This window comes from Mauremys reevesii, linkage group 6 (genome assembly GCF_016161935.1).
Source record: "Mauremys reevesii isolate NIE-2019 linkage group 6, ASM1616193v1, whole genome shotgun sequence".
Taxonomy (NCBI): domain Eukaryota; kingdom Metazoa; phylum Chordata; order Testudines; family Geoemydidae; genus Mauremys; species Mauremys reevesii.
The window spans coordinates 55,808,474-55,880,562 of record NC_052628.1 but is presented as its reverse complement, the minus strand read 5'-3'; the positions used below and the strand labels follow the sequence as shown (position 1 = coordinate 55,880,562).

Below are 72,089 nucleotides of genomic sequence, written 5' to 3'. Positions count from 1 at the left end.
GTTACAACACAGAAAACTGCTTTACTGTGCAGAAACTTGCCAGTGTAGACAAGGCCTAACTCTATTTCACCTAGCAAACAAGATCTTTGAAAATGAGCTCTCAGCAGTGAGTCAAGAGGTCTATTGGGGCTTAACCTCATGGGTGAATAGGAGTGAGGAGGATAGCTCTCTCTTGAATTTAAAAAATAGTACTCGGATGAGAGCTAACTGTTTGAAGATCAATTCAGTTATTTTTGGTAGGTTTGGGTAAAGAAACAGAAGAAATAGAAGAAATCTATTCCATTGATTAAGGAAGTTTCCACACCTTTTGTGACTCAGGTTTGTAACTTTAGAGTTCTGCTGTATGTTCGGATGCTGTTGTATGTTCAGTTAGCAGCTCTAGTCAAGAATGTTCATCTCCCCTCTCACTGCTCCCATCTACACTTGACCAGAAAGAGAATCTTGTCGAAGATCCTTGTCATATCTAGACTGCAGAGGAAGGTGGTCTTCAGACTACAGCCGAAAACCACTCAAACTTAAGATAATGTAGTGCAAAATGCAGTGCGGCCTGATTGCTTAGCCGTGCTATTCATAGGGAATCCTAAGCAGTCTGGCTCTATAGTCTGTTGTGCGTGCAGCTGAGGTTTTAATTTCTGAATTGCTTTCAGTCTTGGTTGCAATAAAATATCCATCTACTTGTAATGATGGCATGGCTATTTAGAGGGTTCACTTCGGCTACATCTACACCACAGCTAGGATCAACGCTCTGAGATCGATTTACTAGTGGTCGATTTAGCAGACCTAGCGAAGACCAGCCAAATCGACAGCAGTCTACCCCTGTACTCTACCCCTGATGAGAAGAATAAGGTAAGTTAACAGGAAAGTTTCTCCCATTAACCCCCTGTGGTTTAGACCCTGCGGTAACTCGACCTAAGGTACGTCAATTCCAGCTACATTATTCATGTAGCTGGAGTTGCGTAATGTAGTTTGACTTACCGCGGTAGTGTAGACATAGCTTGGATTTGGTTCTTCTGTAATATGCTTTCACACTTAGATTCATTCAAATCTGAAGCTCACAGTGAGACCCAGACAAAATCAGTTTGGGATTAAAAGTAAGAAAAAATGCAGTTTCATATAGTTTTTCTCCACAAATCATAAATCTTTGGCATTCATCCAAAACTTGGGCCAACGTTGGCTCTGAGCTCTGCCTGAGTTCACCTGAAGGGTTTGTAAACTTTGATGAACGTTTCAGCTAAACTGGTCTAAAGTATGGATTCCCTGCAAAACCCAAAACCACATGAGTGCTGTATTTTGAGTTCCATTGCAAAATTTTTGCACAGCTCTTATGAGTTTAAACCTGTTTATTTTATTAATGTGAGTAGTTCCACTGAAGTCAGAAGGAGTACTCATTAGTCTAAGGCAAATAAGTTATGTGACCAGATAGGCTTACATTGTTAATATTGCTGTTCCTATTAACTGATTACATCAGTTTTGAGTCATCTTCCCCATAATTTCCATCCTCCTACAAACTCCAGAACATCAGACTGACAAATATTTATTACGCTTTTTACTTCTATAATGCCTTCCATATGAGGATCTCAAAGTGCTTTACAAATTAAGATCTCTACCTCCCAGAGGTGTTAAGTATTCTCTCCATTATACAGATGGGAAAGTGAAACATGCTGTTTGTACTAAAAATGAAAACAGACTTCAAATAGCTTGGCTTCCAATCCTGAGTTTTAAATTCTAGGTCGTGCTTAATTTTTATCATCATTACTTATTCTTATGGATGCATTTTCTGCTTTTGTTTCTGTATATTTATTAGCTGCAATGCCTGAGGCATCAGTTTCTTTACTGAAAAAGCTCCATAAATTCTCAGTACAGTAAGTAGATAGTAGAACAGTTCTTTGTAAACATCACGATCAGGGGAATCTGCCATTGCTTCTGATATGGATGAATGCATAATGTTTCCAAATACACAGATCACATTTTAGATTTAGATCTCATTTACATAATACATAAGGCTGTAGAAAATCTCCCAAAGGGCAAATAAACACTTTGAGTATAAAATGGAAAGATATCTTGAAAGCCATTTCTTCGTTGGGTTTTTTAGAGTGTTTTAAAGCCTAAGAGATGGATATCACAAATTTACAACAAGGTTAGTTTCTCTTTTTCTTTTACAAAAGTTACAATACAGACAATAGCTGTTAGTCTGGTTGTTACCAACTCTCCCATAGAAATGTCCCTCAGACAGGTGGATATCAGGAAAATCAAGCACTCCTTAGGAATCCATGTAACACCATACAGCCACCACCATAAAGAAAATATTAGTTGTTTTGGGGCTTCAAGCACACTTATTTATCACAAGGAGCTAAATTCCTGTTTTATCAAACTAACAATGTTATTTTTTGTTTCATAGCCTGCTCTGCATTTTTCATGCACAAAATTTGATGCTCCCTGCTCTACTGAAGGGCGCTATTTTTTAATGCAAATTGCAACATGTTTTCCCTCACTTAACCCCACAACAGAGCCAACTTCACCGTCTTTTTGTAAGCTAGAGAATGATGGAAGCCAGAAGAAAGAACATTTTAAGATTAAATTCTCAAGCAAGTAGTGACAAACTCCTTGTCCTTGAAGCTTATATAAATAACTTTCCTGTGTTTTTTTAACCTGTTTCCCCCTCTGCCCAGCCACCCCAGCAGTGAGGCATGTCACTCTGCTGGTTCACATCCATCTCCTTTTATTGATGTCCACTTTGGTATCTGTACAGGTCATCAATTTTGCTGCCTCTTTGACAGCCACTGGGAATGTATGAGCGAAGTTACTGGACTTTTTGTGCTGCGGGGAGGGAGTGTCAGCTTTCCATAGGACTAACAGTTCCAATCAGATGCTGGCACTAGGTCTCATAAATCTTGTGGGTGACCCAAGTGAACTCTGAGGCTCAGAGCTCACTGAAAACTGATCAGGCCTCTGCTTAGTTTAACAGGTCTTTTTCGGTGACAAGTGAAGGGTTCAACAAATGCACAAAACAGATCTATTTTAGCTGAAAAACTAATGGCTTTTAAAAGAATGTTTGACAATTGTTTAAGGCTGTCTGTAGAACCATTATACTGATAAACGACCAACTTGGTATATGCCAAAATGGAACTGGCCAGCAAGAAAGCAACTCCCCCACCACCCCCAATCTTTCTGTTGATTGTTTCATTAGATCCATATGTTCTGTGGTGGTCAGGAAGACTTAAAGAAGGCAAGAAAGGTTACCTGTACTGCATAGATTTAACCTTGCAATCAAACTGGAATTAAAATGACACTGCAACTGCCCCCAGTGACCTGCTATTGACCGACTGAACTTCTATGTTAGGGTCAGTTGGGGCCCAGAATAGGAGGTCAAAAGCTGGTCAGTGCTCTTCAGCCCCAGCATGTTGAATAGGAAGACTTTATTGCTGTGATTTATGCAATTTGCACAGACAGGTTAAGGAGACCTTAAAACATGCCATAGTGCTCACTTACACTGGGTACACCATCCGCTGGGAAAATAAATTCTGATTGTCCAGCAGAAATCTCTTGTGGATACGCTCTGAAGTATTTTACCCTCTGTGCTCTAAAGATTCATTCCCACACTCGACCCCTGAACGTGACAAGGTTAGTGTTTCCAGATTTATTTAAACAATACAAATGCACCAAATGAAGCACTTTACAAACCTGATTAATTGCAAAGGCAGAATAACCATCAGTAATGAATTATTCTGGGACAGCTAACTCATAGGAAAGTTAAGCTGTTAAATCAGTAACAGCAGCTCTTTGAACACAATGAAAACTAATTTTAACCAGTTCACAAATATCAGAATTTGGGATTTCCTTCTTATATATCATATGCTCTTTTTTTTTTGGTCTGAAATCCAGTAGTTAATAGTAAATTATCAGCTCAAACAAGGAACTAAGGCAAAAGAAACATTGACATTTATGAGACTTCTCCCACCCACTTTGTGATCAAAATTGGACTAAGTGCATTTTCTCTAAGAGAGCATAGTGTGGGCAGGATTATGTAAGGTTCCTCACACAACGTACTTTCATGATCTGCCTGCAACATTACCTGCTATTCTAGTTCTAGGCCTTCCTCGAGGAGAAACTACTTGTTGCAATAGTGCTGTGGATTTTCTAATGTGGAGGAGTCTCTAGCCACCAAAATTGTTTTCACTTGTGATCAAAGCCAGACATTGAATGTAGGTCGCTAGAGGTGAAAGTGCAAGGCACTAACCTAGTTGCACCACCTTGTCTCCCTTTTAGTGGTTCATAATGTGTGTGTGCGCGTGTGCGTGCGTGCGCATGTTCTTATAAAGCTTAAATTGATTTTGATTTAATAACCATAATTTAACAAGCTATTAGTCCATAATATGGTATAACTGTATTTGATATAAGGAGAGGGGGAAACTTTAAAACTGCCAAGCTATCCTTCTCTGCAAACTGGCTCCTGTGAATGTGCAGTCACACATTGTTATAAGGATTTTAAAGATACAGTTTTAATAAGCACACGCTAGGCCCTAAATTATATTTACATCAGACACTAGGATGGCTGGGCATGAACTGTTTGAATGTGTCAGGTAAATAAAACCTCATTAATACATTTATTTATAACCAGCTATAAAGCCTTGATGGTTAAATAATAGTTTGCATCTAAAAGAATGTATACATATTATTTAAACTGATAACTGGTCTGTCATGGGCATAATGCATATTTTTAAAACTGCCAGAACGTGTATTTATCTGAGAGACTGGAACAGCTCCAAAAAGCAGTCAAGTCAATAATATGCATTTACAACATTCTGTGACAGAATCTTATGTTGCATAACAAGAGAAAAAGAACATTGTGACATTTTGGGGATCACCCGCACCAGTAATGGGTTCTGCCATTGCCTGCCCTGTCGCTTTGGGTGCCTTAATGCTATGCTGTTATGTCTGAGTCCTGACACCAGCATAAAGGTCTCCTCATGGCTTCCAGTAGCCTAGTTACTCCTTGCAGGGTGACCGCCACAACCTTTCCTGTTCCAAATCTGTCCGCTCTGAAAGGCATGAAACCAGCCCCCAGACACCTGCTTGTTTTAGCACACATATTCCACACAGTTTGCACAAGAGCGACCCGCTTGGGGGTAAAAATAAATGAAAAGTTTATTTGATAGAAACATCATAGATCCAAAGATGAATTAGCAAAGGAAGCACACATATGCATGTTACACAGAAAGCCACCTTAGGCTTTACACTTTCAAATTAGATAAATCCCTTTTTTAATACAAGTTACCTATTGCCTTTGATCCGTTTCCCAGCATACCTCCTAGCTGTAGAGGGGATCCAGCATTTCACAGACAGCTTCCTGCCTAGATGCTGTTCCTCAGGTTTTGGATAGATTATGCTTCCCTTTTAACAAAGTTTGCAGGGGTTTTTTTGGTTTTGTTTTTCCCTTTCTTTCTCTCAGACTATGGTGATTCATGGTTATTCAGAGCAGGGGAAATTCTCTCTCAGTTTGATAGTCTGGGTATCTCAGTGTCTTTCCATTAATAGTAATGGTCCATCATTTATCTTTTCTGAGGCTGTACCATGGCTCATTACTTGCATCTGGTTTTGTGTAAACACCTGGCTTGGGAGGCACCTCTCCCTGTCATGAGGTGTATTTGACACTTTAGTACAGGTTATGAGCACAATTTTCTATATGCATAAATACAGAGATTCATAACCAGTCTGTATACATATATTATAATGTCCTTTAAACTCAGAACATTACAAGCTTTCATAAAAGACACTTCGACATATTTTTATACACAATGTTGTATACAACCAGTTGATTTAATTGTTTATTCTTTGGGGTTCAGACCTCTCGTTTTCCCCGTGCAGTGTCTGAATGTCCCCCCTGAATGTCACACCCTTGTGAGTCTGATGCTGAAGTTTTGCCCACTGGCTATGATGTAAGCTTCACCTCTGCCCCCTCTTTTCTGGGCAGGGCATTGGCTACTTTGTTCTCCAATCGCTCAATGTGTTTATTACATCTGAAATGATCAGTCTAAATCCAGAGATTAATGGGTACCTTTCCCCCTTCTTGATATCTACACCTCCATTGGGCTTTTCCCAAACTTTACTGGGTAGTGTGAATTTGTCAGCACTTTTACCATGCAGAGTCATTCATTCCACCAGAGCTTTGACACACGTCACTTGAGGACTCTGCTTAGTTTCCCTGTACCCAGCGGCATTCTGGCCCACAGAATTTCCTAGCTATGCTAGTGTCTCACCTGCCAGCAGTCTTCCCTGCTCCAAGGGGTTTCCTGGCCACACCATTGCCTAGCTGTGCCTCAGTTTCCCTGCTCTCAGTGTAGCTCTTTTTGCTGCCCCAAGTGGCGGGGAAAAAAAAAGCCATGATCGCTTTATTTTTCAGCGGCGGGTCCTTCCTTCCTTAGAGGTTTTTAAGGTCAGGCTTGACAAAGCCCTGGCTGGGATGATTTAGTTGGGTTTGGTCCTGCTTTGAGCAGGGGGGTGGACTAGATGACCTCCTGAGGTCCCTTCCAACCCTGATATTCTAGGATTCTATGACCCCCCGCCGAATTGCCGCTGAAGAGCCGGACGTGCCTCCCCTTTCCGTTGGCCGCCCCAACCACCTGCTTGGAGCGCTGGTGCCTGGAGCCGGCCCTGTCTGGGAGCTCCCAATATCTCCTAGTTGTACCAGAGTCTCACCACTCCCAGAAATCTTCTGTACTGTCAGTGGAGTACTGGCCCACCATATTTCCTCTTAACCACAGTCTGTATACATGTCTTATAATGACCATCAAGTTCAGAACATTACAAGCTTTCGTAAAAGACTTTACTCAACATATATTTATATACAATAACATTTTATACAACCAGTGGATTCAATTGCTTATTCTTTGAGGTTCATATTCACTTTTCTTCCCTTAGGAGTGTCTGGGCCCTGATTGTCACACACATACCTCTACACGTAAATAACATGTATTGCCTCTCGCTGATCCATATGTGGAAGGGCCCAATGATATGAATAGGTATCAGAGGCAGCTTATCACAGTGCCCTTCCCAAGCTGTATCATAAAAACAAGAAATTAAAAAAAAAAGTGACACTTGGACCTTGGCTTAATTTGCAATGCATAATCCTTAAAGAAGCTAAAAGTAGACAGTGTGAACAGGGCAGACTTGGGCTGCCAAAGACACAAAAAGGTGCCATTATTCTAGTGCTGGTTTCTGTGAAGCTCATTTAAGCACGCTTCTCTGGCTGAAAAAGTGAAGTTTGCTGCACTGATGATTGCTATTGATCAAGTGCCATTTTTAAAAGCAGAAACGTGAGTCAATCAGTGGTTTTGCCTTTTGCTCTCCACTATTTACCAGTGATTGATCATTGACTGAGCTCCTTCTGAAGTGTTACAAAACTACAAAAATAGATATAGAAAACAAGTTAACAAGTAATAAACAAGAGATTTAGTATCCCATAACTTTGACAATATATAGTGAGTAGCAATTCTCACGCTTTTTTTCCAGACCACTTCATATGAGAGAGACGGGGAGGGTAGGCAGCCAGGCATCTTCTTGTGGACCATTTGCCATTCCAACTTCCCAATTTCCTGTCTGCTTTGGGGATTTCTCTGTCTGCCGTGATTGTCAACTGCTAGAAAAGCCTCTGTTGTTCACAGGTAGAGTCTGAGACTATTATTTGAGAGCTACTGATCTAGAGCTCTCATTTTTCATTTTCCTCTAGTGTCAAGTTCTATCTATGGATAGGCAAACCTCAGGTGGTTTCTGGAGGCTCTGTTCAGTTTTGACAATCATACAAATATTTCTAAGATTGGATTGGCTTCAGGCAAACTTGATTTGATCTAGAAATTGAGCTAGAAACCTCACTATTATGCATAGAATGGAACACACAGACAGGAGATATTTATACATACAGAGAACATGAAAAGGTGGAAGTATGCATACCAACAGGAAGAGTCTAATCAATTGAGATGAGCTATCATCAGCAGGAGAAAAAAAACTTTTGAAGTGATAATTTCTCACTATATTTCTGAAATTTGAAATACACTTCTACCCCGATATAACGCTGTCCTCGGGAGCCAAAAAAAATCTTACTGCATTATAGGTGAAACTGTGTTATATTGAACTTGCTTTGATCTGCTGGAGAGCGCAGCCCCGCCCCTCTGGAGTGCTGCTTTACCGCGTTATATCCGAATTTGTGTTATATCGGGTCGTGTTATATGGGGGTAGAGGTGTATTTCCATCATGGCCAGAATCAAAAATAGTTTCTTTTTCAGTCTTTTGATAAGTATACTTATGTATATGATCCTGGCTATAGTCAGGAACTACAGAGCCATTCAAAAATGAAAACAAAATATTCACTGAACGTTAAAAAAAAGTTTGATTTTGGGGAATTTTTGTTTCAGCGTTTATAATATCCAAACTGATTCTAGACTACTGGTCTTAAGGATTGTGAACCAGGAGAGAATTCTAGATCTTTAAAGAGGCAAATTTGACATAGAAAAGACAGATGTATTTTAAAATTACCAGTGTTCTAAAAGGGATTCCATGCCTAAAGTCAAGGTTTGATGAGCAAAGAAAAAAAAAAGATAATTTGATATCAATCTGCCTGTCAGAGTGGACACTGCAGGATCAATTCATGGTTTACGGTTCTGTCAGTCAAAACTCATGTGAATGCCTTTTAGCTGTTCTAATTTGCACTAGGAACCAAACAGGGCCGGCTCCAGGCACCAGCATTCCAAGCAGGTGCTTGGGGCGGCAATCTGCAAGGGGCGACAGTCCATGTGTTTTTGCCCCCAAGCAGCGAGCCAAATTGCCGCCGCGGACAGCAGGGACAGTCCATGTGCAGTTAAGGCAGCACGCACGTATCTGCAGCGGCGGCAATTCGGCAGCAGCTTCTATGTTCAGCTGTCTGCGGTGGCACAGCGTGTGTCTTCTGGCTGAAGACAGAAGCTGCCGCCGAATTGCCGCCGCTGCGGAAACACGCATGCTGCCCTAACGGCACACGGACTGCCCCCGGCGTCTGCGGCGGCAATTCAGCGTGCTGCTTGGGGGGCGGTGAAAACAGTAGAGCCGGCCCTGGAACCAAACATGTCCCAGACTGCCTCCAGGATCAGGGTGGGCAAAGAGTGATCAGTCTCTGCCCGATCCATTTCCTCTTTCCCCATGCTGTGCTGAGCAGAGCTTGGGTGGAACTGATGATTGAGCCCAAATTCTTAATCACAAGTGAAAATGAGTTTGGTGATTTTGCCTTTGTCCATATTTTATACACACACACACACACACTTTGGAAGAACTGATATGAATAATTTCCGCTCAAGAGCCGACCAGGATCGCAACAGCGAGGGTGCTAGGTCAGGAGTGAGATATAGTGCTTGATTGCGTCAAGGAAACCCGATCATTCCCTCACTGTCATAAGCATTAAAATTCTCTAATCCACCATCCCCCCTGAAACTTACTTGGAACATTGGCATATTTTGGTCAACCTTGGCAATGGAACAAGGATTAAGAACTGAAATGAAAGTATGGAGTTCATAGACAGCAAGTTGCTGAGCATCAAGGATAATTGAGCCATAGCACTATGCCTATGATGAGAAATAAAAGTGAGTTTTCTTGTGGCCAGTCTACACTGTAATGGCTTTGCTGATATACTGGTGCAGCTTATATAGGCAAAAGGAGTTCTTTTGCTGATATCTAAACCACCTTTTCAAACAACATAAAAGACATGCCAGCAAAATGACTCATTGGTATAAGCTCTGACTATACAGGATGTCATAATGCAGGCTGTCCTAGTGCCCCCTTGCAGTCAGGCATGGCACTGTGGGTGAGTCCTGTGTGGATTCCTGTTCACCTGGAGTACAAACAAGTCCAAGCAGGCCTTCAGGTATCTAAGAGAACCCCCTTTAGAAGGTCTCAGTTAGTGGCAGAAAAGACCAACACAAAGTATAGCAAAACATTTGTCTCATTATATTAGAGGAGACACAACATCAGTCTACGTTTATTTGTACCACATGAGTTGACGGCTCACCTCCTTCCCAGGCCCTTTACCAGCATGGTTCTCTTGACGTCATCTCATATGCAGACATCAGAGCTCAATGTCCAGGTTCCACAACCTCTGTATCAAGGAAGTCTAGGAATTGTAAACCTCCCTCCATATGTTGAGTTGGGCATTCTTCCACCACACAAGTTATTGTCTCCGACTCTGCCCTACAGTCAACCCGGAGAGGAAACCAGGCCAATCCAGTGCTTAGTTGTGGCAATTCTGGACAGAGAGTAACCTGTTGAGCTTATTCAGAATCTATGATCAACTGGACAAGCAGCCAGGCACAGTGATGGATTTCTGAATTTAATCAGAGTGATAGACACTCTTTCCTACCAATGCTTCCACTCTGAAAGAACATAGTTTCCCACTCCGTGGTGGTGCTAATCATCCATGCAAGGTAAAGTGCCAGTAGTGCTCTTATCCAGGTATGTGTGAGCTGCCATATCAAAGGGGTGTCAAAAGATCAGCCAGAATGTCACACCCCAGTCTGTGGGAGTGGAATTTCTTCCCAGACTTTCATGTTGGTACTGTGTATTGTTTCCTGTCTGAAGATTGGGCATCAATGAAGATGTAGTAGATTAAATCAATCTGTTCAGACTCTCCAGGCAGACTGAACAGTAATAGCATCACACTGAATTTCTTGCAGAGCTATGTATGGTAACATATACAAACTGGAGGTTGGTATATAGTTCAGGCAGTCACTAATAATAATACAAGTGATTGAATTCAGCTCTGTGTTGACAAGCTGATGTAGTGACTGTGCCCCTAGACCTCAGAATTGTATTCAGTTGGAGCAAATGTCCAGGCCAATACAGATATATGAAGGACTGAAGGGTCTGCTCCCCTGGAGATTCCTGGTAGTTTTTGTATCAAGGCGGTACAGAAAGATATATCCATTTTCAGATATTCCAAGTGAGGCCAGTATGTCAGGCTATGGTTGAGTTTTACCCACAATTATGTGACAATTGGTTGGAAAGGCAGTAAGTAACCTTTCATATAAATCATTTCCAGTGTCAGCAATGCAGATATTAGCATACTTTTTGGCCTGTGTTTCAGGAAAATTGTATGTGTATATATATTGAACAAATGAGGAGACAAACTGATCCTTGTGGAAAGCCATTTAAGGCAATTGATTCTCCCCATTTTACAGGGTAAAACTTCAGTTACTAATTATTTCTCGGATGAACTGCACCATCAGCCTATTGCGAATAACTTGCAACAGTTTGGCATTCAGCCTGATGTGCTACACAGTGTTGTAGGCTGCCAAAACGGCAATAAGGACTGCATCAACTTTCTTTCCTGGCTCAAATGCATTTTCTATGTCTCGCATCAGACAGAATACATGACTTTGGGTGCACTGTCCCCTTCTGAATCCAACCTGAATGCAAGGTAACTGAGAATTTACTACCACATTAATCCACATCAGAATGAGTCTCTCTCTATCAGTTTATAGATAACACAAAACAGAGAACTTGGTCAGTAGCTCTTTGGGTCTGTCAATGGTTTCCATGGATTGGGAACAGCTAAGACCTGCACCAGAGTTTTCGGATGCTTGAAGCAGCTGACTTTTTGGCGATTTGCCCAAAACAAGAGATGAACATGTAGTGGATATTATCTAGACCAGGAGCCTTGCTAAGTTGCAATTAATGTATAATCATGTTGAGCGCTTGATCAGTAAAAGGAGCATAAGGTTTGTTTCCACACTCAGAGTCTTCCACCTCTCAGCAACCATTATTTTAACTGCATAGCTGAAAATTTTATCTTGGTTAGAAGCTCTGCCATTGGCCACCAGATGAGATGAGATGGAGTTTCTGTGATTCGGTATTCCTCTTACCCAGACTAGAATTTTCACTCAGTCTTGTAATAGTTTGCCAGGCTTTGTGACTGGAATGGATGAAGTTTGATTTGGAGACCATTTTCTTTACATTGCTCATGCCTGGTTCAATGTAGAACGTAAAAAAAGAGCCCTACTTTTGTCAAAAACCTTCTGTTTGTTCTTAGCAAATTTAAGATATACTGTGATTGTATCAGATGACCAATCCCTAGCCAGATTTTTGCTCCAGATCCCTAAATGGCCCCCTCAAGGATTGAACTCACAACCCTGGGTTTAGGAGGCCAATGCTCAAACCACTGAGCCAGCAGGTCCTATTGGCCCAAAACAGCAATCTGCAGCCAGTGGGTGCTGCAATCGGCCGTACCTGCCCCATCTGCAGGTCAACACACTGGCCTGACCCGCCAGGGGTTTTCCCTACACAAACGGTGACCCCTGTTTGAGAAACCCTGTCCTAGGAGAACACTTTTTTGCTGTGAGAGCCTTCTTTCTAGACACTATGAGAGTACCTAAACTCAGGCACCCTTTTTATTAGGTCCAGATGCTCCTTTACCAATTACTCTTTAAGTAGCAGTCAGTTACCCTCAGTAAGGCTTCAGAAGGCCGTTACATGCAAATTGGGCCCTGACTCCCCTTGAAGGAACCAATTGCCCTGTGATACAGGGGTTTTGCTGGCATATGGAGGTTAGGAGTGTGATTTTTAAAAACATTCCTAACCAGTACAACAATGCTGGCTAAACTCTGTAGCGTAGACCTGGCCCCAGTCTCTCTCTCATGTTTATATTACTTAGCCCAGCGTTTAAAAAATAGTTCATCTTTTTTGCCCCTTATCAAAATATTGTGGAACAGACTTATCAATCTTCATTACCTTACACAATACACTGAAGAATATTCATTACTTGGTTCCTTTGCATTAATAATATCTTTAATATTTAATTAGCACTCCAAGATCTACAGGGTTACTTGGAGACTAATGAAGAGCACAGAGCAATCTTAAAACCCTGGCAATGTGAAACATATATTTTAATGGCTTCTATAGGATGAGGCTCTAAATCAGATTTGTAGCTAAGCTTCACATTTTAATGTGAAAACAGGTTGCTTCCTTGTTTTATCTTCTGGGAATATATCACAGGAGCATGAACACTGAATGTTAGCAGCGTTGCTTGCAATGAAAGTAATCTCAGAGACCTCAAATGTAATTGCTTTGGTATTTTCAGCCCCTCGTAGATAATATAGTATGAATTTTATAATCACAGAGTAACAAATTTGGCTTATTTTTGTAAGATTAGTTAAACTTGTCTTCAAGAGTGCTTCATGATCAACTCAGGTTAGAAACAGAAATACTATCTACCATAAATGGAGCATAAAACCTTCCAAGGTCAGAACTGAGGTCATGAACAGGGTAATATGGACTTGAGCCCACAGAGCAGCTGCTCTGCACTGTATTTAGCCTGTGAATAAAGAAGGGGATTTTGTGAATTATTACAAGACACTTCCCTTCCACCACCTATATATATATATATATATATATCTCAGACTACGGGGCAGAGATTTGCCTTATAGTCATCTCATTTCAGAGATCAAGTCTTATCAAATGCAAACATACATATTTCAAATACTACATTTCGTTGGGAAAATTGTTTTATATTTATGGTTCATACATTGACAAATACATTTATTTTCATGGCTTTAATCAACTTCAGTCATGTCATATGTTGCCATGAAATTCTGGCATACAAAAAGAGGCCAGACAGACCAGATTCCAGGGACCTGGACAAGGACTCTAGGGAAACAAGTGTGTTTATTTTAGGAGCTAATTCAATAAGAAATCAATGAGCAGATGGGGAAAAAACAACACGCCACACCCAGCTTGAGTCAGCTACCCACAAGTTCTGCTACAATGAATCTCAGGGAGAAAATGGAAAAGATACATTCCCCAAATGAACATGGAGGACTGCACAGATTTAACCCATTAAACAGAACTATGAAAGAGATCTAATTCCATTATTCGGAGACTGTTGAGTGTATTTTACCTTAGGGAAATGTACTCATTTCCAGTAACTCTATAGTCCATTTCAGCCTCTATGCTTGAAAATTAACAGCAGTTAACAGGACTATTGCCTGTACTTGTGGCACTGTCTGTTTAGGATTAGGCCATTAAATATTGATGGAGATAATTCTTCCTGCACTTGAACAGCAAAAGGATAGAACAGAAAGTAGTTTAACTGGCATTTGTCTTTATGCTTGGTAAACAGAGGGCTGGAATTGAAAGCAGTGAACAACCAGTATTACCATCTACACAATTCACATTCCAAAGCACCATTGATCAGAAAATTCAGTTTGATAAAATGCTGTAGCAAATGCTAAATTGTCAGATGATTTAAGTATATTGCAGCAATAATGTTTAATTCTAATGACCAGATGCAATTGTGCAATATGCACATGAAAATAACACATTTAATTGCCCTTTTGATAATTTTTCCTGTTTAAAAGCTCATTGTTAACAAAGAACTCATTTTAATTTATTTTCATGTGTTACTAATGACAACATAGGTGATTAAAATTGGAATAATTAAATCTAATTCTATTTTCATCATTGTTCACTATGTGGTTTATTTTCAAATTTCACTAAGCTTGAGTAAGATTTTCAAAGCAAGACAAACAATGAAGGGAAAATTACCTTTTGATTTTCCTTGCTTGTGTTTCATTCATTAGATTTTTTTTATCCTATTTTGCTTTTGGTTTTGGATCAGAAAATTCTTGAAGAACTCTTTCCATGACATACAACATCAAAGATAAATACTTACCTAACATCCCATTACCAGGATTACCTCATAGTCCTTCAGTTTAGAACTGAATCAATATATTCTGTTTCAGATATGAGGACACAATCCTAACCTATCTAGGTTTTTCTATGGTCCCCACTACCAGCATCTGATAACCTACTTCACTGAAGATTGTCCTGAAACCAAATATCAGTTCATTCTATGTGCAGTCCTCACTTAGAGTAGTTGGGACATGCATGCTGAAGTGGATTCATTCATGAAAGAACAACAGTTCAATACAACATGTCTGTTTAAGTGAAGTGTACAGCAGATTCTTGAGAGAAGGCTGTCCTAATTAGGTGACAGTCAAGGTGCATTAAGGAAATGAGGGGGCTGAATTTCTGTTTGCTGCAAGTGACTATACTTGACATTCTAAGTGGATTGTTCTTAAATGGTGAGCAATGCATAAAAATCCCATTCTATTCATTAATCTGAACTACCTTTGGCTTGATAAATGACTTCTAACCATTGTGCATGACTCTTTGGCAGGACTATTCTTAACTGAACGTGAACAAAGAGTCTGGAAATCATATCAAATTAAAAAAATGTGACAGGGTTGTTAATGCAAAGACTCATGCACCAGCTCTGAATCAGTGTCCATATATCAAAGACCTCTGTGACACCGTCTGCCACTTGATCTGGACACAGGAAATGGAGAATTCCAGGCAGATGAGATCTGAAATCGAAGCTCCAAAAACCTCACTTGTGCAAGTGATTAGGGACAGCTGTTTTGCTTCACATTTTGGAGCACTTGAACTTTGCAATCTGCCACATTTTTACGGGACTGCTTATGCGGAGGGTTAAAAAAAGGTATTCTGCCCTGGCTAGACAGCAGATGTGGGGGTAAAGAAAATGTCTGCATTAAAATAAAAAAATTGAGAGAATATTTCACAAAGGGAGACAAAAGGAAGAAATTAAAGATATATTGTTAGAATATACCTATTTATTTTTAATCAAATGAAAGGTTTATTTTTACAGTGATTTACTGAATTTAATTACAGCAAAGATACACACTTAAAAATCACCTTCCAATTTTTTGACCTTGTATAAACCTATACACTCCACTGGGGAACATCTCCAATGCCAAGTCTAGCATCTCAGTTGCAATGTTTGCATGGCTGTAGTTTAAAAACAAAACAATGCACTGCATTTTTCAGTCAATGTTAAAACCCTTAGAGCTCAGAAGTGTAGTATATGAAAAACCCTGGATTGTCTAGATGTAACAATTAGACAAAGGAGAAGGCATGGCTCCAACAATATTTTCACAAAACTCTCTCGCTCTCTGCTCTTTATTTTCTTAGCTCTGGGTCTGCACAGTCGTAGGACCATAGAATGATGGGATTATGCTCAGAAAACCTCTCCCAGAAACCAATAAAAGCATTTTATTTCACAATTTTACTCAGATGGCTGTTTAGGGCCTGATCCTGCATCATTGCAGCCAATGACTTTTTCCATTGACTTTAATAAGAGCAGGATCAGGGTTTTAGGTGCTAACTTATTACTGATGCTAAAAAGAAAATTGATGGCAGTTCAAGTTTTTTGTTGTTGATAAGTATTAAAAAAGAGGGTGACATATAAAAGCTGAGTGAACAGCAGATGTGAGGCAGCATAGATTATGAGTTATGAGAAGAATGCATATCACTAGTAAAAATAAATCAAGGATTTTTTTTTTCTAATCAGTTCACCTGCTTGGTTCACCTTTCCTAAACAGCTCAGTTGATCAATCGAACACCAGCAGCAAGTTACTTAAATAAAAAACACCTTGATTCCTTTTCTTGACTTTTCATGGCTCATCAGTGCTGTTTTAGTAGAAACACAAAACAAGTCAGTCACCCACGGAAAAATGTTCAGCTGATTACTGTTGTATGATTTATGGCCTGATCAAGCTCAACAGTGGTTTGAGCATTGGCCTGCTAAACCCAGGGTTGTGAGTTCAATCCTTGAGGGGGCCACTTAGGGATCTAGGGCAAAATCAGGGGGCTGGACTTGAAGACCTTTCAGGGTCCCTTCCAGCTCTATGAGACAGGCATAGGTAATAGCCTAAGCTTTCAGAGCCACTGTAGGTGCTGGCCCTGTGGCAAGCAGAACTATTCAAGGGAAGGTCAGCCTTCCACAGCAAAATAATAATAATGATCTAACTCTGTCAAAAAGAAATGCTCAACTGTCCAGAGGCTGGAGAAATTATTTAGCAAGTATTCTACTGCCTTGGAAGGCACATTATGAGTTAAAAATCTAAACTTTTGTCTTCAATCAAAAAAAAAAAAGAGACTGTTTTCTCCCCCACAGGGTTAGCTATCCCACTGTGAAATCCTAGTGGAGACAAGGCACTGTGGTTTTTACCATGAGGTAGCTAGGTTAGGTGAACCATGAGCAAAGGCAAAGTGCTTACTTTGTTTAGCTACCATGCAATAAAAGCTATGATAGCAAATGTGCGTGTTAGTTTTCCAGCTGTAAACCTTCCTCCCTCCACCCCCACTTTTTTGCAGCCTAGGTTTCACTACATCAGGAAATAAAGGCGATTGTCTTACTTTTGGATTATTCCTAATAAAAATGTTTGCCTCTGCTCTGTGTTCCTAGCTCCCTGTTTCCATCGCAAGGTGACATGGTGTCAGAATTGACTGAAACCCACTTTCAGAGATGAGAGACAACATAAAAGGAAAGGAATAAGAGTGTCTGAATGAGTGAGAGAATGAAACTCCTGCCTTGTGAGGGAAAAAAAAAAGAGAGTTTGTTTACCTAAACTCCAATCATGCTGGGAGCTCTGTTGCTGGAGCGTAACTGAGAAATGCAGGAGAAAGAACAGCTAAAGCTCTGAGTAGAGTTGCCAGGGCAGGAAGAGCCCCCACTTGAGGACAAGCAGCATCGTCAATTATCATTATTGTATTGTGAATCTTGCAATATTTGGTGCTTTTTTTTTTAAAGCACCAGTTTCTGGAATCAATTATCGCAGAATCTCAGCTCTAACTAAGAAACTCCAAAAAAAACCCCCACTTCTCCTGAGAGAGCAGTTTTATTTATTTATTTATTTTTATAATAAAAAGCCACAATTTTCTGTGGTCCTGGGCTTTGTCCCTTCTGGTAAAAAACAGTCTTGTAGATTGGCTGGGGAGGAGGTAAAATCTTCAAAGCTAAGAGTTTGGAGATTGTTTCTTTACCATTAAGGACCAAATTAAAAGTATTTCAGTGCTTATCTCCTACTGAAATCAATAGGAGTTAGGTGCTTAAATAGCTTTTAAAATCTGGGCCTAAGTGTCTACCATGGAGTGGCTTTGTCTTGAACTATTCTTTGCCGTTCCTGCTTGCTTTTCCTTATAGCCCTCCTATTGAGCCAATATATTCATACAATAAACATACCAATAACTAGACCAATATACAAAGTGGACCCACTTTTATCACAGGCATACGCAGAAACATCCTACATTGATAACTTTAAATAGTTTTGAGATTCATAAAGGGGGCTCCTTTGAAGCAGAAGACCTTACAGACATAGCAGGAGTCCAAATAGATTATTTAAGACAAAAATGAAGCTGAATGTTTGACCACAAAAGAGCTGATATGTTTCTACAAGTTACCTTGTACTATTTCAATTATTTGATACATAACTTTCTTTTCTAAGGAATTGAATATAATGGTAAGAAAAGGGACTCATTTTTCACAAAGACCAAGAATAAGATTGGTGTGAAAAGAGAGGAGAGAGAGAAATAGGTGGGTAAAGGGGAAAAGGAGGAAGAGATAAGAGGGAATAAGCAGTCAATAAGAGGGAAAAGCCCACTGTTCCTCCCATTTAATTGTAATTCTCATTCCTCTCCTCTTTTTTCATCACATATCTTCTCCTTTTTTCCCTGCTTCTTTCTTTCCCCTTTCAATCCATCTGCCCTGCTCCTTTCCCATTTCATGTTTGTTCCCTCCTCCCTTATGAATTACTTCTCTCCCTATCTCCTCTTCACTTCCCTCTTAATTTGCCATCTTACAAGTACTGTTTCTTCACCTTTCTCTTCATTGCTCTCCTTGTTTCTGTTCCATCTCTACTTCCTGTGGCCTCCTATATCCTTCTACTTTTCTCTAGCATGTGGGTTTTTTTACACTACATTTTCTGACTTCTTTCTTTATTCCTCCTTACTTCTTCCCTCATCCTTTTTGTCTCCTCTTCCCCCACCAAAACTTGAGCAGAAGATCAAACGGGGAAACTCAGCAACACAAATTAAAGATTTGATGGAACTTGAATGTAACTAATAAAATACTTTTGGATTAGCCACAGTTACTAACAGTTTTTAAATAGGTTTCAGAGTAGCAGCCGTGTTAGTCTGTATCCGCAAAAAGAACAGGAGTACTTGTGGTACCTTAGAGACTAACAAATTTATTACAGCATGAGCTTTCGTGAACTACAGCTCACTTCTTCGGATGCATAGAATGGAACACACAGACAGGAGATATTTATACATACAGAGAACATGAAAAGGTGGAAGTATGCATACCAACAGGAAGAGTCTAATCAATTGAGATGACCCAAAAAAACTTTTGAAGTGATAATTGAGATGACCCATAGAAGGTGTGAGGAGAACTTAACATAGGGAAATAGATTCAATTAGTGTAATGACTCAACCATTCCCAGTCTTTGTTTAAACCTAAGTTAATTGTATCTAATTTGCATATTAATTCCAGTTCAGCAGTCTCTCTTTGGAGTCTGTTTTTGAAGTTTTTTTGTTGCAAAATTGCCACCTTCAAGTCTGTCACTGAGTGGTTAGAGAGGTTGAAGTATTCTCCCACTGGTTTTTGAATGTTATGATTCCTGATGTCAGATTTGTGTCCATTTATTCTTTTGCATAGAGATGTCCGGTTTGGCCAATGTACATGGCAGAGGGGCATTGCTGGCACATGATGGCATAGATCACGTTGATAGATGTGCAGGTGAACGAGCCCCTGATGGCGTGACTGATGTGATTAGGTCCTATGATGGTGTCACTTGAATAGATATGTGGACAGAGCTGGCATTGGGCTTTGTTGCAAGGATAGGTTCCTGTTTATGTTGTACGGTGTGCGATTGCTGGTGAATATTTGCTTCAGGTTGGGAGGCTGTCTGTAAGCGAGGACTGGCCTGTCTCCCAAGATCTGTGAGAGTGAGGGATCATCTTTAAGGATAGGTTGTAGATCTTTGATGATGCGCTGGAGAGGTTTTAGTTGGAAGCTGTAGGTGATGGCTAGTGGCGTTCTGTTATTTTCTTTGTTGGGCCTGTCCTGTAGTAGGTGGCTTCTGGGTACTCTTCTGGCTCTGTCAATCTGTTTTTTCACTTCAGCAGGTGGGTATTGTAGTTTTAAGAATGCTTGATAGAGATCTTGTAGGTGTTTATCTCTGTCTGAGGGATTGGAGCAAATACGGTTGTATCTTAGAGCTTGGCTGTAGACAATGGATCGTGTGGTGTGTCCTGGATGGAAGCTGGAGGCATATAGGTAAGTATAGCAGTCAGTAGGTTTCCAGTATAGGGTGGTGTTTATGTGACCATCGCTTATTAGCACAGTAGTGTCTAGGAAATGGACCGCTTGTGTGGATTAGTCTAGGCTGAGGTTGATGGTGGGATGGAAATTGTTAAAATCACAGTGGAATTCCTTGAGGGCTTCTTTTCCATGGGTCCAGATGATGAAGATATCATCAATGTAGCGCAAGTAGAGTAGGGGTGTTAGGGAACGAGAGCTAAGGAAACGTTGTTCTAAGTCAGCCATAAAGCTGTTGGCATACTGTGAGGCCAGATGGGTACCCATAGCAGTGCTGCTGACTTGAAGGTATATATTGTCCCCAAATGTGAAATAGTTGTGGGTGAGGACAAAGTCACAAAGTTCAGCCACCAGGTTAGCCGTGATATTATCAGGGATACTATTCCTGATGGCTTGTAGTCCATCTGTGTGTGGAATGTTGGTGTAGAGGGCTTCCACATCCATATTGGCCAGGATGGTGTTTTCTGGAAGATCACTGATGGATTGTAGTTTCCTCAGGAAGTCAGTGGTGTCTCAAAGATAGCTGGGAGTGCTGGTAGCATACAGGCCTGAGGAGAGAGTCCACATAGCCAGACAATCCTGCTGTTAAGGTGCCAATGCTTGAGATGATGGGGCGTCCAGGATTTCCAGGTTTATGGATCTTGGGTAGCAAATAGAATACACCTGGTCGGGGTTCTAGGCATGTGTCTGTAGAGATCTGTTCCTGTGCTTTCTCAGGGAGTTTCTTGAGCAGATGATTACCAAAAGAAACTACACCATCAGTGGGATCAGAGGGTAATGGCCTGTAGAATGTGGAGTTAGAGAGCTGCCTAGCAGCCTCTTGTTCATATTCCAACTTATTCATGATGACGACAGCACCTCCTTTGTCGGCCTTTTTGATTATGATGGAGTCTGGAGTCACATGGGCAAGTCCCTGAACTTTGCTGAGTTACAAGGCGTATCTGCCTTCTCTCAATGGGTCAATTGTGTAGCTGATGGTCCTTAATGGGCTATCAGGCAGGCTAGGCAGAGCTAAGACCAACTTGTCTGGGATGTTTCCCAGAAACACAGCACAAATTTGAAATACAGACAGTACAGAGCCAATACTTATGACTTCAACTACAAAATGATACAGACATATAGACACCATAATCATAACCAGCAACCCATAACCTGGTCTTATGCTGTAATAAATTTGTTAGTCTCTAAGGTGCCACAAGTACTCCAGTTTTTAAATAGCTGACAAGCTGCAGTTTCTAATAGGAGAACAAGAGGTTTGGGGACATAAGTGGACATAGTGGATGAAGCAATTAAACTGATGATTCCTTGTTACAAACTGGTCCAACCCACCACCCTTTTCCTGGATATTCTGTATTTTTCCTGGTTTAAGTGGTATGCAAAAGTTTAAAGAACTGGACTAACCACATTTATTGTAAAATATGGTTCATTTAAGATGCAAATTACTTGAATTTGTATTTTTTCCTCAAAAAATATCCTCTCATTTCACTTTCAGTCACTGAAAGGTGGAAATGAGAACTACATTTAATGATTAGAGCATCAGTACTATTTCATAAAGCTTGTTTTCAAGGATGCAATCATCCAGATGTTGCAGCCTTCAGTAACATTGTAATACTATGCATGTTCACACTTTGGTGTGCATTAAAAGCACAGTTTATAAATGTATGAGATGCATAACTATGTCCGCTTTGAAATATCATTCTAAAATATATTAATTATCTCCAATAATCACATTTTATAACCTTTTAATTGACTGGTATTTAGTGTTTAGCTATTTAAGAAGTGATCATAGCTAATCATCCACTGAAGTTAATTATTTGTAGATAGAGCTGGTCAGTAAAAGTATGCCTTTTCTGTGTTCAGAATGTGGCGCTGTTCCAATTTCTTAATGGGCTACATTTAGAATGGTAACTCTAGCAGAATATTGATACTTCTAGCATATGTATTACATCAGAATGAGTCATATGACAACACCTCTGATTAGGGTATGTGATGAACTGACCTGACTAAAAGATATATCCTGAGCTGGTGTAAATCAGCACAGCTCTATTGATGTCAGTATAGTTGCTCTGATTTATACCAGCTGAGGAATGGGGGCTAAGCCTGGCAAACAAAACAAACACTAACTCATTTGCAAATACTGGATCATTCAGGATGAATATTGTCAGTATAAAACATGTTATTTTAAAAACAAGTAATTTGAAGCAAATTCTCCTTAGAGTTACACAGGGATACATCTGGAGTAACGTCTCTAAATGTAATGGTGTTACACCAAAGTAAATTTGGTGTAAGGCTCAGATCACAATTTGGTCCTTACATAGAATGACCAGTTGTCCAAGAGTCCTGAAAATATAGTTTCATTATTGTTATCATATTGTAAGATTTTTTTTAAAGAAAAAAACCCTTTAATTGTTTATCTCAAATAGTATCTCCAGTTACCACAGATGACATGACCGATAGGAAATTATATAGTAATGCGATTCCTCAAGTACTCTGCAGTGCATCTATATTTTTAATTTTTTTTCCTATTGGGCATGTGCAGGCTATAAATTTCAGCCCTTTAATAATGTCTCATGTACAGAGTAGAACATAACATTTCAATGTGAACACGTGCGCGTGAACACACACACACAAACACAAAGCCAACGGATGGAATCTGAGCACATAAGAATGACTAGGTTTCACAACCACCATTGGACAAGAATATACACTGATTTTCTATACACTGAACAGCTATTAAATCCAGGATACAGCTCTGTAATAAAAATCTTTTTCAAGGCAGTTTTAGCCTATTGCTGTGAGATAAAAGTTGAGAGGGAAATAGCATACACCTCTGTGAAACTGATATTCTTTTCATGACCACCTGATGCCAAACTTTCATTCACCAGCTAGAACTGAGTAAAGTAATTCATAATTCCTTATTCAGTGGCCATACCAGAGTACAACAGAAAGAAGACATTACAGCAGCTGCCCACTCAGTCAGCCTAGAAAGGTTTTTAAGATTTAATTCTGTATCCCATATTCATAGGAACAGCTATATGGGGTCAGACCAATGGTCTATCTAGCCCAGTATCCTGTCTTCTGACAGTGGACACTGCCAGGTGCTTCACAGGGAGAGAACAGAGCAGGGCAATTATTGAGTGATCCATCCCCTATCATCTACTCCCAACTTCTGGCAGATAGAGTCTTAGCCTGGGGTTGCATTCCTGGCCATCTTGGCTAATAGCCATTTATGGACTTATCTTCCATGAACTTATCTAATTCCTTTTTGAACCCTGTTATAGTCTTGACCTTCACAACATCCTCTGGCAAGGAGTTTCACAGGTTGACTGTGCATTGTGTAAAAAAATACTTCCTTTGTTCGTTTTAAATCTGCTGCCTATTAATTTCATTGAGTGATCTCTGGTTCTTGTGTTATGTGAAGGAGTAAATAACACTTCCTTATTTACTTGCTCCATGCCACTCATGATTTTATAGACCTCTACCATATCCCTGCCCTTAGTTGTCTCTTTTCCAAGCTGAACAGTCCCAGTCTTTTCAATCTCTTCTCACATTAATTGCAGTGTAGACATACCCTGAATTCATCATTAAGATCCCACAGACTCAAAGTTTCTCTCTCTTTTTTCCACATACTTGCACCTCTTTCTCACTATAAACGTATACTATAATTATTTGTGCACCATCTCGCTTGGTGCTTTGCTTACAAATTATGGCCCCAATCCTGAAAGCTGATCTGCATGAGTTGATTCCTGGAAGTCCCACTGACTTCAGCAGGACTCCACATGGATCTCCGTCCATGCAGATCAGCATGCAGGATCAAGGAGTATATGGGAATATCTACTTCATTCTCTTATGGGCCTCAAATGCACCTAATAAAGCCAGCAAAAAGCAGTGGTTCTCATAATCTATGACAAGAAACTAATACCTGCTGTCTTAGAGCAGCATCTAAGGAAAAAAATAACTAGTGGTATATTAATCAATGTGTAAATGCACAGAAATCAGGAAATTGGATTTCCTGGTAAACTGTTTAGGGCATGGACTGCATTTTACTTTGTGTTTGTAGAGTACCTAGAACAATGGGACCCTGACCCTGAATGGAATATGTGAGCACAAGTGAAATATAAAGGATAACAACAGCATCCAATTTGTAATAAAACATGTCTGGGTCTAGGACTAAAAGGTCTTTGTATGTGAAAATGGATGTACCTGAACATTTTTGCTTTAAGAAGGCCAAACAGTCAAGTTTGGCCTTGACAGTTTGCCATTACAAATATGAATTTGCATTGAATTTTTTTTTATCATCTGTTAGAGAATGTCTGCTACTAAGTTGTTTTCTATTCAAATGAATTCCAGTTATCTGATTATTGAATCTTATCAGAATCTCTGAAAATTGAACTTTTGAGCATCTTCATATTATGCTTTGTTTTTTCTCCTGGTGTATATTACACTTCTGGTTGCCAATTACCATTAACCCAAGTACCTTGCAACACTTTAAAGATGTTTATCTAAAAATTAATGAGTTTTTCACCTATTGAACTGTTTTGGTACAGAAATAGATATCTGGTAATCTTTTATTGTATGTATACACTGAACAGACTTCATTGTTTTTAAATATCAGTAATTAAAAAACATATTATAAAAATTTGATGAAGTATCCAACACCAATTCAGGATAAGTAAATGATTTCTCACCATTTGAACAATTTTCCTGTCCAGAATTATATGAAAAACAACAAGACTGAGAAAATCAAAACTAACTTGGAAAGTTTCAGAGAAGAATATTGTATCTAACTGAAATTGCAGAGGAAATGTAGGTAGGCAGAATGTGATTATATACATCGAAATTTGCCTAAGAGACTACGGCTAAAGTGCTAATTATTTTGAATAGTGCCACAGCATCTTTAATCACCACATGTGTTCAGGACCTCAGTTTTAACTGAAGTGTTATCTTAAAATAAATCCTCAAGCAGTGTAGTGAGTGCCTGCTAATGCAATGCTGGGGCTCCAGTCCAGTACTCTGAGGGAAAAATCTCACCTATAAGATCACCAGAACATCATTCTATAGCACCTGGTATTTTCCTTAGAAGTTCCTAGCCCCATCCAACTACTGACTAGGACCAACCATGTTGAATATGTTATATGTATCAGGATCACAGCCTAAGGTGCTTGAACTAGGAAATTAGATTTGTTGTAGGAGCACCAATGTGATCTGTATGCTATGTATAACCTGTATGCTCAAAAGGTCTGTTACACTTCCCCCTCCCCCCCCACCGTCTCCTCTTCCTCTCTGAATACCTGTGAAGTGGCTTTCCCTCTCCCCCTCCCTCCGGGAATGCTTGTGGGATGAATGGGCTGGTTGAACAGCTGGAAGATCAGAAGAGCTACCAGGTAGCCAAGGTGTCTGGGACTCTAATTAGGCAGAGATCACACACCCAATGCATGGATACTGCCTGAGGTGGAGTGTGACCAACCAGGCATGGACAAGTCATCTCTAGGCCATGAGGAGCAGGTCCTTAAAAGAGGAAGAGGCCATGTGCTCAGGAGTGCACTCACAAGCTTGTACCCTTCGTCCGGACCGCCTGGCCAGTGGTTCACCGCGTTGCATTCCATCGTGCCTTGGGAAGACTTACCTTCATCGCACGTCCATTGCTGTGCTGTGGGACACTTACCTTGAACAATCCTGACATCTCCAATGCCATGCCTGTCCTGGGAGAGTGAATATGCAAGTGTGAGTGTGACACCCCCCGCACCCTTCTTTTGAGCTTAGTTATCAGTGTAATAAATGTGGTGTATGAACCACACTCTGGTGGGTCATTAGTCCTCCCTACGCTTACTAGCTGGCCCAATTTTGGGTAACAAGATTAATGTCCAACTAACACGATGTGGGAGGAGCCTCATATTTTGAAGTTCTCTGGATGTATTTTTGTGAGTGCTGCTTGGGCTTAATTGGTATTCTCCTATTGGGTGTAATGTGTTGAGGTCCTGATTACAGCAAATCGTAGGAGGGGATCTGATGTAACTTTTAAAATGAACCAAAATATGGCCATTGGGAGATGACTTGCAATTTATTCTTATACCTCTATGCAAAGAACAAACATATACCACCCTTATTATTGTTAATTGGAGTTACCTATGTAAATTCTTGAATAATGAATGGACAAAGATCCCTTGTCCTCCTTCAAGGACTAAGTCTCAGTGGGTATGTTACTCAGCTGCCTATTCTGTCTTCTCGTTAATACCCCACAGTTCATACTGGAGGAAAGTACAGAAAACATTTCTAAGGAGCTGAAGTTTTAAGCTTTAAAAACTGTAGTTATGGCATTCAAGAAAGTTAATAGCAGGATATAAGAATTAGGCTAGGCCTATCTTTCACTGAACCTCATGTAGCGAGAGCACAGAATCAGACATCAGGAGAGGCAAGTAAAAAGCACATTGATATTAGCTTAAAAATTAAATAGTGGAATTTTATATGGACTGTTACTTTGTAGCCGAGATATTATTTTCAATGAAAAGTGGTGGCCAGATCCTGAAGTCAGTGGAGGTTTTGCCTGAGAAAGGACTGAAGGTTTTACCCTACATTTGTAAAGTTATTATGCAATATGATTATTTCCAGTCTGTTCAGACTCGTAAAGTGGGGCTCTCTCCAGTTAGCTGATTCAACAGAAACAATCCAGTAAAGTATATGCTATATTAGTTAAAGGTTTACCAAGTGAGTTCTCATGGTTTCCTTTTCCCTCACTGAATGCATTCCCATGCACTGGAAAGGAACTGTGAAGTGGAATGCATCCGGGGTATTAGGCCTCAGGATGTATTATTTAAGGCATATCAGGTGTCTGGTCTAGTGCATTTACATGGGAAACTTTTAAAGTTCCTTTCCCTTGTTCCAATTCCAAAGCAAAAGTTCATGTTAAATTAAATCATTTTTGGCTTTGTTTAATTTTGGAAGCAATCTTAGTAGACTATAGCTGTGTTCTCACAATGTATGTTGGAGATGGGACTCAGGATGGCAGGTTTTTTAAATGCCATGTTTCAGATGTGATGTTTATTGTTTCCCCCCAGTGTCACTGCATTTCAACGGAATTATATTGTAAATGCCTATAACCTTCCTGCTTAGTATAAATATTGTACTCCTGCCTTCCATTCCAGATTTCTGATGAATAAATGATATTATGGCGTGGCAATGCTACAACTAGAAAAATATAGTCAGCATCTTCTTATCCCCAAAATGAAGCATTCAGAGAAGATGCTGGTGTTTTCCTGGTACTGTTCTTTGGAAGTCTTGGTGATGAGGGTTATATTTCATTCAAAAAACTTCAAGGGCAGCTTTGTTGGTTTATTAATCCTAATGTGGTACCAGATCATAAAGGTAATTTGACTGATTTGGTAATGTTCTGATTAATGCACTAGCATGAACAGAAGAGACAGATTAACCATATGAATTGTAACACAACTAATTCCTCACTGTAACTCTAACAGTTGAGTCACATGCCGTTTCAATTATTTTACATGTTTGGCAGCCATTCTTCCCCAATGGAACAATAAGCATTAACTCAATAATCTGAAAGAAGCTTATAAAAACATAGTTGACATAACTTATTCTCTATTAAGAAATATGTTTACAGTAAAATGCCAGTTTTGTTTTTAACCACACTTGCTTGTATATTTGAAAAGAAAGATCCTGATCTGAATGCCTTGAAAATAGTTTCCGATTTGTCATGCTCCACTAATATGTCAAATCATTGATAGTTCAATAAATTAGTGTTATTGCAAGGTGAATGCATGAAAAATAATGGGCAGTAGGGGTTAATGAGAAAAAACTGTGCTTGAATTAAATAGAGCTCTATGTTAGAAACACTTAACAGCAGAATAACAAGAGTACTTACAAGAATAATCAACTCCAAATAATGCTTTCAATCCATAGATCTCAAAGCACTTTACAGAAAGAGGTAAGTAGCCTGATCCCCATTTTACTGATGGGCAAACTAAGGCTGAGAAATTAAGTGATTTGACCAAAAAGGAGTCAGTGTCAGAGACAGGATTAAAATTCAAATTCCTGACTTCCATTTCTGTGCTCAGACCCTAATTTTCATTCTGTTCCCTCTACGGAAGGTAAGAAAAAACTGGGGAGGTGGCATATTTTCAATAGTTTTCAGCATTCACATTTTAACCCAACTGCACTAAGAGATACCAAACTTGCTCTACTATTGCTCTCACCATGCTGAACACATTAAACCATCCCATGACAAGTTATTAAATGATGGACAAACCTAGAATCTGGACAATTTGTTCAACTCCATTACACTGCCAGGATGAAAAAGTTGTACGATCACCAGAAACATATGCAAGTTTTACACTTAAAAGGTGATTCCAGAAGCAGAAAGAGTTTTGATGGGTGGCTCCCTGTGCTCAGCCTTCTTGTGAAGGAACTTTCTGTCATACAGTGGGATTGCAGCTTTTTGGAAAGGGTAGCCATTTATCACAATCGCCAATGAAAGCATTCCTTGGACACAAATGTCTTTTTCTTCCTTTGTGTAATTACTGAGGGGAAAAGTGAGAAGGAAATGTCCAAACAGTGAAACAGTGGTGTATAGAGAGCAGTCACTTTGGAGCTCAACCAGCTTTTGTGAGGGTCTGGGCGATTTGTCAAACGGTTGTGGCATAAGTCAAGCCCTGGGGTTGAAAGGTCTTGACCTAAGGAGTGCTAAAATCAGACAGTGTAAGCAAGGGGAATACTAGAAGTTTCAGCTGTAGTGGAGATGAACAATGATGAGTGCTGGACATCACAAAACCTCATCTGCATAATTCAGGTAAGTAATTTTATTGGAACTGACAAGTATGTGACAGGCAGAGAAAGAGAAGGGAACATGCTCTTGCTGGGAACCTTTAAAGCTCTTCAGTTAGGTATGTGAAAATAAATGACAGCCAATCTCTTTACTAAAAAACCCTGTAAACAATGCCATTTTACACAGGGCTCACCCATGACCTTTTCATAGATCAGACTATCCACTTTCAGACCAGGCCACAGAACCTATCACACACAATGAAATGAATTTAGATTATGCAATAAGAACTTTACTTTCCATAATTACTCTGCATGTAGTTGCTACTCAGTTTAGCAGGTACACTACCATAGACAGGTTAGACTTAGACAGAGCTAGTACAGAGCTTATTTATTAACCATAATGGTCTATGTGAAGGTATTTCACCAAAAGGATTGCATTGCTTTGCCTTTACAGTTTTAGCTTGCATGGGTCATACGGAAACTACAAATCTCAAACTAAAAGTCATAAGGTGACAAGACAACTCAACTTCTGTAAGACCTGTTGATGCTATTGAAGTGACCAAGGCTTTTAAGATCCTTCACTGACCTCTTTTTTATCCTCTTGCCTGCATTTCTGCAAGTCTTCTTTAGGTAGTCAACAGTACATTTCAACAATGCAGCTCTTAAAAAAGATATACAATACGTGCTTTTGAAAATAAGATGCTAAACAGTGTCCTTTGATGACAAAAAAAGGCATATGCAATTCCTCTGATTAAAAACTACTAGACAAATGTAACCTGGATACAAGTATAACTCTTACAAGGAGTAGTTGAAAAACAAATCTAGCATTTGTGTGAAATAGTTACATCTATCCATCAAAAGAAATAGGCAATGGCCACTATATCAGTCAGTAGTTTTCCTTTTTTGAATAATTGAATTCTTGAGAGTCATTCCTTAATCTAAGCACTGAATTTCCTATATAAAATAGCAGTTGATATCTATATAAAGAGGCTTTCTTGCAAGATCCAGACCTCTAAGCCTGACAACAAGGTAATTTATTGTGCGACGGATGAAGGATAGGAAAACCCCCTCAAAATATAGGATAGCACAGTCTGACTGTGATTTACAAGAGAAGAAATACAACTATAAAGCTTTTCAAACAAGTACAAATATCAAAACCACTTTGTCAAACATGAGTCACAAAATCCCTAAGCATTTCTGTATTACAAATACAATTACACAGCGGTTCTGCTTTCTTTCTGCAGTGTATGGAGCACATGCATATTTGGACCAAATTGTGGATCATTTTACCTAATGGGAAGCATTTAAGAGTTCTGGCTGGATCAAATGTGGATCTCAGTATTATAAACAGTCCAATGCATAATTCACAAGGCTAAATGAATATTCCAATTCATGACAGCCAACTGGCTCCATAGGTCACGCCTCCCAGTCTCATATAAATAAAGAATGAGATACTGGAAAGCATACCAGCTGAACCCAACTGAGTGCCAAAAACATGCATATTAATGAGGCACAATAAAAGATATACTTGACTGTCAGGAAGTGCCTGTGTTCTTTTCTAGTTTTAAATGGAGAGAAAGTTTGCAGTATACCGTACCGAGCAACAGAAATTGAATTATATTCATAACATTTTAAATCCCATCTCATCAGATCTATAGTATCAATAGTCACTCCCATCACAACAGTGAAACATTCTGGAAATATTCACACCCTCTGCACCCATGTTCCTTTGCAAGTCCCAACTTGGTAACTAAGGAGAGGAAGTGCTTCAACAGTGCTGTTCTTTTATGTGTTCTGTTTAGACCTTGGAACAGGATGAATGGTAGCTTGGATGAATGTATTTGTGCCATTTTTCTTGGCCCCAGACTATGTTTCCTCACTACCATGACATCTGAACAGAAGGAGAAAACATCTCCCTTTTGTGGCAGGCTAATTTAATTTGTACCTTCCACCTAGGGGTAAATATGTTTGTCTGTCTGTCTAAGCTCTCTTTGCCCACTTTCTTTTCTCACGGGAAACCCTGCCGAGTTGAAAGCAGGATATTGCTTAGTGCTCTAACTTTATTTTAAAGTAATTTAATTTTAAGCATACTCACACCCACCCTAAAGTGAAGCAACTGTAGAAACTCCCTTGGGATAGCCTTAATGACTTTTGCATGTCTCTTGTGTCACAGACGTCAAGGGCTCGTTGTTAGGGAGGTATTTGTCTTTGGAATAAATGGTTTAAAACAAGATCTCTCTTTTGCAGTATTCTTAGCATAAGATGTGTGTTTCTTTTTTTCAAAAATCCCACAGCTTTGCACATTGACCTACCACCTTTAACTACTCAGCATTATAAACCATTGACCTTTGCTCTTAGTTGATCTGGTATTATTTGAGATTTGACCGTGTTTTGTCTGGAAATTCAGTCAAAAAATTTAAAATAAACAACTAACATTTATTTATGAAAAAACAGAAGTGAAATGTGTCTCAAACAGCACAAAATTCATATTGTTCATGTAATTTATGCACAGCTTTTTTTAAATCAGCAAATATATTAAGCTTAGGGCATTATTTGAGTTAATGAAAAAAAGTTTCAGTTAACAAGGAATTTAAGACAGGGAGGAGGGGAATGAAACTTAAATCCAAATTAAACTGTCATTTACATTTTTGTTTATGCTAACACAAGTGTTTCCAAATGGCCTTACCATTACATAGCAAGATTTAAATAAAAATCTAAATGACTCATTCAAGCTGCATAGTAAGCAATTTCTTGCACATAATTGTAGGCTTTTTTAACTGTTTCAGTGTTATTGCCCAATAATTGTTTGTCTATCATAGTTTTGTCACTCTCTCAAATGAAGATCATAATACTTCTAAAATAATAAACTATAGATCTAATATCTGCATTAGTAAGTATTGCCATTACGGTTTCTATTAGTGGTTAATAGTTATTCATTTTTGCAGAAACGTTTCACTAACACTTATTCAAAATAATTTGCATCCTGTGTTCTGATAGCACATATGCATTTATCTATAGATAGAAAATTAGACACACGTGGGGAAGGAATTTTTAAGATTAATCATAATAATATTAATTATAATATTGCTGTTTTGCTGGGGAAACTTGCTTTCATTTTGTTTCTCACTCATGCTCATTATAAATGAGCCATACGATTTAGAGAAAGGGGATTCCTCTCTGGTCCAAAAATACCGGTATGATGTAAATGATGTTATGTATGTAGCAACAATAACCAAAGATTCTTGGGTTATGCTACAATGCTAGCAGAAGGAACAAATCCAGTTTCTTCCCTATCCCCCACAGCTACACAAAACCATAAATACATCAGAAATGTTTCCCTTTAACTGCTTAGAGTACCAAACAGTGGAGATCACATTCATGGGGATATCACACTTCCATGGGCATTGCATAAGTATGTCAGGACTGGATTGTGGGAGTGACATAGCTGAGTGTGGCACATGGGTCTGTATACAGCACAGACTTGAAGAGCCTCAAAACTAAATGGGGGAGCAGCACATGCTTCTGCTATTCCTCCCCATATTTTGCACTAGATATTCTAGGTCCTACTTGGGGGAGTTTGATGAGGAGGCTTCTGTTCTCTTCGATCTCCATGTACTTCCTGCATTGCCTTGTACTTGTGCTTTGCTCACCCATCCAGGTTTTAGTCCTAAGTGACACTAATTGTCCAGGCTTGTACTTTTCACGAACTGTGAACTCCACAATGTCAACACAATAATTACGATACGAGGCATTTACTTTAAAAGATAGATCTAAACAACATAACCAAATTAAATCTGGCCTATGTACTATATTACCAAAAATATGTTAGGGTGTAATGAGATGGGGGAGGAGGCAAAAAGGATCCATGACATGTTTCTCAGTGTTCCAGCCATGGGCCTTTTGTAGTCATAGTGCTTCAAACAACTTCCCTCAAAATTTGAAACTTGCACTTTAAAATAAAAACTTAACTCTTATGACATTGCCTTTGACAACAGTGCAAAACCTAGTTAGTAGGATCCCTTACAGATTTGCTTTGTTGCCAGGTAAATTCACTGTCTTTCCAGGTCATAAAGTGATCACAAAATGCATGGCAGTAAGGAGATAGTTCTCTTTAGGCCTATAAAAAGGTATTTCCAACATCATTGCTAAACTGTATAAATCAAGGCCATCCACCAGTCCATTAGAATCTAAGCTCTTAAGGCCTATATGGACAAAGGGCTTAGTTGTTTATGTAGCAACAACATCTGCTTACACTCAGCCTCATTGTCAAAGAGTGGTGGGTTAAAAGCCCAGGATCTTTTTTCTGTCCATTTCACGCTGTATTATGTTTCATGCGGGAATATCTACTCCGTAAGGCTTGACCAGTGCTTTAATCTGGTGGACTTTAAAGACTTAGCTGCTTGTAGTGAGAATCAGATCATCACAACCATAGCAGTCAGGGGACCACAACCAGGCTAATTTTGTTGGACAGTTGAAAAATTTCATTTGGTCTCCAGACACCTTTCTATAAAGTATTAGCTTTCCTCTGTTGTTCTGAAGCTAAAGCTCCTATGTAAACATTTCTCCAGTTCAGTTTAACATACAATATAGTGTTTAGATTGGAATTCCTCTAATATTACATGTGCACAACAAAAGTCTATTAATTCCACACAGACCACAAAAAATATAAAGAATCCAGGCTCTTCTTCAGATCTTATTTTTAATACTATACTAAAATAAAATGTTTCTGAGCTTTGCATACCAACAGGAGATAGGTTTATGCAGCCCACACTCATTAAGAGTCTGAAAAGACAAAGTCTTTCTTGCAGTCAGTTTTTAGCAGAAATGTTTCTAACAGAAAACATGCAAAGGAAGTGAAAATTGTCCTGTAAATATGTAATTGTGCTGCTCTCTCCCATCTGTTCCTTCGTCCCCACCCCAAGAAACAAAAAGCTTTGACGCAGTATAAATTTAAACAGTCTTAAGACAAATTTCTCCTCCCTGATCCACATTATGGAGCAGTTTTTGGTAACCCAGTTCTCTGTTGTACATGCAGAGCAATGATGGAATATGCAAGCTCCATTGACATTGATGAGAGTTACTTGTATAGAATATGCCATAGAGAGCTACCCTGTTGATATAAGTGCCCCACAATGCAGATCAGAGAGAAGAAATTTGCCCTCAGGCTGTATGTTATTTTAATTGCATTATACCAATTAATTGTACATCACTTTACCACAAAATCACATACCACATTATAACAACATGGCTTGCTATACAATACTTTGATACCTGTGCTACTGAATGCAAGAGCTAACAATGTTCAGTATCATGGGACAAAGAACTCCCAGTTGATTTATGTATTTTAAAATATTAATGTGAAAACATATCCTCATCTCTTTAGGCACAATAAAAAAAAACACAACAGAAGTTAAGGACACTTACCAGTAGGAAGAGAAGAAGCTGTAGTAAGCTGCTGACTGTTACAAAATGGCTACTGAAGGACTACAGGTGCCTCCTCTGCCAAATTCAAAGGACCAGCCCCAGAAAGGCATGCTGGGAAAAAAAGCCTATGAAGCACAAGCCTACCTTACGGAGGGCTAGTAGGGAACTTATCATTCACAAACAAAGTTGCTCCAGGGGAAAGGAGTTGCTTCTGTGTGTTGTATACTTCCACTGTATCACATAAAGATATCAGTTATCTGTCATTTATTTGTCAAATAGACTAATACTGCTCGAAGAGTGTGTAAAGAGAGATTGATAGACTCATAGGTATTGGCATCTATACACTTATAGTTATTGACAGAGCTTAACTCTTTTCAAGAGCCTTTTAACTAATATTGGCATTCTGTTTTACACATTGACACTCAACCTGATGTACTGGAGAAGGCTTTCATACTTCATGTGTTTAACCAAGGTTTATCATCATCAGTGTTTAATGTAGTTTAATACCATCATGTTTTTATTTTAAGGCTGCTTGCTTATATATGAATCAACAATCTAATATCTCTTATGAGAATGTGTAATCACAGTGGAATGGTAATCTCATGTGAATGCTGATAGGAGAGTTATCTGGTATGTTTTAATCATGTATATTAAGCTCCATGGGGGTTCCCTTTCTGTCTTCAGTAAGAAAAACTTCTAATAAAGTCAACAAACCCAAAGTACAACCAAGTTATAACTATAACTAAGGCCACTTTAGAAAGTGGGGTTTTTACTCACTTCCTTATTTTACACCCACCACACCTGAATTTAGTGTATGATGCTTTCCATGATAATTAAGTTCCTGAACTTTTAAAAGGTTGATAGAGTAGTAAAACAGAGTTGGCAAGGGGCACTACACAGCCCTTACACAGGACAAGAACAAATCAGTCACTGGAAAGGCTGCCTCAGGGAGGGAAATTGAGATGCTTTGCATCATCAATCTCCACATGCCATTGGGATGAATGAGTAGCATTGTATCATCACCAGGGGCACCAGTGAGGAACAGAATACCGGAGAGCAAGATTAAAGGAAGAATGGAACAAATGGCCAAATTCATGAAAGGAATAATGGGTAGTGTTTCATTTGTAGAATATTAAGGAGTTACTTCTCTTCACCTAGAGAGAATCCCAGTTCCAGCACAATCACTCAATGTCTTTATAGGAATGGATGAATTGCCTAATATGAGGGTCATATTCACATTTGAAGGGTCTGCAATATGGATGATATTCATACTTCTGAATCTAAATCCTAATTACATCTGTGCACCACTCATCTCATAGGCCTTCCCTCCTACTTCTTACTGCTCCTCAGTGTGGTTTTCCTGGTCCCTCCAGGGGACTGGACTGGATGTGTGGATCTGCATTCTCTTTTCCTTGAGCCTATGGGATGCAGCTGCTGGAGTAATTCTTTCCCCATCTCTTGTGGCTCCCTTCTCCACATTTTAAAAAAATAGAATGAAGCTAAGGAGGAGGGCAGGAGCATATGCCATTTTGAGCTTTGCCTCTGACTGGTCTACAAGGAAGTCATATACACTCAACTTTTCTCCATTGAGTCACTGTGCTCAATTTACCACAGCTGGTGGTTGGTAGTGATGAAAAGTCTATCTTCTTATATAGATAGGGACTGCTATGGCTCAGGGGATTCACTCATATGCTGTTGCAGGTGATGTATGCCCTGTCACCCTCCCTCAGGGTCTCTGCCAGGGGAGAGGACTATTAACTTAAAGACTGGACTGCATAGGTCTCTGCCAGGGGAAACTGTTCAAGGCTGAACGTGAGCAAAATGATTGCACAATCCAAATCTGTAAATGGTCACTAACGGTAGAAATGTGCATTATATTTATTTGATGTAGTATTCATGTCACAGTACTTCCAAGGCTCCATTTCTGTCTCTCTTCCCGCCTCCTAATTATTCTTCCCTGCTTACTTCTTTTAATGAGCCACAACTCTTGACCCTTCTGCTTCAAGACCCTTCTTCTTTTTCTCTGACAGACAGTTTGGGACACAACCTTCCTTGGTGGTATCCCTCAGCTGTGCTCGGCCTTCTCTGTCTTTGAGTTCCCTCTCTTTGCTATATGGCCCTCATTTCTTTTTTCCTCTGGTGAACTGTTTCTCTCCCTAGCCAACTGGAACATGCTATGAGGAAATGATTTTGACAATGGTTTCAGGTGACACAGTTTTGCATGTCACTGCCAGCCAGTGTGAATGGAGTGCAACATTTTTAATGATAGTTTTTGGAAATAATTCTGGAGACTAGATAACAATTGTCAAGATTTCTTAACAGAACCCATTTGGTGGAGTGGACAGGACTTATTCTTCATTGATCTCTCTCTCTGTCTCTCTCTGTACTCCAAAGCCTCTCAGTTGTCTCTGTCAGCATCTTGGATCATATGTATTTCCCTTTCAGTTCTGATCCTGTTGCCCTTTGCACTTTCCTGGGTCCTGCACCACACACATCTGATTAAGTAGAAAAAGTGACATCCCCAGTTCCCAGTCTCTGATGGTAGTATGCCATGGAAGTTACACTTACGCCCCACTTATGATTTCATGGGCCATGCAGGTGGGACATCAGAGGCTGCAAAACCAGGCCAGATGAAAGTAAGCAATCATCACAGCCTGCATGGGGATTGTAGACAAATGTGAGATGGCATGAGTGAGGAAAGGCAATGCAGAGATGTGCCCAGATCCAGGTGGGAAAAAAGCTAGACATGTTCTCACAGGTGTTATTTTACATAGGGCCAAAAACACCACAACCCCTGTATAATTTTCTTGTACTAGTATCAATATGTTTTACTTGTAGCTGGAGGTATTCAGAGAACTAGTCAAGATGTTTTCTGACTATTTATCAAAGGTGTAATCTCACATACTGCATGGTGCTTAAAATTCACTGCTAGAGGCAGTACAGCAGATAAGGTGTTAACATACATGTCAGTGCAAGCTGGAGTGCTTCAGCAACAAACAAGAAGCCTTTCAACTAGCAAGATATATTAGCCAGGGCTGTATGCTTTAGAGTGCATAGGGTATGGGGGGAAATGGATTTTTTACATTAACAGAGAACTCAGTTCAACCTTTTAGAACCAGGGTGTAGAACTAGCTCCTCAGAAGACTCTCCTCTCTCTACCAGGTAGTTATTTATGTAGTATTCTTTTGCTTGCCTTCAGGTGCTGAATCCAATGTTCAGTCTCAAGTCCCACTGCGGGCTGGTCTACTCCTAAAATGTAGGTCAACTTAGCAGGGGTGAAAGTAACTTAATGGACTTACTGGTATGCAGGGCACAGGGCCGGCTCAAGACCCCAGCGCGCCAAGCGCGCGCTTGGGGCGGCATCCCGTGGGAGGGTGGCAGGCGGCTCCAGTGGACCTCCCGCAGGCGTGCCTGCGGAGGGTCCGCTGGTCCCGCGGCTCCAGTGGATCATCTGCAGGCATGCCTGTGGGAGGTCCACCGAGCCGCGGGACCAGCGGACCCTCCGCAGGCACGTCTGCAGGAAGTGCAGCGGAGCCGCGGGTCCAGCGACCGCCAGAGCGCCCCCCGCGGTGTGCCGCCATGCTTGGGGCAGCGCAAATCCTAGAGCCGCCCCTGGCGGGGCAGCCAGGGTCCTAGCCAAGGTGGAGGGTGGGGAGGCAGCTGTGGGCCCCTGGAAGGGGCAGGGCCTCAGGCAGAATGGGCGGGGCTGGGGCCAGACTCCCCCAGCCAGCCCTTCAGCGCTGCCCGGCCCACCCCGCCCAGGGCTCTGGCAGCGATTTAAAGGTCCCAGCCCCAGCCCCAATCCCAGCCTTGGTTCCTAGCCATGGCTCTGTTCCTCACCCCACTCCTGTCCTCAGGCCCACCCCTAGCTGTGGCCCCAGCCTTGGCCCCCTTACTCCTGTCCACATCTCCCCCACCCCCTGGGAGCCATGGTCCCACTCCTGGCCGTGGCTCCCAGCGGGGCACAGACAGGGGTAAAGGGAGGGTCACTGCTCTGCACATCTCAATTGATTGGCCTCTTACAGTTGGTATGGCTACTTCCACCTTTTCATGTTCTCTGTATGTATAAATATCTTCTTGCTGTATGTTCCAGTCTATGAATCCAATGAAGTGGGCTGTAGCCCACGAAAGCTTATGCTCAAATAAATGTGTTAGTCTCTAAGGTGCCACAAGTACTCCTGTTCTTTTTGCTCTGCACTGATTCACAGATACACCTCTACTTGTTAGGAGCCATATTCAAAACCCATTCAAGGGAATGGTATGACTCACAGTGATTTCTGTGGGATTTGAGTTGGGGCCCAAAGTGGGCATGATTTTGTTTCGCTCTCTGCTACATTGTTTTAGGTTTCCAGTATTAAACACCCCATAATTTCATCTTCACCCACAGAAGTGCATATACACCTCTACCCCGATATTACATGACCCAATATAACATGAATTTGGATATAACGTGGTAAAGCAGCGCTCCGGGTGGGCAGGGCTGCGCACTCCGGTGGATAAAAGCAAGTTTGATATAACGTGGTTTCACCTATAACATGGTAACATTTTTTGGTTTCCGAGGACAGCATTATATCGAGGTAGAGGTGTATTCACAAAGGTGCACATTTTCATTAAAAGTCGTCTTGCCACTTTATCCTGAGACATGGCAGTCAAATCATACTGAGATGAGAAGCAGTGATAATTTTGTGAGTAAGTCACCATCAAAATCTTGCATATATCTTAGTGTTAACATATGGCTGTTCATTTCCTTTCTGAACTCTATGACAGCATTGTTTGTTTTGTGCATGGTAAATATTGTATATAGCACAAATCACTATGAAATTACTGTGAAGTCACTGGATCGTTTAATTATCTCATAGTTGCATAATAACTCCATGGCTATTTAAGCCCTTCAGATTGCATTAATTATACTTGGAGTTAATTATTCCCATCCACTGTCACGGATGTATGTCAGACAGTTTGGTAAAAACAAGATATATTTTTTAGAAACTTGAAGTGAGGGGTTTGAAAATGGCATGGCCATTTCAGCCTCAATTATATCATTTGGCGCTGTGAATGCTATAATTTATTTAGCCTAATGTAACATAATACAGTTATGTAATTCTCAATGAAGCTGTCATTCATTGCAATTTGTAGTTTAGATATAGGTGGATGAGAATTTAATTTTCAAATACATAAATATCAATTCCATAAAAATGCATTCACAGTACAGAGTCACCATACAACTATTCTTAGTGTTCAAAAACTAAACTTCAATATTTGGTCACCAGGAGCTGTTTCTTGAGTTGCTGAGGTCCATATCCTTTCTCTGTGCTTAGGCTTTGCATAGGATTCTCCATGAGAAGTTAGGGGACAGGCACTCAGATATTTTCCAACACAGATAGAACATGTAGAATTATTCACAGAGGCAGGATGGTCTTCCATTTAAATGTACTTGTGAGATCTAGGTTCATTTCCAGCTGTAGCACAGGCTTCCTAGGCCACAAGCTTCTTGGTTTTTACCTCTATGTGCTACTATGATACAAATTAAAAAAACCAGTTCTGGTTTCTCTTCAGTCCAGAATGCCACAAATTAGTGAGTGAACATCTGGGTCTTTTAGAAGTATCCAAGTTTAAATTTAGTTGTCTTTGAAATAAGTCTTCGATCTTATGTTCTATTTTCATTTAATTACATTTTAAAAACACATGAAGAGGTATAGCACTAAGTTCTGCATTGACATTGTTTTCAGTGGAACTGCATGGGGATCACTCAGAGCAGAATTTAGCCAATAATGTGTAGTACACTGAAATATATTCAAAGTCTAATGTTCTATGTGGTGGATTAAACTGAAAATATGCAGCTGAAACACTACCCACAAGTATTATTCCCCTCCCCCACACCATCCAGCACAGTGCAATTGGTATTGTATTTATTCTGGAATTAAATCCAATGTATTTTATGCTGTGCCCACTGTCAAGGCTAAATCCCCACTCTAGCACCTTGAGTGCAGGAAGTGGGGGCCCGCAAGGATTTTAAAAATTAATGCTTGCCACTCCAGGCTTGTATTACACTCCCAAGGTTACAGCTTCTCTCTGACCTTGGTTTGGTAAATGCTGCCACCACCTAAATGCAAAAAACCCTTTGAACCCAGGAAGGAGCACTTGGGAATTCCTCCCTGTGGGGTACTCTCAAACCCTTTCACACCCCCTCTGTGGAAGAGCTGAGAAAGAAAACAAAGGAAAGTAGCTGTGGATATCAGCTAATCAAACAACATACACAAACCTCTTAGGACACCAAAAATCCAATCCTATTCTTAAAAAAGGTAAATTTTATTAAAAACAAGAAGTGAAGAAAATAGCTTTCTGCGGAGTTCAGCTTAGAGGTTACAAGCAAACAAAAGCATCTGGGGTTAGCACTGAGGAGATCCACAAGCCTAAATAAGAAATAAACCTGATAGTGTCTAACTAAACATTCCCTATCCAAATGATTTCTTCTAGGTATGGAAGATGAATTTTTATACCTGATTCAAGCCTTACACGGCATTTCTGATGCCCTCTGTTCCCTTCTTTCCCTGGAGAGATACAACACACAAACAAAGGGAAGTTTTTTCCCCCATTTTAAAAAGTTCTAGCCCTCCCATTGGCTCTTTTGGTCAGGTGCCCACTCCTTTCCTTTTACCTGGTAAAGCGAACAGAGAACAGCCACCAAGAGGAACTTTATAGCCAACTGGCTGGCTGGGTGTCCATAGAAGGAAGCTAACCCTCCCCCCATTCATTTATCACACCCATATTCTCATGTTATGGCAGCTGGATAGAAGAAAGCTGCTGCTTTTCTCACCCAGGAAGGCTTGTTGAGTTTCCATGTGTTCTGGTGTCCAGGAAACAATAGAAGCTTTTATATAGGGGCAGGGATGCATCTTCTTTTTCCCTCCCCTTTTAGGATAGAGGCTAGAAATTATTTTAAATTTGGAGGTGGGAAAGAGATTGAATATCTTATTCCCCTCTGCAGCAAACCTTGACAGCAACTAACTCCCCACATGTAACCCTATTCCACTGAATCCAATAAAAATGTAGAAGTGCTTTCATTTGAATTTTCTGGTAAATCAGTTGCAGTGCAACAGTTATAAGTGCTGACTTTTAAACTACCGTTGTTAGGCTTCAGGGTAAACACAAGCTAGAGACAAATAAGGCAACTTCCACTTATTAGTCATGGGAATGGCTGGCATATTGGCATGGTCATAGATTCACTGGCCCCATACCTCCTGGCTTGCACTCCAAACCAGTGCCCAATAAGGTCCCTCACCCTTACTTTTCCATGCAAGAGTTGCACACTCCCTGCCTCCTCTTGCACACAGTTTGACTGTGTCCAGGCTCTCCCATGCCCATGGGGCTGGGGACATGATTGGCTTCTTAATGAAAAGCAGTGATATAAGAAATTTCAAGAATTTGTTGTTGTTTTTTAAAGGCTTAAAGTATCTATTTAACCATTTCCTGAATTTAGCCTCAAGGAGTCCTAAGAACAGTATTGTTTCAGCTGTAATATTGCCACAAAATGATTTTCTTGAGAAATAATAGCCCTGTTCATTCTTGATATGTTGGGAAATTCAGGAATTTTTTTGAAAGCTAATCAAAATATCTACGTGCATTTATAATATTCTAATCCCTGACTGATAATGTTGTACCAGACTCACTCAGTCACTTTATCACAAGTTCAGTTTCTGAGTGCTGTGTTCAGCTTCCTGACTACATTTAAGGAGACACACCACACTTCTGGTGTTCTGAACACTACGCCAAACATAACTGTCAATATCGGTAAGGGTGATGGTAAAGGCATTTGTTTCTGGAACACTGGCTGCTTTCTCTCAGTACATTTTGTCTGTGAATTGCCTTCACAATTATGTATGCCACTATCATTTAGGATATTTCTTGATTACTTACTATTAGTTTTGTCAAGAAGCACTATTTTAGAACAGAAAACTCAATAGGTCTTTCCCATGAAGTCAAAGAAACCAAACTAATTAATGAGTAAAGTTGTTACATGTTGTGTCCTTGCTTACTGGAATCTTTTTGAATCAAAGCACTAAGAATTGATACCGAGGTACATGACTAACAGCTTTATTGAATGCATCTCCACTGCACAAGTATCTCTATACCACTGATTAATCCCCCAAACTGCTGTGCCAGCATGCCCTGGCCTGGGCTTAATGTTAAACCAAAAGTGTTTTTTTGGGGTAGCATTTTTAGTTCCAAATTCATACTCAGGAATATGGAAGATAAATTCCCAGAACACGATTCTTATAGATTTACAAAGTGAAATGCCAGAAGGAACCATTGTGGTCATCTAATCTTAACACCTGTAGAACACAGGCCATAGAACTTCCTCAAATAATTCCTAGAGCTGATCTCTTAGAAAAACAGCCAATTTTGATTTAATAATTGCTAATGATGGAGAATCCACCATGACCTTTGGTAAATTTTTCCATTTGTCAGTTACTCTCAATGTTAAAAATTCATACTTTATTTCCAGTCTGATTTTGTCTAGCATCAACTTCCAGTCATCGGCTCATGTTATATGTTTCTCTCTAGATTAAGAGCCCATTATCAAATACTTCTTCCCCATGTAGATACTTATTGATTATAATCAAGTCACCCATTAACCTTCTCTTTGTTATGCTAAATAGATTCAGTTCCTTGGGTCTATCACTATAAGGCATGTTTTATTATCCTTTCATCATTCTCAAGGCTCTTCTCTGAACCCTCTCCAATTTATAAACATCATTCTGGACACCAGACCTGGACACAGTGTTCCATCAGCATTAGCACCAGTGCCAAATACAGAGATAAAACAACATCTGTACTCCTACTAGAGATTCCCCGGTTTATGCATACAGGGATCACAATACCCTTTTGGCCAGTGTCGTATTGGGAGCTTATGTTCAGCTTATTATCCACCATGGGAGTCACTGCTTTCCAGGATAGAGTCCTCCATCCTTTAAGTATGGCCTATATTCTTTGTTCCTTGATGTATACATTTACATTTAGACATATTAAAACAGCTCACCAAGTGATCCGCTCTGTATCAGTGACCTGTTCTCTTCATTATTTACCACTCCCCCAATATTTAGGTCAGCTGCAAAGTTTATCAGTAAAGAAGAAGTGGGTATTCACCCACGAAAGCTCATGCTGCAAAACGTCTGTTAGTCTATAAGGTGCCACAGGAGTCTTTGCGTTTTCTACCAGGTCATTAATAAAAATGTTAAATAGCACAGGGCCAAGAGCCACTCCCTTCAGGACCCCACCCAACTGAGGATGATTCCTAGTACACGATTCCATATTGAGACCTATCTGTTAAGCAGCTTTTAATCCATTTAATGTGTGCCATGTTAATTTTATATCATTTTAATTTTTTAATCAAAATGTCATGTGGTAACAAGTCAAACACCTTCCCAGAAGTCTAAATATATTATATCAATACTATTACCTTTATCAGCCAAACTTGTAATCTCATTAAAAAAAGATATCAAGTTAGTTTGACAGGATCTAGTTTCCATAAACCCATGTTGATTGGCATTAATTATATTACCCGCCTTTAATTCTTTATTAATTGAGTCCTGTATCAGCTACTCCATTATCTTGCCAGGGATCTATGTCAGATTGACAGGCCTATAATTTGTTGGGTCATCCAGCTTATCCTTTTTAAATAGTCGCACAACATTTGATTTCTTCAAGTCTTCTGGAACTTTCCCAGTACTCCAGGACTTATTACAAATCAACATTAATGGTCCAGCCAACTCCTTTAAAACCCTTGGATGCAAGTTATCTGGACTAGCTGATTTTAAAGTGTCTACTTTTAGGAACGGCTATTTAATATCTTTTGAGATAATAATGGAATGGGAAGAATAGTCATTATTATATGACTACATCTTCTGTTTTCCCCCCAAATACAGAGCACAAATATTTACTGAGCATTGCCTTCTCTGCGTTATTATTGATAATTCTACCATTTTCATCTTGTAATGGACCATTACCATTGTTAGGATTCTTTTTGTTCCTAATATACTTTAAAATACATTTATTAATTTTTTTTAAAGCTGTCTTCAGCTCCTCTCTAAACCAGGCCAGTTTTTTAACCATTAGGACCCTCTTCCTTGATTGTAGGGTTGCGGCTTTTTGTGCATCTAGTAAAGTGTTCTTAAACAAGTCCCAATTATCATTGACAATTTTCTGATTAAATTGTACCTCCCAAATGATTTGGCTCACAATTTAATTGCTTTCTGCTTTGTGAAATTGGCCCTTTTAAAGTACCAAGTATATATATTACTGGCCTGGACATTATTCTGTTTGTACATTATAAATGTGATCAAATCACGATCACTTGTACCTAAGCTACCGTTAATGTTAAGATCTCTGAGCAGTTCCTTTTTATCTGTCAAGATGAGGTCTAATATAGAATTCCCCCATGTTGGAAGCAAAATTTTTTGAGTTAAGAAATTGTCATGTATACAATTTAGAAATTCCAAGGATGTTTTAGTGCTGGCAGCATGAGACAACCGGCAAATTGAAGTCTCCATGATCACAGAGCTCTTTTTGTTACACATTAAACATAGGTGCATAAGGAGTTGTTCCCCACTGTGATTAAATGGTCTGCAATAGACACCAAACTAATATCCCCATCTTGTGCTTTATCTGTTAGGATATTGATCCATAAGCATTCAAGATCACTTTCTTCTGTATTATCAGTAACTTGGAAACAGGTAATGCCATTTGTGACATACAGTGCCACTCCGCATCCCCTTTTGCTCATTTAATCCTTCCTAAATATGTTATAACCTATTATTTTAATATTCCAGTCATGCAAATCATCTTTCAGTAATAACAACTGAATCAAATGTGTAGTACTAAATGAGCAATTCCAGTTCCTTTTATTTGTTACCCAGACTCCTAGCATTGGCAATTAAAGAATTTCTTTGCTTCATGTCCTTTAGTTCCTGGATTAATTGTGTTCTTACCATTTCAATTTTGTGTTAAGTGAGTGCTCATATTGTCCATCTCTTTATCTTCTCCTTTTTTGTTATTAGTTTAACACTCTTCTGACTAGTTTAGCCAACCTATCCCTGAGGAGATTAGCTCTCCTTCTACTTAGGTGGAATGCTATCCAAACTATACAGACCCCTCTCCCCATAGAAGGTGGACCAATATTCTACAAAACCAAAACTGTCCACCCTACACTACATACCTAGCCAGTGGTTCACTTCCAGAGTCTTATGCCTTCTTTCATCCATGGACAGGAAGAATCCCTGAGAAGATCACCTGGATGTTCTTTTCCTCAGCACACTTTCAAGTTTTCTTGAAGTCATCTCTTATCTTCAACATATCCTGTGATGCAGTGTCTTTATACTACAGATATGACCCATCACCACTGGATTCTTATCCGTCAACTTCAGAAGCCTACCCAATCTCAGAATAATGTCTTGTATCTTGGCTCCAGGAAGGCAGCACACCATCCTGTTGTCCCTTGCAGAATGTTCTTTCAATTCTTTGGATTACTGAAATCTCAACAAAGATCATCTGTCTTCCTTGAATGGTTTGAGAACTCTTTGTGGGCAAGCTTTATTTTCTTACAGGTTGGGCCAAGCAGTCATCTATGGGTTTGTCTAAAGTACTTTGGTCTACTTTGTCAAAAGCTTTTCAGATTATTTTCTCTCTCACTGATAGAAGCCATTAACAAGAAGAGCTAGCATCAAGTTGTCATGAGACAGAAAACAGAATACACACACTCGGCACTTTCATTTAGCAGTTTGTAAACAGAGATTAAATTAACAGTGTGTTTTCTACACCTATAAACATTGTTTTAGGATGTAAGTGGCTTGAAATACACTCTGTATTTAATGGGAGGTGGAAATGATCTTTTTAAAATGTTGTATAGATTAACATAGATATTGAGATGAAAATCAACACATGTAATTGCTATAAAATTGAATTCATTAGTCATTTAATGTTGTAGAAGTCACTTCGTGCTTTTCACCATAATGAAAAAATAAGGTATAGACAGTATTTAGAATTAAATGGAGTCAAATAACTTTTTATGTATGTAAAGAAAACTTTTTATTTTAGTTTGGCTTTGTTAAAAAAATAGCTGTGAAAAAATTATGTTCACCTCACACAGTATTAAAATTATTCTGTATTTTTCATAAAAGTAAAGGACATAGGAAATCACCAGTAAGCAACTCATCAAAGTCTGGCAAAAAATATCAGCCTCTGCATAACACACCTTCAGAAATAAGTCAGGAATCTTGAGTACCATTAATTTTAAAGAGAATAGCTACCTGTCAAAGATTGAAGTACTGGTGTGTGTGTATTGAGAAGCATGGGTGTTGGAGCCTTCACAATAGTAGGGGGACCAAAAGCCTCCACTCTCCCAAGGCCCTGCCCCCCATGATCCTGCCCCTGGCCATGCCAGAAGCCAGAGTGGGGCCAGAGGTGTGTGTGTGGGGGGTGAAAGTAGTGCCCTGCCCATGTCCCTGCCCCCAAGGCCCCTTGCCTAGCCCAGGGCAGGTGAGGTGGAGGATCCACCGTGGCTCCCCACAGCTGCCCTCGCGGTTCAACCCAGCTCAAGCCAGGGTGGGGGGCTTGGATCTGCAGCCTGGCCATGGTAAAAGACACGCTGGCAGCTGTGGGGAGCCGCAGTGGACCCTCCACCTGCCCGTGGTGCGGTGGGCCTGAGGAGAGCAGACTCCAGCCAGTGTCCCTGCCCCCCGGGCGCTCCACCCAGGACAGGTGGAGACTCTATAGCTCTCCAGAGCTGCCCACGTGGTATCTTACCATGACCAGGCTGCAGCTCTGAGGGCTGCCCCTCCACCCCCCGCCCCCCGCATTCCAGCTGGAGCCAGGTTGGGGACAGACCATGTGGGCAGCTGTGGGGAGCTGGCACAGAGTCGCGGACCCTCCACTGCATTGGACCGGGCAGGGAGCCTAGGGGACGAGGATATGGGCTGGGGGCTTCTCTTGGTCCCCCCACATCGTGGGCAGTTGGAGAATCCACACACGTTGCTCCCACAACTGCCTGGGCTCCCGTCCCCGGCCGGGTTCAACACTGGCCTGGCTGTGGGGGTGGGATCTTGGGGGGCAGAAGAGGGGAAGGGGGCAGGGTCCACTGGCCCCCTGTTCCAGCACCACTGTTGAGAAGCTTATACAGTTTATCTGATTTCTGCAGCTTCCTTTGGCTTCATGTAAATAGATGCCATCCATTTTTAGTTTTACCAACTGAATAACTGTTTCAGGCCCCAACATTTAACCAATTTCTGGGTGTGTGTTTGGGCCAAATTCTCAACTGATGTAAATAAGCATAGTTCCATTGACATGATATATATACACACAAACACAATGAGGAAGGGAACAGCCTTAGCATCAAAACATATTCTGCACCATCCATCAATTATAACAAACATATAGGAACAATAATTGAACAGGCGAGAAAAGATAACCTAGAATATTGTGTATTACTTATAACATTTGAAGAGGAAGAATACAATAAACTCCGTGTTAGGTGCTAAAATGTCAGTGAGCAAATATCTGATACAAATATTGCTTTATAAACATATGCTTTGAAAATATGCAAATGTAGAAAACAGACATTAGCATTTCTGCTATTTGCAAGTTATAAAGTTACCTAGTTTCGGAGGTGCAGACATTTTCATACAACCACTATTGGCAAAGTAGCTCTTAGGGACATGAAAATTATTAGATTTCTTCTAGAAATTCACTAAATACAGATTCACTTAAAAATTAAGAAGTAAATAGGGCTGATTTGTTGGCAGAACTATAGGTACAGTACTGCCAAATCACAAACTGTACAGTGAGAGGCTGAACCAAAAGATATAAAGAACAAACTAACAGCGCTAGTCACTTGCAGCAATTAGCTATGGTAACAGAATTGTTTTTAAACTAGGATTTAGACTTCATTTAAATAAAACTCTCCTCAAATTTACATGTTACAATGCATTCAGCCTGAAATGAAAGTACTTAGTGTGCTGAGTCTCAGTGATTGGATTTTAATTTCAGGCAGGCTTGGAAAGGTTGGAATTTGGGGATAGGAAATGTTCCTTGCTTGCAGAAAACATTAATTCTTTAGACAAATAAAGATTCACCCCTATAGCCTCCACCAAAGAATTATTCAACCATTTCTGAAAATGCTACATTGTTAAACAGTTCTCTTTAGTCTTAAGCTGAAAACCAGTGTACCTTGATTAAGAAGTGATTAATATTACTTGGTGAGAAGCTAAGCTGTCATATAATAGTCTGGAGGATCCGCAAAAAAGTCAGAAAGATATTACAACACAGCATGAGCTACTCTCTGATCTTCTAAATACCTGGACTGTATTTGCTTCTACAATTTCTGTCTTATCTAATCTTCTTTATATTCACCTGTACGTTTATATTAAAGCCCCAATCAGTAGTATGGCTTCTAACTGGGGATTTCACAGTGTACAGAAATTAACCATACAAAATACAGGCATTTGCACTTTAAAATCCTTCCTGCCATTGCACTGTATTTCCAAGATAGTAAAGTCCAGAAAAAAATACAAATACAAAAGCAGCTCTATATTCTAACACACATACACCTCTAAATGTCACTGCATGATAGTGATTCATGGATACTGTTAGCAATTATTTATATTACAGAAGCACTTATGGGCCTTGCTGATATAGGGCATTATTGTGCTAGGCACTGTACAAACATATTTATATGCCATTTACTGCAACAAGCTATAACAATATAAAAAACCTTGATACCAGAACAACTGCAGCCTGATTAGGAAGGTGCCCTGATTGAATTAAATCATTTAAAAAACCCTAATTTAGTTAAAGTGGTACAAAAACTGTGTATCAAGAAACCCCTAGTGGAAGACTGTCCCTTCTAATGAAGTGCTTACACTCTAAACAGACAAGACAGACACAAGGTGAGCAAGGAAACAGAGGTGACGTTACTTGCCTGAAGTCATATAGGAGGTCAGTGGCAAAATCAGAAATAGAACCCAAGTTTCCTAACTCCCAGGCCTAATCCACTAAACCATGCTGTCTTTCATGATTAAGGAGACTAATTATCAATTTAAATTTGGGCATGGATCAGCCTAATTTGTTTTTATTTCAGATCAGATAATCACTAGTGGAGCTGGTGACTACATTCACTGGGATGCATCAAGTATGTTAACACCGAGCCAGCTTGTCAGTAGACATAATGCAGATGTGCGGGGTTGGGCTGATGTGGTTGTGTTCTCTACAAGGCTAAGGACAATTGCACTCTATGCATCTGGAGGAGTCAGGGACTGCTCCATCCATATATCCCTAGGGGCTCAAAGGGGCCAGGAAAAATGCAGGACCATGGCCCCAACAGTACCTCACAGAATAGGCTGGCTGTGGCCAAAGCATGGTGCACCACACAAGTTTCCATTCATGTGAGTGAATAGGGAAGGGATTGTGGTTCCTGGAGCTTCTTCTGGAACTGTGCAGCTTCTCATCTCCCCAATATAATTGATAAAATATGGCCTATAAAAATAGTTATTGGGAGTAAACTACTCATATTGCTGGTCCTGTAAAAATGCATCCTCAGAATTGCTACTGTCTTTCAATAAGAGGTAAGCCCCGTGCTGACTGAATAAAGTACAGGCTTTTCTGTTGAATCTGCCTAAAACATTTGTCTTCTATCCCAGCTGTTAAAGCACGCAGTCAATGATCTCGTGAGATGAAGAACATATGCCAGTAACACTTCATTTCAACAAGCTTACTTAGCGTTTTTTACTTTGATCTTTCACTGTACACTTCCTGGAACTGGCGTTAGTTCCAGGCTAAAACAAGACCCAGAGCTCACAAAGATTTAAGATTTAAAAAAAAAAATGTTCCATTTGTACCGGATCCCATTACCAGGTATGTCAAATAAACCAGCTGGCCCTCAGTGGGTCTGCTGAAAGTTGAAACAGTTCCAATTCTATTTCACTACGTAGATTCTTACGTGGACCTGATCACCATAGCATTGAAGCACCTCACAATTGTTCATTGATTTTTCCTCACAACACTCCTTTAAGGTAGGGAAGTATTATCATCCTTTTATAGATAAGGAACAAAGGCACTGGATAGATTGACTGACTCATTCAATGTCACACCAGAAGTCTGTGTCTGTGACAGGAACTGAACCAGGTCCCATGCCCTATTCACAAAACCATTCTTCCTCTCCATCCTTCATAAAACACATGGAATATTTTTCAGTCTTAATGCTGTATTTACAGCTATGTTCAGTGGAAAATTTCAGGTAGAGTCAAATTCTCTGTCACCCTCTGTGGATATGCAAGGTCCGAAGTGGAGCACAAACATCATATTAATATTGCAGAGGGGATCCTGAAAGTGGAACACACCACAGGAAAAATCCACAACTCTAAGCAAAATTTGAAGCCTAGATCTGAAACATCTTTCTCTGAAGGAATGGTTGGAGTGCAGTAGGCAGTTAAGGCAGCACAGGGGGTAGTGGCCAATGGGTACATGTCCAGTGTAGACCCATCGTAATCATGTTGGGAGGAGCAGTCCCTGAAAACATTTCCTCACCATACTCAGTCATTCAGTTATTTCTCAATGACCATCACCACAGCAGAATAATGACATAAAAATAAAGGACCAACATTGCAGTGTCGTCAGATTGCATGCTCCTTACAACATAGTGCTGTTCTGTCTTGCTAAGGAAAGTATTCTTATTCCCAAAAAGCATTGTTAAATAGAATTAAGATTGAGATACATATAAATAATTTAAAGGACTAAAACCTTAGTAGAATGCTATAGTTTTTTTTTAATACGTTTGTAAAGGGCTGGATGAGTACAAAGTATCAGTAAGGCATGTCAGTGTTAGAAATAGGATTAGAATTCCATTGTTCTGGGTTCCCAGTACAGTGCTCATTACTTTACGATATGGAATTGCTAAGAAAGTCGCATCTTGTCCTCTTCACATTTTCAGCTGTTTCAGACTTCCAAATTTGTTTGGTTTCTTGATGTTTATAGTCCTTGGAAGTTGAAGTGAGTGCTAAACTGTTTTATAATATCTTCAGCATTCCCTAAAATGAACAAACAAAACAAACACACAGTAAATTCTTCTACATATGATATCCTAAACTTGATTATTGTTGTTATTTATATTACAGTAAAACCTGGAAGTCCCAACCAGATCACTGAATTCCCCAGTTTACCATTAAGACAAGACATCTGAAAGAGAATTCCACAGGGTGAGAAACATGTTATGCTCATAGTTTAAGAACTACCAAGCCAATTTCTTTCAAACTTGACTTGTTCCTTAGATGATTTCTGATCTACAAGACAATTTCTAAGTAAAAGCTTTTCAACATTTTGACGTGCACATGTTCAAACTTTGTGCCTGGAACATTAAAATAATGCATGTTTATCTTTCTTCCCCACCTTTCACCCATCACTTTTTTTTTGATTGTGAGCTCAGTGGGATAGGATTCTGAGCCAGATCTTCAAAGGTATTTATGTGCCTAAAGATGCAGCTAGGCACCGTGAGGAATTTTCAGAAGTGCCATGGTGCCTAACACCTTTTAATCTTCTGAGGAAGTTATATGCAACTAGAAAAGGAGGGACTGAGGAGGAAGAGGCTACAATGGAAGCCACTCTCACTTTCCAAAGGTTATGTATGGAGTAGACATGTATATTGATACTAATATTGGCTTACATTTTCAAAAGTGAATAGTGGTTTTTGGCATAATGACTGATGCCTGCCGATAGGGAGGGGGCAGAGTGAGGGCAGCTGGCTTCAGCAGTGTTACTGAGCATGCTCAGTACAAGCCAAGCAGCAAATCTGGGAGAGGAGGTACATGACCCTGAATGCTCTCTCCTTTCACCTGCTGCCCCCTATGGTGCCTCTGGTTTGGGAACACAGCTGGAGACACAGTAAGGGGCCTGATGCACAGAGAGCATCTGCCCTCTGAAAATCATGCCCCTTGAGGTATCTTCAATTGGGCACCCAAAATCACTAATCACTTTTGAAAAATTTGACCATAAACTAGAATTAAAATGTATAAGGGATATTACTCACAATTCTTCAGGACATAAACCAACCACCACCCGTTTGGGTGTATGAAGAAACTTCTGGCAATGGCATGTCATTGCATCATTGTTCATTCAGAGAAGGTCTTCAAATCTTTGTCTGAAGAATGTGGTACTGACTAATGTGGGAGAAAGATTGATGGACCATTGATCTGATCCAGAACAGTAAACTCTATATGTTTATATTCACAAACACACAAATATTCATATATTTTCTGCCTTATCAGAGAACAAGCTGAGAATGTTGTGTAACTGTTTCAAACCAATCAGAGCAAACTTACAGATAAACAGTCAGCATTTTCTTAATTACATGAAGATAAGAAACAGCATTTGGCTACCCAGAGTTCCACATAATGCATGTATAGTGGTCTCTGTCAGACTTCCTGCTATTGCAACAATAGTCTTACATGCCCAGATCATTGAAATTAATGTAAGTTAGCAGTCTCATTACCTTTGAAGATCTGGCCCATAGATCTTCCTAATGTACAAGTTTAGATTCTGATCAATCTGTGTTGAGTAGTGGGGTTTTATGTCATTCTAACTTACTAGGTATGTTTGTCTGAAGATTTTTCAGGGCACCTTCTTTCACCTAATTTTTCATTGTCTAATTTTAATATCTCCCTCATCATCTTTGTACTTTTATTGTCCTCACTAGATTTTCTTTTCAGCTAGGCTTTTAGATACAGGATGGAGATCTGCATTATATAGGCTGGATCATCCTTCACCCACAACCCATGCACAGAAGAGACAGTCCATATGTGTTGTTTCCTTCCTCTTGTTTGGAAGTAGTCATGACAGTCACCTTTGCAGTAGCATTCTCCTTCTTCCAGACCCCATGGATGATGCTCCATGGGTCCACACTGGAGAAGATGGCAGACACTTGATGCCTGGATAAGGAATAGGAAGTCTAGTTTGGGGTTGGGATTCCTTTGGCGATTCCTCAAAAATAATAATTCAGTCTAGGGCTGTACTGTCTTATTCATGGAGCCTGATACCCACCCTCTACCTAAGGGCGTCCAGGAGCAGCTATGACCAGAGGGAAAAAACTGGTAAAAGACTCTAGTGAAGGTGTGATACTAAGAAGCACATGGATTGGAGTGGGGATGTGGAGGTGGAAACACTATTAGTCTGAGCTAATGGAGAGGCACAAGACCTCCCATGGATCCATGGAGATCCAATAGGCTTGGGTTCGGACCTGAGGTCTAGTCCTTGAGGAGAGAGCAAACATTGCCCTTCCGAGCTGGAACAATAGGGGAAGAACTCCTAGAGAAAGCCTTCTTTACTGCTACAGACCCATGATTTTAAAGGGCTCATGATTTTTGAATACTTCATCAATATCATGTTCCTGAGGTAAAACATATTTTAAAAACTATTGCTCAACAATTAAATGTTTCTGTCCTCCTTAAAGTCTGAGTTTGAAATCCTGCCACAATACCCTTTGCAACTGTTTATATTGGTTCAGTTCCCTTCCTGTTATCCATTATTTTATTTGTTCTCTGCTTGTTAGCATTTTAGGCAGTACTTTGTGCTAGTTCTAATTTCCTCTTCCTATCTAATCTATGCAGTTGACTCAGTTCATCTGTCAGATTCCTCCTTTTGTGTGTGTGTGTGTGTGTGTTCCATTTTCACTTTTTTTCCTTCACAAGGTTCATGTATTCTTTTATAGACTCTTATTTACAACGCCATGTATTTGCTTTTAAAAAGTATTTTGCCTGAAAAACAAAGCATAGGATTTATTCTCCTATTTATGCATGATGGCACTTTGGGAGTGTAATTCCCATTAGCACTAGTGATAGTTATACATGTAAATCCCCATCCAACAATAGACACACACCCACACCACCATTTGTTTATTGTGTCCGTCCTCTAATAATAGTAATCTGACTAAACATCCAATACAGAGTTTACTAATAAGAGATAGAACAGTAGAACCCTGTGGTAAGTAGATCTAAACTACTAACATAACTCAAATTCCATAGCTTAAATCGACCAAAAGCTGTAGTGAAGATAAGCCGTTTGAGACAAACACAAGCACAGAACTAGTTAAAGTACATAGGTGTGCCAAACATATTTTCAGACTTAATGGAAGGAGCAACGAACCCCTTTTATGTAGTAGAGACAGCTACAAACAATGGATGGACTGCCCAAAGCACATGGCAGATCAGAGCTATGTCAGGTGGGCTGAGGGGTTTCCTGGATTACAAATGCAGGGGCTAGAATACTGATTTTGCAGCCTGTTTGTGATCAAGGACTAGGTATGTTCTCAAAGTTTGACTACGAACCAATGATAACTACTCTTTGAGGATGCTCTTTCAACCAGTTGTGCACCCACCTTATAGTAATTTCATCTAAACCGCATTTCCCTAGTTTGCTTATGGGAATGCCATGTGCGATGGTATCAAAAACCTTACTAAAATCAAGACACACCACTGCTACTGGTTCCTCCCTATCAACTAGGCAAGTAATCTTGTTGAAGAAGGAAATTAGGTTGTTTTGGTATGATTTGTTCTTGACAAATCTATGCTGGGTATTTTTTATAGCCCTATTATCCTCTAGGTGTTTACAAATTGATTAATAATTTGTTCCAGTATCTTTCCAGGTATTGAAGTTAGGCTGTCAGATCTATCACTTCCCAGGTTGTCTTTGTTGCCCTTTTTAAAGATAATTACTGTACTATGCTTGCCCTTCTTTAGTCCTCTGGGATCTCACCTGCCTCAAGGAGCTCTCAAAGATAATTGCTAACAATACCAAGATTTCTTCAGTTAGATTCTTAAGTTACTCTACTCTATTCAAATCAGCAGGCCTGATGAAATTCATCACATTTACCTAAATGTTTTTTAACACGATCTTTCCCTATTTGGGTTTGTGCTCCTTTCCCATTGTTGTTAACGTAAGAAATTACCTGAACCTTCACCTAAAACTCAATTCAAAACTGAACTGAAATATTCAAAAAACTTATTTTTATACATTTCTGTGACTCTGTACTTTGTAGTTTAGACTTTAATCTTACTATTACTTTAATTCTGAACTACACTCAACAGGAAGCCAGAAGCTCACACCTAATAAGCCGGCCATTTAACTTTACCAGACTTGGGGCTCTTGCCGAAATGTAGCACTCACTCACACGGCGGGTGGCCAGTGAATCTGGACTGTAATTTGTGTGGTTGGTGTGCTGCTGTTCAGTCCACTCAGCTCGCTTGGTGTGGATTCCAGCTCCACTCTGTTGCTTCTCTGACATTCCACTTCCAGCCTCTGGCCTCAGCCCACAGCTCTGACCAATTGAAAACTTGATTCATTTTTTTGTCAGGACGATTTGAGAATCGGGGCGAGGCTGGCAGCACCTGGGCGCAGCAGATGCTCTGCAGCAGCGGAGAGAGCCACCAGCAGTCCAGGGCAGAGGTCCCCAGCAGAGGTGGAGAGCAACCCAGCAATCGGATCGCTGTCCAGGCGGAGTGTCTGCACTGAGTCTGCGCTCGGGAAGCTGGCGCAGAAGGTCAAAGCTCTGCTCTCGGATGAAAGAAAGAAAGCAGGAAAAAGCAAATGCGATGCAAGAAAAGCAAAGCAGCGAGGCAGAAGCGCTGCGAAAAGTCCCAGCAGAAGAAGCAAAAGCTCACGAGCCCAGCAGGTCAGGCCCGGGGCTTCACGGCAGTGAGGCACACCAGTGCCAGGTCTGTGGGCGAGGCATGCTGGGCCTGGTGGACCTGGTCGGCCAGTGAGCCACCAGAGGCGTGACCCCTCACAGTGGATCTCCAGGTGAGAGGGGAAGTCCGAGGGGGGCCGATCTGAAGACCTGATGCGGGGGAAGATGAGGAAGGGTCTCTGACCTGCGGCCCCAACTCATCCAGACCCCCACCAGGATCCCCCCGCCACCGCCCCCACACTCCAACCAGGACCCAGGAAGGAAGGGTGATTTATCGAAGGGGAAAAAAGGAAAATTTAGGAAATTTTTAAAAATTTTATTTAAGAAATAAAATATAAAATAAGAAATAAACATTTTTAATAATGAAAAAAAAATAATAACAACAAACACAAACATTTAAAAGAGCAAAGAGAGCAAAACAAAAGTGGGGAAAGCTCTCAGCTGGAGAGAAAAGCCTTCAAGGGGAGGTTGGGCTCAGAGAAGTGAACAGAGGTTTCTTGGAGCACGAGGGATGCCAGGCTTCCATGCCAGGGTCAGGGGGCGCAGTGGCTCTTCCGCCATGGCAGCCTAGGGCCTGGCAACATCCGCCTCCTCTGGTGTGATGGCGCCTCCTCTGCATGTGATGGGTGCCTATTAGTGACATGTCCTGGAAGTGAAGTGCTGAATTAGTACCATGTGTGTACTGTGTGAATGCTAGACTTTTTACTTTTGCATATATTGCAGTTTACTTTGCATAGCTTACTTTTTTTTTTTTGAGAGCTCGCTAACGCTTAACAGAGTTTTTTTTTAACAGCCCTCGCTTAACAGCCACAGAGGCAGTTGCAGGAGGACAGAGGAAAAGCATACAGAGTCTTCTCATCTCACGGGAGATGTCTGCCGCGCTTTTCGCTCTGGAGATGCTGATGCGATAAGCCAGCTCTGCTTCTCTAAAGCTGCCTCCAGCAGGAGAGACAGCATAGGCTTGTGCAAGAGGCATGCAATAAGCAGTCGCTGCTGTCAGGCTTTTGCAATCGCGATGCAGCTGTCTCTCTCGCCCCATCCGATGACTGCAATCGCTAGTTCTAATTCGAGTCCTATCTGTTTGGTTGTCTGACTCTTTTTTAGAAAAGACTGAGCTGTGGTTTCCTGTGTATTGAAATCACTTAATCACTACTTTTTGTTGCCACTTACAGCACACAGTTCAAGGCCCTCCCCGCCTTCACCGCCATCCCATCACCGCCCAAGAGGACTGCCCAAAGCCAAGAAAAAGAAGAAAAGTTCCAGGAACTGATGGCCAGCTCCAGAGCGGGGAGGCGGAGAGGGAGGAGGCGGAGAGGGGCAGAGCCCAGAGGCAGAGGCAGAGACAGCACAGGGAGAGAGGAGGGAAGGTGCAAGCGCAGCAAGACAGGCAGGGCGGCAAACGCTGGGCAGTGCAGGCAGAGCAGGAACGCGGCGCCCTGCGCGATGAGGAGCAGACCGGCAGACCACAGGAGAGAGAGAGTTCTGCTGCAGGAAGGCAGGCAACTGCCTCCACAGTCCACTGTCCCCTCACCCAAAGTGACAAAAAGGAGGGGGGTCCTCAGGTGAGGTGTGAAACTGTCACTGCAGGCAGAGCGGGCCTGTGCTGGCACACCACGCAGCGCTGAACCGCGCTAAGTACTCTCTCCACCAGATCTAATCCAGTCCCTTCCTTACAGGCAACCCCATTACCACTCACATTTATCAAGTGTTTTGTGTGTTGTGTCGTTTTGTGCTGTTTACTCTACGGGGGGTTTTTCTCTCTTTTTTTTACAGGGGATTTCAGTGCACACAATTACAGTGGGGGGTAACTGCAGGGGGCAGGGCAGGCACACACACTGGGCACCAGTCACAGGGCTGTGACAGCAGGTGTGCACTGCTCTGTGGTGGGGGCCTTGATGTGTGTGGTCTGTGTGCCTTGTCATCTTGTGTGATGTCCCTGTGCCTTCCTTCACATGCATTTGTAGTCACGATCCTCCCTCCTCCCATTGCACCCCCCCCAAAAAGTCTCTCATCCAGGGGCTCTCCCTCCCCCTCCACCCTCACCCCCACCCCCCCCCCCCCCCCACACCGCCCCCCACACCCTCACCCGTCCACCCCCCACAGCCCCCTCTGCCAACCCCCCCCCACCATCCCACCACCCACCATTGCACAACACAAAAATGCTTCCAACAAGAAACGAAAATGCAAAGAAAGAAGAATTATAAAGATTTATAATTAAAACTAAAAAAAATAAAATTATTTTTTAAAATTAAAGGGGAAGTTGGAATTCTTGGTTTCTCTTCAAATCAAGTGGACATCATCAGGTTCACCAAACTAGTCCTGCTCTGCCTAACTGCTCCTGCTCTTCCTCTCCTTCCCTCCTGGATATTCGCTTCGCGCTCTCAGCATGATCATCGCTCAAGCTCAGCACTCAGCTCAGGCTGTCTCAGGCTGCCAAAAAGCCTCTCCCAGCCTCCTCCAGATTGCTCTCGCCACAGCAAGCAGCAGCACAGCAAGGATATTCGCACAAGCATGATCGCTGATGGAGGTCAGTTCGTCGAATCCGCCAGAGTAGTCAAGTCCCTTGACCCACCCGGAAGCACACACCACCACCATTCTGCACCACAAGTTTCCGAGTTCCTTTCTTTCCTGTTGTCCAGGGCTGTCCAGGGTAGGCATTGAGGGGCCAGGGTAGCGGGCAGGGATCGTAGTAGGCATCTGCACATCCCATCTCTGCATTTTGGCCCCCCCCATTTGTTGGGTGCCTGGAGGTGCCTGCCTTGCCCTGCTGGTTCCAGAACACACGAAACCATGACGCTGCCCGCCCACCCTGAACGCCGCTTGGTAAATGGATGTTGGTGATGTGTCCCTTCCGGCCCCACACCCGCACCACCACAGCAGCAGTACTCGCTGCCCTGCTGGGCCTGGCTGTGCTGATGGGGGCTGGCCAGGATAGGAGCCCCCCCCATAGGGCCCCCATCCCCCCACCGCCCATCATCCCACCATGATGACATCTATGATGACCTGACATTACATTTGAGAGACACCTTTGATTTGAGCAGTTGCTGTTTGAATGACATTTGTTCAATGACAACATTCCCCCACCACCCACGCCAAAGTCGCCGCTCTGGTTGACGCCTGACTGCTGGCCTGCTTGGGGGGGCAAGTTTCACTGCCAGGCCAGGCTGGGGCTCACGGCTGCTGCTGCTCCTTCCCAGGGGGGCGGGCAGGCAGGGCCTGGCAAGAAGCACAGGGCAAGGGAGTCAAAGTGTCCTTCAGAAGGCTGTGTCATGTGTCATCAGACCTGCAGCACACAGTGCGGCAGCACACACCTGTGCCCCACCAGTGGCCCCAGATCCCACCCCAATCCCTTGACCACCCACCACCCCCACCACCACTGCCACCCTGACCCTCACTGCCCAGGAGGTCTGCTCTCTCTCTCTCGCCTCTCCTCACACAGCCTCTCGAGCCTCCCGCCCGGTTCTCTCTCTCTGACTGTGGGTGACGCTGTGGCGAGGAACGCGGACATAAGCCACGCCATAAGTGCAGCGGCGCAGGCAGCAGCGATCGCAGGCGCGGTGTGCAGCGCGGCGCTGTAACCCACCCAGAGAGAGCGCGAGAGATTCCGCCCGGCGCTTTGCGCAAAGAAGAGAGGAGAGGGATTGTTCGTTCAATGATGACACATTTTCCCCCAGCATGCATTGGGAAATCCCCAATTCCAATGGGGGCGGGGGGAGGGAACTGTGGGATAGCTTCCCACACACCGCTTCCAAAGTCGCTGGCTGGCCTGTGAATGTGGACTCAGTAGAAAGAATTTGTGTATTTAGTATGACACAACAAATTTTTATATTCGTCGAATCCACACAAATTTTAAGTAGTAGATGAAATAGTCCTGTAGTGTAGACAAGCCCTTAGTGATTACTTAACATGGAAGTATAGAAATACCTGAAAAAGTCTTATTTCTGATGTAGTCAGAACTGGAAATTAGCGGGAAGTAATCTTGAGAAAAACTCTGTTCTCATGAGATATTGTGCCAGATTTCTAGACTGAAAAGGATCAGATAAGCTTTGGAGGTGCAAAAAATTGGCTGGTTTCCTGTCACTAGAACTGGCAGACCATAGTGAGAAAATTGTACCATGCTTGGCTTCAGTCAGTTCTGTCACTGTGTCACTAAAATAAAACAAATTTGTTTTTTGGTTTTCAAAAAATACTTAAAAATAGAGTCTAATACAGAAATCAGCCTATGTCAGGATAGGGCCTGTAGGTAGTAAACATTGATTTTATTCTGTAAATTACTTTGTAGTTGATATTTTGTACAAAGCAGCATAGTCTTTCAGTAACTGTAGATTGCTGAATACCTTTTTATATAATCTTCTATACAAGTATTCTTACAACTTCCTATGGTGTCTATAAGTCACTTTTTAAAAAAAAAAGTACAGGATGAAACTGGAGCAGACAAATTAAAGGATACAGTTCACACTCAGTTATGACTCTTGCCAGGAAAGCAATCTATCAGGAGATGACTAAGGAGTTTCAGATGTGTGAATTTGCCAATGGGACCTGGTGATGTGCCAAAAAAGAGTCATAACATTAGGAGTGAAGAGAAAAGCTCAGATTCTTCAGCAATGTCGTTGCTGGTGGAAGAAGAGTTAGTCTTCACAAAGAAGAGAAGGAATTATCTTCTTCCCTTTTGACAGGAGAATTCAGGAAGAGTTGGAAGCAGCCAGTAAAGCAGAGTTCCCCCAACATTACAAAGTGCAAGGCCCAGGATAGACAATATTCAGTTCTGCATTCATTGACAGTAAGTCGTTGGCAGAGCTGGCACTGGGCAGCTCAGGAGAGTCATGGATTTTAAAACTGGAAAGAACCACTATGATCATTTAATCTGACCACATGAACAACACAAGCCATAGAATATCACCCAGAAAGTCCTACAATATACCCAATTAGCCTCAAGATTTTCCACAGACTGCCTGCATGACCGTAGAAAGTCACTTGTTCTCGCTGTGCCTCTGTTTCCCAATTTGAAAAATGAGAATAACCACTCCATCTCACTTGGGTGTTGTGAGGATAAATTCATTAATGTTTGTAAGGTTCTCATATACTAAAGTGATGGGGACTTACAAGTAGATAGAAGGCATATTCATAATTTGCTAATCAAAGAAGGTGCTGATTTTTTTTTTTCTATATTCCTCTCCACTCCCATGTTCAAGAATAGCCCCCCAACCAGAAACAAATACTCACCAGCAACTACACACCACACAACAAAAACACCAACCCAGGAACCAAACCCTGCTACAAACCCCAATGCCAAATCTGTCCACATATCTATTCAAGGGACACCATCATAGGACCTAACCACATCAGCCACACCATCTGGGGCTTGTTCACCTGCACATCTACCAATGTGATATATGCCATCATATGCCAGCAATGCCCCTCTGCCATGTACATTGGCCAAACCGGACAGTCTGTATGCAAAAGAATAAATGGACACAAATCTGACACCAGGAATCATAACATTAAACAACCAGTAGGAGAACACTTCAGTCTTTCTGGTCACTCAATAACAGACCTAAAAGTGGCAATTCTTCAACAAAAAAACTTCAAAAAAAGACTCCAACGTGAAGCTGCAGAACTGGAATTAATTTGCAAACTGGATACCATTGGATTAGGCCTGAATAAAGACTGGGAGTGGTTGGGTCATTACAAAACCTAAACTTAATTTCCCCATTACTAATTTCTCCCTACTGTTACTCACACCTTCTTGTCAACTGTCTGTAACGGGCCACTGTCTTACCACTTCAGAAGTTATTTTTCCTCCCTTGGTATCCTGCTGTTAATTGATTTATCTCGTTAGACTGACCTCACACTTGGTAAAGCAACCCCCATTCTTTCATGTATTTTTACCTGCTCATGTATTTTTCACTTCATGCATCTGATAAAGTAGACTCTAGCCCATGAAAGCTTATGCCCAAATAAATTTGTTAGTCTGGCACAAGGACTCCTCATTGTTTTTGTTTGTCGGTGTAGATTTGAAAATGATTTGTCTGTTTACAAACCTGAAGCCAGCATTTTATTTGGTAGTGATAGCTTCTTTGAAAAATAGGATACATACAGTACAAATCATTGGCTAGCCAATTTATTAAATTCAAATGATTCATTTGAAGGAATACATTAACTAGGCCAAGTTCTGAGCTAACTTTCACCTCATGGAAGACCACTGAAGAATGGACAGGGTATATAATACAAATAGAACGTTGCAACACTTTTCAGCCACGGAGATTACAGATCTTGATTAGCCCATCAAATTGCTATGCTACTTTTTTCACTAAAGTAGAGGAATGTCTATTTTCATCACATGTGTAGAATAATGGTGGCATGCGTCTTTGGTCTTTACCCAAATGCAGCATGTTCTGGTATCAAGATTCATTAATTAAAAGACTATTCAGTGACAAGCAAACTAATAGCACTTCACATTAAGCTGAATTACAATACCCAAACACTTTATTGTATTTCTGCCAGTTCCAGTAACTATATAATTGCGTCCTCATTCTGACATCCTTCTATTGATATCATAGATCCATTGTGGCATCTGATTCCAAAATCTACTCAACAATTTGCTATGCTGAAAACAAAAGGGTACCGAGTGGAGAAAACATTGGCTGTAAATGCAGGGTAAATATCACTGAGGAAAGTATCACTGAACAATAGAACACATGCAGCTGTCGCTGCCACACAAAAAATTAGCACATAAGATGTGAGATCTGCACAGGCAAGAAAACTATGCCCGTGGTTCTCCACCTATTTCATAATGTCTCCACATCACAAACCAACAATTTATAACATTCTCCCATCCAGCCAACCATCCTTTGCCAAAAGTCATGCCTCCAGGCCGTCTCTTCCTCTCTTTTTCACACCATATGCCTTCAACCCAATTTTTTTACCAAGCTGCAATTGCCCATTTTAGATACCCAACCTATGGCTATCTGAGTTGCTGTTGGCCTGCATTTGAGTCCAGATCCTGTTGTCCTGGCTGTTTTTCCTGGCACAAGGTGTTCCCTGCAGTGTTCTAAAGGTCTGTGCAGGTGTACCAGCTGCAGGAGAGGAAAAGCAAATGACAGCAAATGACCAAAAAATATGTATACAGCACTTCTCTTTAGCTGCTGCCTGCTTTAGTTGCTACTTGCCCACATCTTAGAACATAAGACGACCACACTGGGTCAGACCAAAGGTCCATCTAGCCCAATACCCTGTCTTCCGACAGTGGCCAATGCCAAGTGCCCCAGAGGGAATGAAAAGAACAGTTAGTCATCAAGTGATCCATTCCCTGTCACCCATTCCCAGCTTCTGGCAAACAGAGGCTAGGGACACCATCTTGTTAAGTTCACTTTTGATTTGTCCTCTTAAGTGGTTTTGATTGTTACAAATCAACTGTTCTGAGGACAGCACAGGAAAAAGTAAAGATGGCATCCAGCAACTCAGGAGAAAAATGGGAAAGAGGGTTCAGTGGTGGGAAAATGAGTGTGCAAGGCCATAGAAAAATATTGGTGTGCAACTTCTGCATGTTACCTGCAGGCTGCAAAGTACAGAGCAATTTCTAATAGAGAGTGGAATGACAGCTATACACAAAGAACTTCTGTAACAGTCACAAGTCTCCTTATGTTACACATAAGAGTCCTATTGCAAGGAAAGGTCATCATTCTTTTGCCCTGGACAATCCAGAATGAGGTGGCAGTTAGCAAGATGACCTCTTCTGTTTCTGCTGCTCACCAGCTCAGCCTCATAAATGCCTAAACTCATATACAAAAATGTTAATGCTTTCCAATTGCTATTCAGAATTTATATTTATTCTATACAACATATCCATTAGTGCATCTATCACTGGTAAATTTGTTACTGCTTCAAACGTACAATACATAATGCTGCAGCAATTTCATTTTACAAGCTAATAATGTACTGTAATGTAGCTTACAATATCATGTAGATGTATTTGATTAGGGAGGTTCTACAGTCAGTCAGGCTGAATAGTGGATTACATGAGATTCAAGTTTTTAACTTATTTACTGTACAAATGAACAGCCTTGGTGCACAATAAATGTGTTAATTTAACAGGTGTATCATTTTCTCTTTTCAGATATTCACTGAAGAGGAACAAATGTTAAGCAGTCTATTTTGACTCAAATTGAAGTACAGCAGACTTACAATGTTTTTGACACTTGACATGTTTATTCTTTTAAAGAGAGCCATAATCACATTTAACTGTTTTGTGAATTTCACTTAACTGCTTTATTTCATTGACAACACTAACTTTTCAAGCACAGAAGATATGACAATAATATGGTTTTCTGAAATGTAGTAAATAAAAATTATAGATCTCTTGCAAATGCAGGAAAGCTTTAAAAAAATCTTGCTCTCAGAATTATTTTTCAAAAGTTTCAAACTTTTCCATTAAAAAACAACCAACCAAACATGGTGTTTGTAGCACAGCGCTACCCAGTGCTTAATTTGTGATTAAGGAGGTACTGGGGCTCAAACAAGTAGGTGCTGGGGCTCAAGCATAAATGATGCAGCAAGCCCAAAGGTGCCGGGGCTATGAACTGCCAAACCTAGAGGTGCTGGGACTCAGCCCTGGCACAACTTAAGCACTGGCATTGCCAATAGTTAATGTTGTGTATGATTGCAGAGGAAGGAATGGCACTTGTGTATTGCCAGATGTGAAAATAAGAGTGAGGCAAAGGTGCGTGGAAGAGACAATGATTAGGAGAGAGATTTTAACTATAACAAGGCTTAATCTTTCTGCCAGTTTTCAGGGCTTATCACCCCACTTACACTGGGAGGAAGGATGGTTCTAGTAGTTACAGTGCTAGCCTGGGACTTGGGTTTGAGTCCCTGCTTCATCACACACTTCATGTGCGACCTTGAAATAATTGGGAGTTAGCCAGCTAGGCCCTTGTAAAAATCTCACTAAACACCCATCTGCATCTTTGAGCACCTACATACCTTCACAAATCTGACATTTCAGCCTGGTCTACATGTAGCTCTGTTGCTCCAAGGTGTGAAAAATTCACAGCCTATGAGCACTGTAGCTATGTTGACCTAACCTTCAGTGTAGAATCAGCTAAGTGGATGGAAGAAGGCTACTCAGGGAGGTGGCTTACCTGCAGTGATGGAAATAACCTTTTTGTCACTGTAGAAAGTGTCTACACTATGGTGCTACAGTGGCATAACTACAGCACTAAACTGTGATGCTGTAGCACCTGTACTGTAGACATGGCCTCAGTCTCTGTACCTTAGTTCCCCATCTGTAAAATGGGGGTAATAGCACTTTCTTACCTCACAAAGGGTGGTGTGAGAATAAATACACTGAAGATTGAGAGGCATTGAGATACTATGGTAAAGGGGCCAGATATGAACCTAATATTGGCTTGTCATTGATGAGACAACAATGATTGCATTTACTCCCAATTTACACCAGCATCAGACTTATCAGCATCAGAATTTTGTATGTGGAGCAAAAATAAATAATGTGAACTAGCCTCTTGTTTTTGTATTCTACATACAAAAGGATTCAGCTAAAGGAGTATGGCCATTAATGGTTTCTGAGGTTAATTATTTTCTCCTTTCCAATGACATTACCCATGTAGTATATGCATATTAAACTATATTGTTGAATTAACTTAGCTCAGTTATTTAACTGAGATGCTAATAGACCAAATTCATCATTGGTAAAACTCCATGCTCATCATAATATTTATGTAGCATTAAAAAAAAAGAAAAGAAAAAGAAAAAAAGTAGTTTAGCTCCCTAATCTGGCTATGTTCCTTGTAATACATTCCAACTGAAAAATGGGACACAACAGGAAATAGTTTACAATTTTTTATGTAAAAGGGGACTATAACTGTCACTTCTATTTAGTTTATAGTTTCCCGAGTTTTGCCCGTCTTTTATCCCATTCGGATGGGCTACTTTTTAATTTAACTCTATCATGAGCAAATTACCCACATGAGCACTGGGGGAGGGAAAAATTACATGAATAGCTTTGAAAATCCAAATCCTCTGCACATTATTATGAAAAGTAATATTTCATCATTTCTTTACTCATCCTTAGTGCAGCCGATCAAATGGGAACATTTCTCCTACACTCCATAGGAAAGAGGGGGCTTGGAACACACAGCAGTTATTGGAAAAGGAAGCTAAAATATATGCTGTTAATGAAGTGAAATATTTTTCTCTTTGAGGTAAATTGAAACGACATGTGAAAACCCTTCTTTTTATTCCACTGCGGGCAAAAACCCCTCTTTTCAGATCCAAAGCCCAGTGACATCAGTGGGAATGCTTCAACTGACATCAGTAGGCTTTGGATCAGGTGGTCCAAAAAACCCATATAGACTGAAAGGTAGAAGACCAACTGATCTTATGGCAGAAACTGTCTGTGGTGGTAATGCACAGTTTGCATAGATAATCTTGCCTGTATTGCAAGCATTGCTTTCATTCCACAGCATATATCCAAAGCAAAAAATTGGGATTATGTTTTTTTGTTTCAATATCCAATAGGCATCTGTGAATTGGCTCTTTTCTAATGTGATTCAGGGGCCTATACTGCATCCTGTTTGTACTCTGCTAACACCTCTGGCTTCCACTTCATGTGACATTTGTCTCTACAGTATGCAAAGTGTTTGGAGAAGAGGGGTAGAAAAACATCCAAAACCTGACAGCATCTTTCATACATTCTGATCTGTTATAACAAAGTGAGGATTAATTGGTATGTGCTGCTTTTCAGGCTACAAATCTATCTTGGAATCTATTAAATTATTTTGAATAATAAAAAAGAAATAGATCATTTTCAATTCATGTTGCAAAATCTGCTATGAATATGATCTGATATTTGTGCATGCATATCAAAAGGAATACACTAAAATGTTGGAGAAAAGGCCACAGGGCCTGTCATGCTGTATTTTTTCCTTTTCTCAGGTTCTTTTGCCTATTTACTCCAGATTCCTCTCCGTCCTCTCTTTACTTTATCAATGTACTTTCATAGTGAGGTAAAACAAGTACAGTAGAAATATAGTATGAAGTAGAGCCATGGAGTGGGACTGGGGTCCCACAGGTTTCACTGCCATAATAGCGGGAGTGGGTAAAATGTACTTTGTTGCACATGGGCTTGGATGGGCAGAAAAAATAAACTATGGTAATTTGCGGGGAAATACTAAATCTCTCATCAGTTTGTCATAAATAGAAATTGAGCAGTGGAAAGCAAGTTTTTATTTAGGTTTAAATATTTAAATTTAAGTGAGGGATAGAAAGAAATGTGATGTCTCTTATAACAGGTGTTAAAGTATTTTTTTACATTCTTTTAGTGGTAAAATTGTGTCTGAATTCTGTTTCTATATATATATAGAATATATTAACAAAGGGACAATCTCTTTCTTGCAGAATTTGTGGAATCTAAGATTTTTATGGGTGGGAGCGGGATAAAAATGCAAGAAAATGCAGGAGCGGGTGGGGAAAAAAAGTCCAGTGCAGGGCTCTAGTATGCACCTCTATGTAACTAACCAGCATGCAATCTTATTCTCTGTGCTACTGTCATCACCCAGCATGTGTATTTTTTCCCCCAATGCAACCAGATTTTAAGTGAAAACTGTCTAAGTCTCTTTCAGATCTTGCTAATGTGATTGGATGAAGGATATTTTTACGTGGCAGTCTCCTATCCTGCTATACTTACCTTCTCCCTTGAAAAAATAAAAAAAAGAAGAATAATTTCAACAGATTATATTAACATTTTAAAGAGAAACAGCTGAATAGTAATGATAAAGAATCTAAATTGTGAAAAGAAAACATCTTCTGGAAGCCTTAAGCACCTAAAGAATTCTCAGCCCGTAAGTCTCAGATCACAAGTGTTTTCTTCATACCCCGCTAATATGAAAACACCACTCTATGACTTCCAACTTGCCATCAACTAGTATAGACTGTGGAGCCCCAATTTATAGTGCAAAAATTATATTTCACATGTCAGTGTCACAAACATAAGCCTATATTGTGTCAGAAACTCCCTAAAACTTTTTAGGTTTATCTTATCAAAGCACAATAAATCTACTACTAAAATAAGCTACCCCCTGAACACACAGTCATAGTTCCAGGCAAGAAAATAAAAACTAAATTCATTTTTATGCCAGATTATCTTTGATGTAAGGATGTCACCGAAGCATTAGGTTCTCAAGTTGGTTGTTTGCAGCAACTCTTTTCAAATTCAAGTAATCTGCAATCAACCATGCTATAAACACTATTTGTGCTGTTTCCAATCCCTTGTAAATCAATAAAATAAAATTCCTTTGCCAGTAAAAAAAAAAAAAAAAGCAGATCCTCTAGTTGATGCAAGAGATAAAACAATTTGTCTAATTAGGATTGAGAAGAAAATATACAAAACATTTATGAACAAGTCCAAAGGATAAATCACACAAAACAAAGACTACAAGTGATTGTAACTGAGACATCATTTTCTCTCTTCTCTGTGTATGTTTTGCTTACTTTTTATAAACAAAAACAAATGATGAACTCTGAACATACTCTTCTCTGTAAAAAACCCACGAGTCTCCAGTCTCTCCAATGCTGCCTTTGAAATGAAAGAGGCACTACAGAGTGTCTTAATCCAAACAAGTACCATGTTGCGCCTCAATACAGTGAGCAGGAGAGAGCCTGAGAAAATATACAGAATACAACACACCATACAGTGGAATAAAATACACATAAGTATGGCGACAGCTGTATCTGAATGGTAAGTGAATCAACTTAAAGAAACTAAACCTCTACAATTCTCGATTGTGCACGCACAAGCATGCACACCCAGAATTTATTTATGAAACTGTCTTCTAAACATAGAATCTTGCACAGCAGAAAAGGCAATTAAACAGAACAGCAGGAAGCTGTCAATCACTCCAGCAACCAACAAAAGCATCTACTATCAAAGCAAATAATGTAAATGTACAAAAAAGTGCCTTCTATCAAAGCAAATAATGTAAACATGCAAGGGAAAATAAGGTTGTGTCATAAAAATAAAGAAAAAATTGGAACACTGCCTCCCAGTATATATTTTTGCTTATGTTTTCATTTGGCTAGATTAATTTTTCTACGTATTTAACCTAGAAGGTATGACATTCATGAGCTTCTCAAAGTATTTTGGAGTAGCATGGTACTTAGGTTGGTGTGGTGGGTTATTTTTGTTAGGCTGGCTTTTTTTCCATCTTAGTGTACAAATAAATGGACAGTCACAGCTTATCATCACTTAAAGATGCATGTGCATGCTGCAGTTTACTGAAACATGATTGGCTGCTACATAAATCAATCTGATAGAGATCAGTCCCATGAAGAAAAGATAAATCATTAGCTTGTGCTTTTGCAATGTAATTCATTTTAGATAGTGATTATTGATGATTTAATTCCACTAGTACATGTACATGTCTAGACCATGCTTTTATATAAAATGTTAAAGCAACAGAATATATTCATTCCAAGAAATGTCACGAGGAGGTAGTGAGTGAAATCATGTTAATGCAATACTACACATGAGATTTTTACATGCATAGAAGTTAGCAAAATCAGAGTTATGGTTCCCACAGCAAATGTAACTCAGCCCTCTGGTGTATATATATTTTCTATTGCTGTGTGTTGTGATAACTTTTCTGACTAAATAAATGTTCTGTGCAAGTATGCTCAATGAAACCAAATTATGGGTGCTGTGAGAAACATAACTTTGAATTTTTTGACTTTTGTCCTTGTTAAATCTAAACCATAACATTGTACTAATAAGATTTTTGTTGTTGTTTCTTTCAACTTTCTTTAAAAGTAGTGTGTAATTGCAGACTGAAATAAATGCAGCACAGCCTGCATCTTAATTCAGTTCAAGTCTTTCAGGTGTATGAGATAAATGATTGCACAAATGAACATATTGCACCAGATTTTGCCCATATACCATATTGCGAACTTAATTTGTACATTCAAACCCTGTTGGCGTGCGCACCGTGGCTATTTCTGCACATATCTAGCCAGTTAGGTATGTGGACATCTCTCAAACTCTGGCCCACTAGGGATGAAATTCAGGCCTTTGCAGAAGGCACCACTTATGTCCTTAAAAAGTATATAAATAGGACTTAACTGAGTCACAGGCCTTGTGCTGGCCCTCTGCAGAGAAGTGAATTTCCTCCATGTGCATTTCTTTGACTGCATGATCACTGATTACAATAGAATTGTCAGCCAACTGTGTGGATGGCTACTTAAGCTAGATCTATGCTACACACTTACTTTGGTGTAACTATGTAGCTCAGAGGTGTGAAAAATCCACACACCCCCTGAGCAACATTGTTATACTGACCTTAACCCCTCCCCCCTCATGTAGACCAGTAGGAAAACTTCTTTCTGACATAGCTACTGCCTCTCCTGGAGATAGAGTTATTAGGCTGGCGGGAGAGGTCTCCTCCATCAGCTTAGAGTGTCTTAACCAGAAGCGCTACAGTGATGCAATTGCATTGGTGCAGTTGTGCAAATGCAAGTTTATAGTGGAGGCCTGCCCTGAGACACTATTACTAATGATAATAATAGCAACAAAATGCACTTTTATAGCACTTTGAATAATAACTAGCTATTTGTTACAGTACTACCGTACTGCAGGTAATACCAATCTCGCAGGTGTGGAAGCTGAGGCAGAGAGGTGAAGTGATTTGCACAGCAGTCAGGAGTTCCTGACACACAGCCCTCTCACTTCTCTGCATCAGTTACATACAAGCTCTGTTTGGGCTGAGATTGAGCCAGGAAAATGGTGCATTCTCAATACTCACTATGCTGTTTTAACTTGTTTACAGCTCCATTCCCCCTCCCCTGCCCCCTCTCCCCCGCTAATAATTTTTTTGAAAAGTAGCAAAGCAGGCATTCTTCTTGGAAAGCAATCACTTCTTAAACAAGACAGACTTGGACTTATACAAGTTATAAAAAAGAGCATCTGAAAAAGTGTCTTAAAATATATTAAAAAAATTTTGTTTCATGCTTGGATAAGTCAAAAATCAACCAAAGCGAATCTTACCAAACTTTCCAGAAGAATTCACCTCTAGGCTGAGAGCAAGCATCAAAAAATTCAGGGCAGAAATTCACACCGGTTACTGATCTCATATCCTATCATATCATAGCAGCAAGCACAAATGGCCAATAAAGGATGGATGAGCACACTGTACTCAGAACATTTCAGACCTAACAATGGGTCAGATCATCCTCCCATGGGGAAACCTGAAACAAAGGTGAAGAGGTGGAGTAAAACTCCATAAGGTTCACCCTGAAGAATTTTCCTGAAACCATTCCCTCTGGAGGGAGGGATGGAGAGGCCATGGATTTTGGGGGCTACATCCTACTTAGCTCCACAGATTTTGGGGAGACACTTTCGGAATGGATATAGGAACCATTTTGAAGAGACAGGTGCTGCTGCACAGTAGCTGTACTACTTTTGGCTCAGTCCCGCTGCCGTGGTTTAGTAATACCAGGGAGGAGACCCAGAGAGATATTACAGCTGCAAAGCTGTATTATCTCCTACCTTGATTTATGCATGGAAATCCTCAGGTTCTACAGGGGGACAATGCTTCAAAAAGTGGCAGCTCTCCTGGTCCACTTCATTCCATCCTCACTTGTCTCCCCTGAATTTAGCAGAGCTCCGTCTCCTTGGTGTTCCAGGGGAGGCATATCTGAGCAAGACAAAGAGGAGGTAAGGGAGGAAATAAATGCTGTCACAGACGTGTCAGTGTCATATACCCAGGGGAGATCTGCACTTTTGGGATTACCTTCTTCTGCAGATCCCATGAGATGGTCCAAGTTGTTTAAATGGTTTGTGGAACTTTAATATCACTTAGAGAATATGTGTGACACTCTGCTTTTGTGTCACTGGTTCTATCTGGGAAGAAATCATTTGCGCACTCTAAGGATTGCAGGCTTGTTTTCCATTTTGATTGAACGTCATTG

The 72,089-nt window shown here is 40.6% G+C and overlaps 1 long non-coding RNA gene across 2 annotated transcripts; it reads left to right on the top strand.

The window, feature by feature from the left end:
* The first annotated feature begins 36,094 nt into the window (after positions 1–36,094).
* On the top strand, positions 36,095–64,421 carry LOC120408645. Of its 2 annotated transcripts, XR_005600844.1 has the most exons (4): positions 36,095–36,205; positions 51,556–51,636; positions 62,675–62,771; positions 64,231–64,421. It is a non-coding gene; the product is annotated as an uncharacterized LOC120408645 (long non-coding RNA). The 2 variants fall into 2 exon arrangements; XR_005600845.1 differs by lacking the exon at positions 62,675–62,771.
* Positions 64,422–72,089: the final 7,668 nt, after the last annotated feature.